The sequence below is a fragment of the Caloenas nicobarica genome, chromosome 1 (genome assembly GCF_036013445.1).
Source record: "Caloenas nicobarica isolate bCalNic1 chromosome 1, bCalNic1.hap1, whole genome shotgun sequence".
Lineage (NCBI taxonomy): Eukaryota > Metazoa > Chordata > Aves > Columbiformes > Columbidae > Caloenas > Caloenas nicobarica.
In genome coordinates, this window is record NC_088245.1 from 46,135,844 (window position 1) to 46,207,932 (window position 72,089).

Here is a 72,089-nt window from a genome sequence, read left to right on the forward strand (position 1 = left end):
TTTATCCCGTTCCACAATTAGAAAAGTTTATGTGAATCTACTGCCCCCTACAGAATTAGGGATGGGAGAGCTGGGCAGCAAATATTTACCCTCTACATGGATTTTTGCTTCTCTTTTCTCTTCAAAATTTCGTAGTGTGCCTAGGGCTCCGGTAATTCCCAGCTGGAAAATGGAGTGTCTTTCTAAATAAGTGGTCTCTCAAACACCTTTCTGGTTGTGGTAGTCTTCTTTAGACATTTTTTCTTTTACAAAGAGGATTGATTGAAAATGCCCGTAACACACCCGTGTTTATATACATATTCCTGTACAGCAGAAAAAGATGAATAAGTTGGCTCTTTGAACGAGCCTTTCCGGTGAAGTTTTTTTTGTAAATGTGGCAAGGTTTGCAGCTAAACCACATGAATTTGCATTCAATAACAAACTTGAAAAGCAAGTAAAACTATGATAGTGGTGGGTGTTATCTTGTGATACTGCTCCACTGGCTCAATACTGCACCACGGTGTAATCTCCACCTTCCTCCTAAATATTCTCACTACACATGCAAAGATTGACAAGGGAGGTGAGAGATGGTGCTTTACTGCTGCCAGGAGTTCCTGCTGCTGACTTCGGCTTTCCTCGGCAGTATCAAGGTTTGAAAGCTGAAATTAAAGAGGAACCTTCTAACAGACTCATAGCAAGGGCAGAAGGACACTCCGTGGTGGTGGGGGATGCTTCAGCAGCAGTGGTGGGGTGAGAGCTGGTGGATCGGGAGTGAAACGCAGCACGTCGTGGTGGAGCCGAGCACTCGCCGGATCGGTCTTGCCAAGAAAGGCGGCGGGGAGAAGATGATCCAGCTGGAGCAGAAGGGAGCAGCCCCCACGTGCACGCAGCTCACTCCTCTGTGTGCCGTGGGGTGGCAGCACAGAGAGAGATCTGCAGTGAATGGCTTCCCCGTGGCGCTGTCCTATGGCAGTGTAAGTCCTGCAAACTTGTCTTCCTTGTATTCACAAATATTTCAGGGTGTATGCTCCAGGAGCTGCTCTTTCTGCTCTTGAGAGGACCACCAGCCAACATTAAATTCCCACCTGTATTTGCACAACCCCCTGTTTAATGGCATGCCCGACCATCTGCTGCTTCTGTGAGCAAGGGCTAGAAGTCAAACAGAAACTGGCCTGAACGCTTCTTACTTTTATGTTTCTCCCATTTACACATTTTTGGCCTTTTGTCTCTTTCAGCAATTCCAGGGAATTTCAGAGAGCAAAGGTGGCATCTGCAGCTCCATTTCTGGTGATCCAATCTCAGACTCTAGTCATTCATCACATTAGTTTTGGTGAAAGGGGGAAAAAAGGAAAGATAAATTCTGTGTAAAGCTTCTATATCTGTGAGAAGTGTGTTGTTGCACTCTACAAGGATGGAATTCAGTTCTGTACACTGGCTTTTTCCAAGAACCAAGGGCAGATCCTGATTTCAGTCCTTAGAACAGGTGAAGATTTTGCGCTTATAAGGTAGGAGTTTATTTCATTGAAACAGACAGTAAAAGATGGAAAGACTGTTCTTTAAAGAGCTGGTGGGTCTTTGCCTGTGGAAAAGGTGTGTGTTCCTAAAACGGATTGGGAGATGGTATCCTATGCTCTTTTTACTTATGTTATTATCATTGGTTCTTTCATCAATCATCAGTTCCTTCAGTTTGCCAGTTTGAGTTGGAAATAGCCCATTTCACCCCAAAATTAAACAAAGTAAGGTAGGAGAAAGAATGGAGGAGGAAAAAAAAATGTGGAGATAATTAAAAAGGTCAATTGACTGTCAGGTTCTTGATTTCAGAGATTTCATCTCTTCTTGCCGGTGCTTTGTGTATGATACACTTGTTCCTCAAGGAACATATTTTCAAATATACTGTCAGGGTTACTTTGAATATTTATTCTTGTAAACAACAGGTAATTAAATACAGAAGGCCCAAGGCTGGATATGAGTCTTAGTCCAATATTTGCTACATTTTCCTTACATTTTTAGGTAAGTTTTTTCATCTACCAAACAGACATTTACAATAACACACATAGGATGATGAAATGTCCTGAAAGGAGATATGATGCATGGCTTAGGAATGAATTGCTAGTGGAATGTACTGAATGCTCTTTCCCTGTTTACAAAAGTAGCAGAAGTTACTGGACCCCCCAAGATCAAAAATCAAAATTACAACATGTGGATAAAACTGGCCTTCAGATGTGGAATTGACCCAGACTAAATTGCAAATTTGTTGTGTGCTCCTGGCTCCCCTCATACCAGATTTTTACGTCAGATTTACAAATATGTTTTGCACAGCTTTACGAAAGTAAAAGTGAAGTCATTCTGAATTTTCTTTTTCCTGTGCAGAGAAACTTCACATCTTTCAAACCATGGAAACGTGGCATTTGCTCAGATGAACTTTCTGAATCTTCCCTCTTGTTCCCAGCCTCTGCCTTAATAACTTCTTTGGCAAAGTCTGTAACCCCCTGATGATGGGGGGACCTTTGGGCGGAACACCACAGCCTGCCCCAGGGGACCTAATTCAGCAGGAATTGCTCTCTCTGAGCGCAGTGTGACTAACTAACTAACTGCCTCTCTCGCCCTGTTGGCTCAAAAAACTATTGAAAAATTTAAAGTTGCAAACCGGTGTGTGGAAAAAATGCATGAAGTACACAGCTACCTATAGTAGAAACTAACTAACTAACTTACTAACTAACTAACTTACTAACTAACTAACTTACTTACTAACTAACGAACTCACTCTCTACCCTACTGGCTAAAAAACCTATCATAAACTCATGAAAGATGCCAACTGGCATGTGAAAACAGAAGTCTGAAAAGCTCTCAAGTGCCCTTTCTGCCCATGACTTCTTCATGTGCTGGGGAATGTTCTGCAGAGAGAACGAGTAGTGATGACCATCCGGCTGAGCCAAAAGGGTGACAACATGAGGGTGACTTCTTCAGCCATCTCTTCAACCTGCCTTGAGAAAGATGGGTGGAAAAGACAGGCATTAGGCACTAGGCTGAGAGGAGAACAAGCGACATGTGTTTTGACGTGAAAGGCAATACCCATCCACAGTTCCCCTCTGCAGGATTCCTTAGAGCTGGGTATTAGGCTTTGGCGTTTTTCTATTAATTGTTTAGATTGTGGACTAGATTGTTGGACTAGATGGCCTTCGAAGGTCCCTTCCAACCCACATTATTCTTTGATTTGAGGATTCTAGGTGCAAAATGGAAACTGCCAACGCTGGAGTGCTCTTTACCTCCAGACATCCACCTTCTCCCAAGGACAGGTGAATGCTTCCTCTCTGGGACCATCTCGGGGCACCGCAGAAGTATTCCCTATACTCAGAGCAGCACGAAAATTCACAAGAGGGAGAGCAGGCTCTGTTACACACCTGGGCTTCTTGTTCTCCTCGCCCGGCTTGGCTGGTCTCAGTCGCCCGTTCCTGAGCAATCTGCTTCCAGCCTTCGCCTTCGCTTGAGCGGCGGGCCATCGCTCTCCTCTTCGCAGCTGTGTTTTCTCTTCTGGGGGGATGGTTTTTCCCCTTGCTGCAAAGAGCCTGGCAAACTTTCCATTCAAGAGGATTTTTAGACAGGTAAAGCCATGATCCACATGAATCGATTCTACTCTTAAGCAAAGCTAGCTCATGTTACCTGCTCTGCCCAGAGGAGCTCTCCTGGGGTTCGCTTTGGGGAGCGACTGCAGCCACCTGCAATGGAAACGTACAGGATGACACCTGCCCACTTTCCAGCTCAGCTCTAAAAGGCAGATCCCTTGCATGGGTTTGCTCAGCCCAGCTGTGCCAGTTCTGGTGGGATCACCACACAAAGAGTGATGGCCAAGCTGCATCAGCCTCACTCTGCACTTGTGCAAAGCTGCAGGTTGGTGGATGAAGTTGCTTGTCCCTACAGCAGCAATGCCACCTTCTGAGGGGGGAGGCATTCTCTCACGCTGCGTGTGGACCTCACATACCTCTGCAGTTTCTCCTTCTGCTCCTGGCGCTGGCGACTCCTCGGCCTGTTCACCAGCAAGCCCAGCCTTGGCCGCTGCACCTGGAAGCTCAGCCTCCTCCTCCTGCTCCTCAAAGAGTTCCTCACGGTGCTCGATGAGGAACTCAACCAGCTGTGTCACCTGCACACAGTAAACCACTGGTTTCCAACCCGCTGGCTGCAAAGGGGTCCAACAGCCCTTGCCACTCCTCATCCTGCCTTCTGCACAGAAGGCTGCAGCTGTGGGGCTGCTCTTCCCAGCAGCTCCCCCGCGAGCATTTGCCGAAGAGAGGAGGCAGGCAGGAACCTCTGAAGAGCAAAGCTGGCGTGGGCCTGGAAGGCTGCAGCGGGCTGGGAAACACAGCGTACCTTCCCTGTCACCTGCATCAGGACGTCCAGGGGCAGCGTGTCCTCCTCTGGTGGGCCGAGGAGGTTTGGCCCCATGCAGATGGCCAGGTTGCTGGCGCTCATCTTGCTCACGGTGGCATTCCTGCTGATCTTCTGAAGCAGGATGAGCAAGGTCTGGAGGAGGAGGAGGTTGGCCTTGGGTAACTTGCTGGCGACCCTGCGGGAACAGGAACCCACCGTTAATAGATGTAGTAGGTGTTGTCCAGACAGGTGTCCCATGCTGATGTCAGCCAAGCCCACGCCAGGGAAGGCTCCTTGGCCAAGCCGGCTCTCCAGCAGAGGGACTGCCTTCGCTGAGATATGGCCACCTCCCTCCCCGCCTGCCCTTCTGGCCAGAGCCCCTTTGTGGAGCCAGCCCCAATGCCTGCAGGCAGTGCTCCAAGGACAGAAATGCTTTTCTGTGCCACTTTCCCCCCAGAACGCTGAGCCCACAGCAGCAGCAAGAGGTGGGTGGCCGAAAACACAGCTCGTTCAGGTGCCGGTGCCGGGCTCTGCCAGTCCCTGTGGAGCCGCCAGGCTGCTGGCCACACTTACTCCTTCAGCCCCGCCAGCCTCTCCTGCCTGCTGGTCTTGTGCAGGGCGTCCATCCACTGTTGGTAAAGCTCTGAGTGGAGCAGCTTGGAGGGGATCTTGCGGAGGAAGTCCTGCAATGGCAAGGGCTGAGCGTGAGGCTGTGAGCAGTGCCGCCGGGAGCACAGGCAGCATCCCCAGCACGCTGGGTGCCCAGCAGCTCCTGGGTTGGGCCGAGCAGGAGCCCATCAGCAGCTCCGGAGCGGGAGCTGCCGGACTCCAGGCCAGCAGGGCTCACCTTCAGGATGACGGCCAGGACGTGCACCGGCTGGCTGGCCAGGTGGACCTCGGCTCCCGTGTCCAGGGCCTCCCTGATCTCCCGGGAGGCGCGCTCGCTGGCCGCCAGCCGGAAGATCCCCTCCGTGGATGGGCCCTGCTCGTGCAGCAGAGCCAGCAGGTCCTGCAGGGGAGACAGGAGGACATTGCTGGGCTGGAGACAGGCCCTGGCACAGGCCAAGCTTCCCCAGGGGCAGCAGGGAGTGTGGATGGTCTGCAGCTCTCCCTGGGGCAGGACAGAGGGGTGGCTGGAGTTGGGCGACACGGAGAGGAGCGCGCTTTGTCCCCAAGACTCATCTGAGATGCCCCCGATGGGGACGGTGCCTCTGCAGGGGAGCCAGTGGGATGGGGACCCCTGGCCGGGCTTGCTTACCTGGATGGGCTGGGGCAGCGCACCGTCCTGGCTGCAGAGATCTGCCAGGGGCCGCCCGAAGAGAAGCCCCGTGTGGGCAGAGCCCGACGGCCCCTGTGCCTCTGCAGCGGCCGAGGTCTCTGGCCGCACCAAGTGCCAGGGCAGCCACCTCCTCCTGCTGCGGGTCCCACCTTCTGCCAAGGAGAAGAGAGCAAAGAGAGGTGGAGCAGCGGCGCCAGGCCAGTGCTCCTGGACCCTCTCAGCACTGTGCCCCATCCTCGAGCGCACGGGACACGCGTCATTTGGCAACGAGGGACCCTGGGGGCTCAGGTCTCTCCTGCTGCAGAGCAACGGGGACAGACGTGCCCTGCGGGAAGGGCAGCAGCAGCCCCAGGGCAGCATGAGTGCCCGTCTGCAAGAAGAGCAGGGAAGGGCCATCCTGCACCCGTTTCTCCCAACTCACCAGCCAGCTGGCCACTTCCACCTTTGCTGCCAGAGGGGATGACGGGTGGGGGCCGCTGCTCTGCATCAGCCTGCAAGAAATGTGCTGCGCTCACCCAACAGCCCTGCAGCAGAAAGGGCCCCTGGGGAGCTGCATCATGCCCTGGCCATGTGTGAGAGGTGGAGATGGCTGAGATGTCACCCCGAGCGATCCTCACCTTGGCCTGGCCCTCAAGCAGCCTCTCCAGGCTGCCGGCATGCAGCGTCATGGCCTGGGCAAGCAAAAAAGAGCAGGTGAGAAGTGATGCACCTGGTGCTGGGCTGGAACAGCCTCTGGGGACAGAGCGGAGACAGGAGGGACACTCACAGCATTGCGGCCCCTCAGCTCTTTCAGCAGCGCCTTGAAGGAGGGCAGCCGGGTGACCTGGGCTCCCTCCACTCCTTCTGCTGGTCTGTGCACAGGAAAGGGGCAAAGAAAGAGCTGGCTGAGAACCAAGCAGCCTTTTCCCTCCCCTGCCAGCCCAGGGAGCACTTCCAGCTTGCCCCAAAGCAGCCATGTAGCACTCAGAATCCCAGCGGAGAGCAGCAGCAGAGATCAGGGCGGGGCTGGGCAGCTGTTGTCTGGACACAGCTGGCTGAAGGTGCTCCACCAGCTTTGCCCACTCAAGAGCTGCCCACAGCTATGGGCACAGCTCTCTGCAGCTGGGGAGCGCTGTTGCCACATCGCAGGCTACGATGCCTAGAGCATCCCCCTGAGGTGTGAGCACGAGTCCCCCAGGCTGCACCGCCAGGCAGGGCTTACCCAAGGAGAGCGCTGAGCCACAGCTCCTTCACTGCCCGGCAGCTGCGGAAAGAGAGGAGAAACAGCCTGAGCGCCGCTGCTCCCCAGCCTGCGGGCACAGGCGGGCGCTGGCACAGCCCTGCTGTCCCCGTGGGGACGGCCACAGAGGCAGGACGAAGCCCCGTGGGGCAGGACGGAGGCGCTGCCCAGCCCTGCCGGGGGACGTGGCAGCGAGACTCACCGGAAAGTGACGACGCATGAGCCGCAGGGCCAGACGAGGACGAGTGAGGCGGTGTGTTTGCCTTCCTCCTCTTCAGCGGCATCGCCGGCTGCCCCCTTGGTGCTGCCCAGCACCTGCAGCTGGCCCAGGGCCAGGCAGAGCTTTGGGCGCGGGGCGCCGCCACGTCTGCAGAGAGGAGCGGCAGCGAGTGAGCTGGAGGAGCCTGAGCCCGCTGGCTCCCCTCCCGAGTCCCCCTGCCACGGTCACGGCCATGGGGGTATCCAGCACCAGGGTGCCGGTGGCCTGGGGCTGCTCCTGGGCTGGCCCTGCCCTGGTGCCAGGGCCAGGGCTTGGGAGGAAAGGCAGCTGGGCTCTGCAAATCTTACTGGTGCTTGGCGATGACCAGGGTATCCCTGAAGAGGAGGAGGTCCCTCTTCCTCGTCGCACGGCCCTGGGTCACCCGCACACGCTGCCGGAGCAGTGGCTCGCCTGGTGCCGGGATGGGCACGCACTGCTGCACGGGCTCAGGGTCATCCCTGCAGAGCAAACGGTGTCGGGAATGACAAAGGCGGCTGCTGCGGGGTCCGGCTGTTCTGGGCTGTCTCCGAGCCTTGCATGGGGGGCGCCTACCTGGAGCCACGGCAGCAGTTCACCTGGCCCATCCCGACGAGGCCAGGAGAAGCCTCCTGTAAATCTCGCTTTATGGGCACAAGAGAGTGGCCAGACAAGGTGGGGAACGTCAGCCAAAGGGACGCCCAGTGCCAAGTGGTGCTGCTGGGCAAGAGCGCGGCTCCTGCCCGTGACACTCCGCGTTGGCACAGAACCGTTGCCAGGACAGCGCCGGGTCAACACAGCCCCCCATTCCAATGACCTCAGTGGTGGGGGGGGCACGGGGGGCTCTCCCCAGGATGCCCAGGTCTCTCTGGGACTGGGAGCCCAGCCCTGGGCACAGCACTTCAGGTCTGGCCTCAGCAGCGCTGAGCAGAGGGGAAGGGTCACCTCCCTCCAGCTGCTGGCAGCGCTTCGCCCCATGCAGCCCAGGGTACCACTCGCTGCCGCCTTGGGCCAAGGCCACCTTGCTGGCTCCTGCTCAACTTGGTGTCCACCAGGAGCCCAGGACCCTTAGTTTTAAGATTCATAGGGCAGGAGACCTTTTCCAACATAAAAATCGTCCATACCCAATGTTTCTGTGGTGTTGTCTTCAACATGCATATGACCTATTGTGTAAATGCTGTGTCTCACATGACAAACCAGCACTACACAGAGATTATCCATTATGTCCAATAAAAGATTGAGCTGTGTCTTCTATTGACTAACCAGAAAAGTACAATCTTCATCAGATAGCAAGTCTTCTGGATCTGTCTAAAATAAATAAATACCACTCAGCCCATTCCCTGTGGCCCTGATGAACCACAACTGGGAATTATATGTGATGGATGTGATTCAGAACTATTGAATGTGCTGAAACTCCACCTATGCTCAGAAAATAAAATTTATCTCTTGAACTATGCCACATTACAACTTCAAGTGAGAGGAGCAAATGTCTTGGTCTCTAATAAACAAGTGATTGCCTTATTAACCCTAAGTTTAAAAGTGCACGTGTGCGGGGCACCCACTGTATTAATCTGTGGCTATCCTGTGATCTTACTGTCATATATATCAATTTAATGAAATATAACAAGGGAAAATGTAGAGTCTTACATCTGGGCAGGAACAACCCCAGGTTCCAGTATAGGTTGCGGAATGACCTGTTAGAGAGCAGTGTAGGGAATGGGACCTGGGTGTCCTGGTGGACAGCAGGATGACCATGAGCCAGCACTGTGCCCTTGTGGCCAAGAAGGCCAATGGCATCCTGGGGTGTATTAGAAGGGGGGTGGTTAGTAGGTCGAGAGAGGTTCTCCTTCCCCTCTACTCTGCCCTGGTGAGACCTCATCTGGAATATTGTGTCCAGTTCTGGGCCCCTCAGTTCAAGAAGGACAGAGAACTGCTGGAGAGAGTCCAGCGCAGGGCCACGAAGATGATGAAGGGAGTGGAGCATCTCCCTTATGAGGAAAGGCTGAGGGAGCTGGGTCTCTTTAGCTTGGAGGAGACTGAGGGGTGACCTCATTCATGTTTATAAATATATAAAGGGTGGGTGTAATGAGGATGGAGCCAGGCTCTTCTCGGTGACAACCAACAGTAAGACAAGGGGTAATGGGTTCAAGCTGGAACACAAGAGGTTCCACTTCAATTTGAGAAGAAACTTCTTCTCAGTCAGGGTGACGGAACACTGGAACAGGCTGCCCAGGGAGGTTGTGGAGTCTCCTTCTCTGGAGATATTCAAAACCCACCTGGACGCCTTCCTGTGTAATCTCATCTGGGTGTTCCTGCTCCGGCGGGGGGATTGGACTAGATGATCTTTTGAGGTCCCTTCCAATCCCTAACATTCTGTGATTCAGTGATTCTGTGAATACAGGGCTGAGCCATTGTCTTTTGTTTTCTTCCCTGAGTACAATGTGATAAGACATTAGGGGATATTAGGACCCGGTGAGAACCATAACCAAGTCCTCTTGTGCTGGACGCTTTTGAGGCTGCTGTGATTGCTCGCAAACCAAGTTCCCCTGTGCCTACAGCCCTTTGTCAGGGACGGAAGGCACATCCTTGGAGGCAACTTGCCTGAGAGCTGACAACCCATGACCCAGCTACTGGCACCTGGGACTATCGATACCTCCTGGAGTTTATGAATCCCTTGGCTCTAAATTTTGGCTTGTATTGGTTAACGTTTCAGAAGCAAAGAGTAAATACTAAATACAAAGCATGTGCTGGTGTATCATAGGATTCCAGTTACATTTTTATTAGTACCATCCATAGATAAACAGATCCGGAGACAAACCAACCTAGGCAAAATACGCGGGGTTTTATTGTTTCCTTCCCCACTGCATTGCAGTTTGATCCATGCCCCTTGAATATCCAGTGTCTTTCAGCTACAGTTTACGTCTTGCTTTTGCATACTGTAGAGCCTTCTTTCCGTATTCACTGCCAGTATTCACCCTTACACGGCAGCTAATTCTTGTGGCTGGCCCTGCTCCCTCTGGGAGCAAGCTGTTTGTGGTCTGTCTCTATGGCTCTGGGACTCTTCCCCTGATGAATTTGTTCATCAAAGTTACAAATATTTTGTTCTGTATCTGCAATTCTGCATTTTCCACCATATACTCCCTATTCTTTAAGGGAATCATTGTCCAAGGTATTTTCATCGAATAAGTTACGACTGACATACCTTTTTCTTGGCCTGGAAAGAATGTGACATATTTTATTTCATCATCTGTTGTAAAGGGAGCCTTCATCTCGGCTGAAAATCTTGCTTGTAGTGTATCCTTGAACCAAGAAAGGATGATTGGCAGCCTGGAAAATGTAACAGTACTCTGTAGGTAAGTAACGCAATTTCCATAAAGCTCCTTTTTAACATGTTTCTGGTAGACTACATTACACATGCTGCTGAAATATCTGATCACTCTCACAATGTGGGCACAGTCGGAGAACCTGCAGTTGAAAGAAGAGCTGTTCTGTCTCTTTCTGTGGACAGGGACCACACAATGTGCAATCCTGGAAATGCTCCATGATTAACCATGCTATGTACTAAAGTTAACGGATTTTGTGAGCGTGACAACTTCATAATTATTTGACCACATTCAACGAACAAGTTAATTCTTAACTCATTTGTCAGCTACCTAATTTCTGGCAATCTCCTGAGCAAGCTACTTTAGTGGGTTTAATACGTTTGTAAAATGAATCAATCATAGGTTGAACATAGACATTTGAATACATTTATAATGGCATGTGGTAATTAAAGATGGCCTATGCACTGATTCTGTGGTAATGCCTGCTAAATCTATAGAGCTTGATAATGTTGGACACGTTACTTTATGTTCTTATGGTTTAGCGTTTAATGATGATTAATCCCATAGCAAAAAAGTAGTCACAGCTTTTGACAGCTACTGCAGAACATCTGGAAAAGAAAATGTATCAATTAAGTAAAATGCTCACATCCTATAGTACACTTTATTTTCCTCATAAGCAAAGGCATAACATTATGCTGTAGCCAGAAGAAGACGATTTGCAGCATTTTAAATTAGTTAGCACCTTTAGTTTCACTTTGGACTACTATTATCTAAAGCAATTCAAAGCATCCTAAAAACTGAAAGGTAGTTCCCTTAAGAAGATGATTTTCATCATAGCTTATAAAGTGTTTGGTTTGGGTAGTAATGTTAAATAAGGCAAGGCAGCTTATACTTTCTGAGATTGGGCTTAGATCAGCCAGATACCAAGAGACCACCCTTGAGTAATGTCAAAGGCAGGTAACACCTGAGCCTGGGAATGTTTCCCTAGGAACAAGCATGAAGCAGAATCTACAGGGCTAGGATGGGAGCGGAAAATGCAGCGTATTACACTCTGCACTCAATCTAACATCCTCCCACAGACTTGGTGGCACTCAGCAAGAAAAATGAGGGGTTCAATTCTTCATGTATGTGGCAAAAAAGCCTTCTCTATTCTTTGAAAAAGACAGCAGGACTCCCCTCTGTGTAAAGAGCAATATCTTTCCAGCTAAAGTATACTGTGATTATTTATGTCTGAGATCTGACTGCAATTGTGCATCCTGAAAATATAAAGAAACAAGTGATGTGAACAAACGCAGTCTGGAGCAGAATCTAATCAAAGGACAATCAGTCACTGACTATGATACATTTCCTTACGATTCTAACTACTGTGGCTTACTGTAAATGTTACCTCTGTTGAGTAAAAAAAGAATAAAAAGAAAGCATTATACATTTGAAACTCATGTACTGTGTGGTTAGACAGTGTGGCCCGAATTCTCCACTTTCTTTGATCACTTTAAATGAAGTGTGATTTACATCTGTAAAAACAGAAGAGGAATCAAGCACTTTCAGTGTGCATTTTGAAGAATCTCCTTTAGCCATACAGTTTATTTTTGATGCTTAAGAAATTTTCTGACTCAAACATTTGTCCTTAATACGAGCTTCTCACAGGGTGAACTAAAATGCTCTATTTATTTTAATGACTCTTTTCTCGTAATTGAATAAATCCTTCAGAATATGGAAGTTTTTAACTGTGTACACATACGCAGGCACATCCCAAGAAGAGCCAGAGGCCACGAATGCATTGCAAAGAGCAAGTTTTATTTTAGTTACCTCTCTACTGGGGGATCTCCGAAGTCGCACCTGAGCTCCCAGGCAGAGGTGACACCAGCGGGGACGCAGGCGCTGGTGAGTTCAGCCCTGCTGGAAGATCGCTGGGCCTGCTGAGCTCGCCTGGATTTCAAGGCTTCAGGCGGGCGCAGCCTCCCGCTCTTGCTCACAACAAAGCAGGAATCTCAGACATAGTGATAAGGTGCCCGGAGTTTCTCACAGGCCTATGTTATCTAACACAGAGGTTCTACTCATCAGGCACACAAGGTCAGTAAAACAATTAGTGTGATGCATGTGCTTTTTCTACAGACAGGTGCAAGTCACTTTGAGCGTATTCACGTTTAACTAACTTCCTCGCCAAATCTTCCGCTACGCTCCCATACATTCCACCCCCTCGCTCACGTGACTTGCTTCTGCTGGGGCTGACAAAGCCAGAGTTGTTCATTTGGGCTTGTGAGGCGTAGCACAGCACAATTTACAGGGGCACACAATAAACACGTACAGAAAAAGGAAAAAACATATTTCTACAATAATGCATAATTTCTACAATAATCAGGTGTCCCATTCATCTCGTCAAGGAATTAAACGAGTCAGTCAGCCAGGCATTATCAGTAGATTGTTTCACTTGCTGCATTAGTTCCAAAGATGTGAGATGTTGTCTTCCATGCTGGTTAGTTCACCATCTATGTTGTAGCAACACACGCCTTCAAAATCGAAGCAGCATTTGCAGCCACTACCTACTCAGAGAAACAACAATAAGGAACATTAATGTTAAAACCCCTTAGCGTAGCACAATTCTGTAATACAGCTATAAGGGTTGTCATGCTAGTGAAACACATTGTTAAGAGATCTGCAGCCGTTAATTTCTTGTAAGCATTAAAGGCAAATTATTAGGGTACAGTAGCAGCTGAACAAAACTAAACTTACCAGGACAAATCTAAGTTAATCAACAGGAGTGTCCTCACCTTCCAGTAATACATACGCTGCTGCTCCAGCTCCTTCAGCTGGTATCACGCTGGGTTTAATGACCTGGTGTGGGTTAATTGCCCACACAGACTGGAAAGTTGTGGCCTGCACTTTTTCAGATTGGACTTCAGTTGGATGTTGGGTCTGTGACACCAATAACATTGTTCCAGTGCTGTCTCCTCTAGATAAAACACAGGTGTTCACTGAAGATACCTGAAATACAAGAACTCGAGAATCTGATATTAGCAAAGGATGTAACATAAGAGGAGAAGTCAGGGTACAAAACCATACAGCATTCTCTGGACTCATATGAATTTTTACATCTAGGTCAATAGGCTGCAGTCCCACTTCACAATCCATTGGTGTGAATAATTTCATTTCCCCTGTAGTTAGTCCTGACACTGTACCCACAGAAGTGTATACATATTGCCACCCCCCAGAAGGGGGTAGGGGGCCAATATAATCAGCCTGACAGGTATTCAAGGCCCACTGACCCTGTTTTACCTTTCCCCATGCTCTTAAATGTAGCTGTGTACAGGTAGCACAATGACGTGAGCATGTTTTACAAGTATATAACAGCAAAGGGGTTTGATTGTGAGCAATGTCCCATGCGTGTGCAGCATAAGCTGATCCATGTCCACAAGCTATATGCACGTTCAGAGCTTGAGCATGCAGCTCGGCAGAGGTCATATTATCTGCTTCCTTACTGTTTTGAGACTCAAATGAATCAACTTTATTGTGCTCTGCTCTTAACTCTTCACAAGGGGAATCCTCCTCCACAGAAAATATAGGGGTGAAAGTTCTCCAATGCCCTAAAAATCCTAAAAAGGCATGTAATTGTCTTATTGCAGCTGGTGCAGAAAACTGCTGGGCTGTGTGCTGTACCTTATCTGGTATTTCTCTAAACTGCCTATGCCAAACTATTTCTAAAAGTAGTACAGTAGCACTAGGGCCCTGCGTTTTAGTCAGATTAATTGCCCAGCCTTGGTCCTGCAAATGCACCTTCAAAAATTCAGCAGCTGTTTCAGGTTCTTGTTGTGACACTGCCATAATCAACAGATCATCAATATCATGGCAATCAGTAATGGTACCAGACCATAGCTCTATATCAGCTACTACCATTCGGTGGCAAACGGAGGAACTGTGTATGTATCTCTGAGACAATACTTGACAAGTATATTGCTTTTGTTGCCAGGTAAGAGCAAACTGGTCTTGCACTGAGGTGGCAGGTGGGGTGGAGGGTGGGTGCAGTGTTGGCGGGGGGACTAGGGTCGGGTGGCTTTTTTGCATAAGTATTAACTTTTGCAGGCGGCAAAAAATTTCTGATGGTACGATCCCACCTATTTCTGATCATGGGATACCAGCTTGTACTAAATCGTTCCACATTAGTGTTCTCATCACCTGTGCTGTAACTTCTTTCAGTTTTGCCAGACTTCCATTACCCACCCCCCAAACAGGGGGTCCTGAAATTACAGCCCCAATTCCCCTCAAGGCATCTGCTGGAGTGCCTGCACTACCTGTAGCATTTGTCACTGCTACCCTGTCCAGATCGGATCCCATAATCAATGCATACGCCGTCCCCATCTGCCACACTAAATCAATACTTTCCTCCGTTGTGCACCAATTTCCACGGGACAACACAGATTCAACAGGTTCAGCATATGCTGTTAAAACTGCTGCACACACACATTGATATAGCGTAGGTGCAATAATATCTTGCCTGTCTGGACCTCTGACAGTTTGCAGCTGAGCATATCGTTGTTGTATCTGATCATCATGGGCTATAGGGCTTAATAAATCTTTTTCATCTGCTGATAAATGGATAGACACAGTTCCACTATGCCAAGCTGGCAAAATCTGTGCCTGTGTTCCTTCCCCACTCTCCTGCTGAGAGATCTCTGAAAATGCCGTTAACTGCCCCCCCCATCTGCTTGTTCGTGCTGCCGCATCATTTATATGGGGGGTTGTGCTCTCACCACCTCCCTGCCATTTAAGTCAGGATCAAATTCAGACTCAATATTGGAGTCTGAGGATTCACTCCAAATATTTCCATCCCACTCCTTGGGATTCCAAGAGCATTTTGTGATAAGAGCACAAACCTGAGAACACAGAAACTCACTTTTTGCATATTTTTCCCTTTGTTCCTTAGCAATACACGCTAGCAACCGGTCTACATTATCTTGCAGCTCACAGCACCGCTCTGCTTGAACAGTAATTACTTCTTGTGCGATCACCTTTGCATCCTGTAAAATCTCAACCTCCTTTTCCAACTCTCTTATTTTACTCTGCAATGCAACAACTTCACGATCAAGAGCTCTAAGACCGGTAACGAATAACCATCCCAATCTCCCCGCTAATTTGTGAGAAGAAGTCGATGCCGCTCTCCATGGAAACTTTAGCATAGCTGCCTGAATTACCTGGGGGGTAATCACCACCCCATCATCAATCTGAGGCCATGCCTCTGGCGGAGCCAATTCAGACAGGAGAGCAGCCACGGGGGCCCAGCGCTCCGTACTGGGCCACCCCGGAATTTGGGGAGTCACCTTCGAGGCCTCCCCTGTCCCCAGTGTTTTTGAAAACCACAGCATGGCTGGTTCTAGCGACTGCCGACTAATGCCAAATGTGTACACATACGCAGGCACATCGCAAGAAGAGCCAGAGGCCACGAATGCATTGCAAAGAGCAAGTTTTATTTTAGTTACCTCTCTACTGGGGGATCTCCGAAGTCGCACCTGAGCTCCCAGGCAGAGGTGACACCAGCGGGGACGCAGGCGCTGGTGAGTTCAGCCCTGCTGGAAGATCGCTGGGCCTGCTGAGCTCGCCTGGATTTCAAGGCTTCAGGCGGGCGCAGCCTCCCGCTCTTGCTCACAACAAAGCAGGAATCTCAGACATAGTGATAAGGTGCCCGGAGTTTCTCACAGACCTATGTTATCTAACACAGAGGTTCTACTCATCAGGCACACAAGGCCAGTAAAACAATTAGTGTGATGTATGTGCTTTTTCTACAGACAGGGGCAAGTCACCTTGAGTGTATTTATATTTTACTAACCTTCTCGCCAAATCTTCCGCTACATTCTGATACGTAATCTCTGTTTCTAAGTTTAAGCCATATCCACTCTTGCACTCAACCAGTGTAGATCCTGCTCTGCGCATGCGTTCGAGTCGGTGTTTGAAAGTATTGAACAGCTCTTCTTCTGTGGCTTTCCGCGTATGTTCCACGGTAAAATGTATTCCTCCCCCAGCCTGGTGGATCTCCATATATGATGCACCTGCCAGCTTGGGGAAAAAAAGAAAACAAAAACCAATCCCCCCATACAATTAGCTATTAAATGTGCATTTTCTAGCCAAGGGATTCTGGAAAGTGCCTTGAGGTCCCTTTGTAGTAAGAGAGAAGAAGTGAGGGGGCTGAATCTTCATTCATTCTTCCTCCCTTCCGCTCCTCGTCCCTCCACTTAAGCGAAGAACTGATGTAAGAAGCAACATAAAGAGAATTACTCTGAAGGTTGGCTTCCCACTGAGCTGAAGGGGAAAACCTATATCTAACTAAACATTCATTTATGTGGGGAAAAAATAATTAAAAAATCAAGATTTAGATGGTAATAGAAGGCAGCACTCCTGTATTGCTTCAAGCAGTGCAAAAACTTATCGAGGCTGGCTGAAAAAGCTCCAGTTACATTCCTCTCTCAGCCTACTAGTATTAAAAAGTCATCCTTCCTCCCTCACTTAGATTATCTGACAGAAGTTATCTATTTTTCTACAAATGAAAGACGGGAGTCACTAGAAAGTAGAAATAGTTATGCATAAAAAAAATGAGAGAGAGAAAGAAAAATCCAGCTGTGTAATTTTATGCCATTACCTTCATTGCAAACTCATGAACCCTATCACCAGCCCACACTGGGTGTGTATGTGCATCTACCAGGCCTGAAGAAAACAAAGTAAACATACACTGAGGTTATTTCACTGGGTAAGAGAAAACCTTATGAACATGCAAGCAAACAAAGTGGAGAGCAGAAGCTCCCCTACAAAGCCTCTATTGGTTAGAAGAAAAAGAAAAATCCAACCAGCCCAAATCTAGGATTTTCTTCAAAGGCTATTCATTTTCTTTCTAATTTTCTCCATATGACACCTTATGTAAAACAGCTCTCAGTAAGTGCATCAGTTGCTGAGCTTTTCATTTTGTTTTGACAACATTTGCAAACTGTCCAAGAAATTATATATTACAAACTTCATTATAAAGTTCATTAGACTAAGTCCATGTTCTTGAAAAAAAAAGCAAAGTGTTTAGACTGGGCTTAGTACGCTATTACTCCAGCAATAGTCCACTTATTCCAGCGGGAGCTTTTCCTATGAGCCATGAAACCAACACTACTGAATGCCCGAGGCCACTGCAAATGAAACGGTGGTCTAGCAGCTCCTGTGCCAACACCACTTGTGAAGTCTAACATGCAACAGACCTGCCCAGGTTTATTTTTTTGTCAGGGAAACGATAACTTTCTGATGCAAATGGTGGAGGAGCCGACTAGGAGAGGTGCGCTGCTGGATCTCATCCTCACTAACAAGGAGGGTCTGGTTGAAGCAGTAAAGGTGGGGGGCTGCGTTGGTTGCAGTGACCATGAGATGGTGGAGTTCAGGATCTCCTGTGGTGGGAGCAGAATACCGAGCAGAATTGCAACCCTGGACTTCAGCAGGGCCGACTTTGGCCTTTTCAAACAATTGCTGGAGGAAATCCCGTGGGCAAGGCTGCTAGAAGGTAAAGGGGCCCAAGATAGTTGGTTAACACTCAGGGACTGCTTCTACCAAGCTCAAGATCAGTGCATCCCGACGTGCAGGAAGTCAAGGAAGAGAGCCAGGAGACCTGCGTGGTTAAACAGGGAACTGCTGGGCAAACTCAAGTGGAAGAGTAGGGTTTACAATTCATGGAAGGAGGGGCTGGCCACTTGGGAAGAATATAAGGCTGTTGTCAGAGGATGTAGGGAGGCAACTAGGAAAGCTAAGGCCTCCTTAGAGTTAAACCTGGCGAGAGGGGTCAAGGACAACAGGAAGAGCTTCTTCAAATACATGGCAGATAAAACTAACACCAGAGGCAATGTAGGCCCACTGATGAACGGGGTGGGTGCCCTGGTGACAGAAGATACAGAGAAGGCAGAATTACTGAATGCCTTCTTTGTCTCTGTCTACTCTGCCGGAGGCTGTCCTGAGGAGCCCCGTACCCCTGAGGCCCCAGAGGAAGGCAGGGCAATGGAGGAGTTTGCCTCAGTTGATGAGGACTGGGTTAGGGACCAGTTAAGCAATCTGGACATCCATAAATCCATGGGTCCAGATGGGATGCACCCGCGGGTGCTGAGGGAGCTGGCTGAAGTCATTGCTGGACCGCTCTCCATCATCTTTGCCAAGACTTGCGAAACGGGAGAGGTGCCTGAGGACTGGAGGAAAGCAAATGTCACTCCGGTCTTCAAAAAGGGCAAGAAGGAGGACCCGGGCAACTATAGACCGGTCAGCCTCACCTCCATCCCTGGGAAAGTGATGGAACACCTTATCCTTGGTGCCATCTTAAGACATATCAAGGATAAGAGGGTCATCAGGGGCAGTCAACATGGCTTCACCAAGGGGAAGTCGTGCTTGACCAACCTCATAGCCTTTTATGAAGACATAACAAGGTGGATTGACGATGGCAGAGCAGTGGATGTGGTCTACCTTGACTTCAGCAAAGCATTTGACACCGTCTCCCACAGCATCCATCCTCACGGCAAAACTGAGGAAGTGTGGACTGGACGATCGGGTAGTGAGGTGGACTGCAAACTGGCTGAAGGAGAGAAGCCAGAGAGTCGTGATCAATGGGGCGGAGTCTGGTTGGAGGCCTGTATCTAGTGGAGTGCCTCAAGGGTCAGTTCTGGGACCAATACTATTCAATATATTCATCAATGACTTGGATGAGGGAATTGAGTGTACTATCAGCAAGTTTGCTGATGACACCAAACTGGGAAGAGTGGCTGACACACCAGAAGTCTGTGCTGCCATCCAGCGAGATCTGGACAGGCTAGAGAGTTGGGCGGGGAAAAATTTAATGAAATATAACAAGGGAAAATGTAGAGTCTTGCATCTGGGCAGGAACAACCCCATGTTCCAGTATAGGTTGGGGAATGACCTATTAGAGAGCAGTGTAGGGGAAAGGGACCTGGGGGTCCTGGTGGACAGCAGGATGACCATGAGCCAGCACTGTGCCCTTGTGGCCAAGAAGGCCAATGGCATCCTGGGGTGTATTAGAAGGGGGGTGGTTAGTAGGTCGAGAGAGGTTCTCCTTCCCCTCTACTCTGCCCTGGTGAGACCTCATCTGGAATATTGTGTCCAGTTCTGGGCCCCTCAGTTCAAGAAGGACAGGGAACTGCTGGAGAGAGTCCAGCACAGGGCCACAAAGATGATGAAGGGAGTGGAGCATCTCCCTTACGAGGAAAGGCTGAGGGAGCTGGGTCTCTTTAGCTTGGAGAAGAGGAGACTGTGGGGTGACCTCATCAATGTTTATAAATATATAAAGGGTGGGTGTCACGAGGATGGAGCCAGGCTCTTCTCGGTGACAACCAACAGTAAGACAAGGGGTAATTGGTTCAAGCTGGAACACAAGAGGTTCTTTTGAGGTCACTTCCAATCCCTAACATTCTGTGATCCTGTGATAAAAATGTAGCTTCACTGAAACTATTCTTAACATTGATGCTTGCACTCAAGTTGAGTAGGATGCAAATATTCATCCTTTTAATATTTCATCCAAGTTTAAAGTATATAAAAAAGATCGTGTTTTCTAACAGTGAGACTGCATGTTCAATTCATACACCAGTATTCCTCCAGCAATCATTCCAATTCAGGCGATATCTACAGGAGGCTTGCGCAAGGCAGGTATTCCAGGAGTCCTCTGTGTCATGGACGTGGCTTTTGGACACTGCTAGAATGAAAACTGGCTAGCGCAGAGCATTAATTTAGACATAAAGTAACTTTTGCAGTCAAATATCTTTATATTCAAGACAAACGACAAGGCATTGCTGGTATTAATTTCTATGGCTACATATATACATGGTAGAAAGTTTTCAGATATAGAGAATTTGTGTGGGGTCTACAGTGCCATTCCTTTTGATACGCATTACTTAATAATACGGTCATATCAGCAACGCTGGAATTTTTATTGTTAAAAATTCCACAACAGCGTTAGGATTTATAAGGACAGGATCTGCAATCTTCTTGTGACAAAGAGGATTGAGTGAAAAGGATCTATAGTAAATGCATCCACTTTCAGCGAAAAATGAATTTGAAAAGCCTATTAATGTAGACTTCAGTTCCCAAAAGCACCACGAAAGACAATGAGTAATGGGGAGCAATAGGTAGATCGGACTGAGCCACTAGAGCAGGAAGAGCTTAAGAGCTTGCAGAAACTCACCCTTCCAGACCTGGTTTGCTTTTTGGGTTGGGTTGGTATTTTTTTTAATCAGGTTCCTTTTCCCTGCCACTTCCTCCAACAACTTTTAAAGCAGGAGGTACTTTGCAGCTTTCTCTGAGCTCTAACCCTTTTTTTTCAGCAGAGGCAATAACAATGCATTTCAGGGAAAGTACCTGCCTCATTTTTTCCTTCAGCCTTCATGCTCACAATGTGTTTCCACTGCCCTTCCCTACATCTGTTCTAGAGCTTCCTGACACCCTGATTCATGTTTTGTTCTCATTCTTTCTGTCACCAGCTGCTGTGTATGGGAGTCTCTTCTATGTCCTGAAAATTTGGAACAGTTCACTTAGACAACTGCAGAAAATAACCCTTTTTTCAGGAAAGAAAAATAAAATTAAAAAAAAAAATAAAGCAAAATTAACAGCTAAACAGTGGATGTTTCATTTTGCCTAAGAAGTAACACTGCCATCAAAATACTTCTGTTTCTCAAACATAAATATGTAGCTTAATTGAAGGAGAAGAGTTGAATTCAGAAGGGATACACAAGGCTTGAAACACTTTAAAAGTAATGCACGGGAACAAGGCTCACTATGAACAGAGCAGCCTTATTTTTCCCTAGGATGGCTTAAACTAAGGTAGCCTGCAGGGTTTGGCACACATCTCAGTGAGTACTGCCTGCTACCAATACACTGTATCATAGTCACACAGAATAACTGTGTTTGTAAGGATGTCTGGAGCTCATCTGATCCAACCCCTGGTGCAGAGCAGGGTCAATTTGAATCACGTGTCAGTGCTGCCTTCTAGAAGCACAAAATCAGACTGAATTACCGTATACCTAGAATCACGAACAGATACATGCAGCAAGTTCTCAACATCTTCTCAAAGCTAATTTACGGGTGGGAAAAAAGAATAACCAGCGCTCGCAAGTCTGGAGGTAGGCTACTCTTCATACTCCAGAAAAGACATATTGAAGCTTTATAAGACATAGAATCCTAGAAGCATAGAACAGTTTGAGTTGGAAGGGACCTTCAAAGCTCATCTAGTCCAACCCCTGCAATGAGCAGGGACATCTTCAATTAGATCAGGTTGCTCAGAGCCCCGTCCAGCCTGGCCTGGGATGTCTCCAGGGATGGGGCATCTACCACCTCTCTGGGCAACCTGGGCCAGTATTTTACCACCCTCATGGTAAAAAATTTCTTCCTCGTGTTTGGCCTGAACCTCCCCTCTTTTAGTTTAAAACCATTACCCCTTGTCCTTTCACAACAGGCCCTGCTAAAAAGTCTGTCCCCATCTCTCTTATAAGCCCCTTTTAAGTACTGAAAGGCCACAATAAGGTCTCCCCAGAGCCTTCTCTTCTCCAGGCTGAACAACCCCAACTCTCTCAGCCTGTCCTCACAGGAGAGCTGTTCCAGCCCCCTCATCATTTTTGTGGCCTCCTCCGGACCCTCTCCAACAGGTCCATGTCTTTCCTGTACTGAGGGTTCAGGCCACATATTGCAAGACTTGGCAACATGGAAGAGTTCACACTTGCATCAATTAAATGAACTCTCTGGTGATGCTTCTGCTCTAAGAGGCCAGACTTGCAACAGTGAATTAAGCCAAGTGTAAGAAAGCAAACAAATGGCTCAGCAAGTCCCACAGGGGTCTAAGTAGCATGTTCTATAACCAAGCATAACATTCCCCTCTTGTTTCACATTAAGCAGAATGATTTTAAATTGATTCAATGTTAGCAGATAGGCGGTAACAAATTTGCATGAATATGATCATTCCAAAACCATCAGAAGATTATTAGACTTTGAATGCCTATCTAGTCAAGAATTACCATTAAGTATCTACAAAAGAGGGCATTACATTTTGACACCTACATAAATGAAGAAGATTTAAATTAAAATAGTTATATCAATCTTACTCTCTTGTTTGTATCATTGATGCATAACTGAACTACAGGGCAGTCTAACGGAATATGATGGTGAAAGAAAACTGGCATGAGCTTAAGTGACTTGGAAGATGTCTGTTTAACAGCTTCGAGAACCTACAAGATCATCATCTCATCTGCATAAATAATATCAAAGAGGAGTTTCCAGCCCCAAGCCTGCAGGCATCAGGTTCCCCTTGCGATCCTCCACAATTACCGAAGCTGCAGGAAATTCAGAGTTCAAAACTCAAGCCCAACAAAGCGGGATGTTTCCCTCAGCACGTTACTGGCCCAGATGTTCAGCAGCCAAAGGCTGAGGACTAAGGCTCTGAACATCAGGCCTTGGATCAGGGAAGAACTGCGCGATTCCTCCTGGTCAAGATAAAAACCCAAGGCACAGACTAAGTTTGAAGGGTAGCAGAAAATTCAAGCAAAATGTTCTAGACATAAACATTTGAATGAAGAGAGGATTTAAGAAGACCCAAACTGGAAAATACAGATAATTCAGTATTTCCTTCAGGAAATTGCCTCAAATGCCCAAATGTCCTTTTTCCTTACTTAAAATACAATATCCTCACTACCTATATTTTGTTATGCTTGACGTGCATCAGTGGGGACAGAACTGTGCAGACAATGAGATGGTACACCTGTCTTTTTAACACATAAGATTTGATGTATTTGTAAAAACACTGGAATTTATTTCATGACTTTATAGAAATGCTTGAAATATTTTTGTGGGAAAGACTATTGGGATTTTTACTGAAATCCTCCCAAGGCTTTCTAGGGGAGAAGGAAAGGAAGAGCTGAGAAATAGATACAGTTTGGGCTAAAACCTCAATTTTATATTACCATTAAGTCCTCCAAATGTCAGTAGAACTTTCTGAAAAATATATTTGATGCTTTCAGCAGATTTTAGTTACTTTGTTCCTGACCATCTTCCAGTTACTGAAGGAATCCTTTTGAAAAGTTACATTAACAAAAGACAATTTCCCATCCTGCCCCAAACACACAATAATTAGACTGCAAATAACTTTTCCTAGGTCATGTTTTCTTGAATGCTGGAAAAGTCAGAATTTTGGGGAGAGTATTTTTTTTTAATTAACATCTCTTAATTATTGCCACAGTATCTCTGCGATGCCAGGCTTGCCTCCACCTTACACGCCATGTTTTGCAGCAGCCTACTGCTTAGTCTGGCAAAATATACATTTCACATACACCTACCTAGTTAAAACTCCTAATTCATTCTTTCATACAATGCAATCTGGTAACTCGAAGATGCTATTTTCATCAGAGAGAAAAAAATGGCAGGGTGAGAAAGGCTTGTTATGGTATGTCTACTTGAGCTACCAAAATAGTTGTGATTAAGCCCACTTAATCTTCTACTCATACCTACAAGGTGTATCTTCTACTCATCTCATACCTAGAAGATGTATGCAATTCTTCATTGCATGGAAGCATAATTAAGCTTCGCTTACTGAGGTATAAAAGGATTAAATACAATATTTTTTTCTGTTAGCTGGTCAAAATAAAAGCTCCTGGCAGAGACTAAACTTGAAGGACAGCAGCAAGCCCAAGCAGAACTTTCTGGATGGGAAACCCTGTAATCCGTGTTACGTTCAGAGGGAGCGTCAGCTGGAGGCAGCGATTCTGTGCTAAGCTCTTATTGGCATTTAGTAGCCCTTCAATAATGCCTCCCCCTCTTCCTTCAAATTACGATTTAGGAGAGCCTTAGGTAAATATTGGCTATCATTTCAAATATGTTATATTTTAGGAGGGCTGGGCAGAAGAAACCTTCCTGAAAACAACAGCCAATTTTCAATGCAAAGCAGTAATACTTAACAAGAGCAAGAAAAACCAAGTCATATTACTTCGGCACAGAGTGAGCTCCACAGTACGTTGAAGAAATGCCAATATCCATGGATTGCTCAGCACGTTCGATCACCCTGAGCATTTTAAACTCTATTGCTAAGTTTAAGCCATATCCACTCTTGCACTCAACCAACGTAGATCCTGCTCTGCGCATGCGTTCGAGTCGGGGTTTCGAAGTGTGAACAGCTCTTCTTCTGTGGCTTTCTACGTATGTTCCACGATAAAATGTATTCCTCCCCCAGCCTGGTGGATCTCCATATAGGATGCACCTGCCAGCTTGGGAAAAAAAGAAAACAAAAAACAATCACCCCGTACGATTAGCTATTAAATGTGTATTTTCTAGGCAAGGGATTCTGGAAAGTGCCTTGAGGTCCCTTTGTAGTAAGAGAGAAGAAGTGGGGCGGCTGAATCTCCATTAATTCTTCCTCCCTTCCGCTCTTCTTCCCTCCACTTAAGCGAAGAACTGATGTAAGAAGCAACATAAAGAGAATTACTCTGAAGATTTGCTTCCCACTGAGCCCAAGGGGAAAACCTATATCTAACTAAAAATTCATTTATGTGGGGAAAAATAATTTAAAAATCAAGTGTTTAGGCTGGGCTTAGTACGCTAATACTCTAGCAATAGTCCACTCATTCCAGCAGGAGCTTTTCCTATGAGCCATGAAACCAACACTACTGAATGCCAAAGGACACTGCAAATGAAACGGTGGTCTAGCAGCTCCTGTGCCACCACCACTTGTGAAGTTTAACATGCAATAGACTTGCCCAGTTTAATTTTTTTATCAGGGAAAGTTGCAGCTTCTGTGGCTTAAAATCCTGCGCTGCCCTTTTGCCTCCAACCAGCTGCGGGCAGGAGGGAGAGTCTGAGCTCTGGCGTTGAACAGCTGATGGGTGGAAACGGTACAGAAATTAGAGGCGACTCTGAAAAGTCACTCAGCAGGCCAGCTACTCTACTGCTGTGGTCCGTGATACAGAGAAACAGATGTAAAATGAACCATGAGGACACAGAGCTCCACCATGAAGGCCCAAAAAACATCCCAAGTCCTGGAATGTTCTCTTTGTAGCACTCCGAATGAAGAAGCTACAATAGTCTTCCCCTCAATGCAAGATATTGTCAAACCAGTACTGAATACAGAAGAAAAAGAATGGAGGGATATTTAATACACACTTGTCTCTAAGCATTTGCTGCCATTCAGCATTTTAACCTTATGAAGAAACAAACTTACCTGGTAACACACACTTCCCAGAGCAGTCAATTATTCTTTCAAATGTTGCTTCTGAAAACTGATTGTGAATAACATCTGCCTGGCCCACAGCTTTGATACAACCATCTCTGCAAACGACAGACAGCGACCAAAGGCAGCGTGAGCCTGTTGAAAAGTCAAGTGCCCATTGACAGAGCTCCCGCAGCAAGAACTCTCTGAAAGCAGAGGTAGGGACCTTCAGCAGGACTGAAGGTGCACACAGGAGGTGGTTTGCTAATTTTACAGATGCACAGAAAACAATGGGGTAATGCCATGCCTACACAAGAGGATGTTCATTCATGTCAGTCCACCTATAAACAACGCAGAGGCAGCGGAGAGCAGCAGCTACAGAATCACAGAACGGTTAGGGTTGGATCACCACCAGGCTAGAAGTGATCTTTACGAGGCTAGATATACAAATACAGCATGATAAAGGAAGTTATCACGACGTGGATTTAAACAATCAGAACTACGAAGGCACGTTTCAGCGCAGGCAGGATCGCTGCAGCGCCACCACCCCCGGGCACAGGCAGCCGGCAGCGGGCGGACAGGCTGTGGGGACGCGGGCAGCCCGCAGCGACCCGCTCCCGGCGCGCCCCCCGCTCCCGCCACCGCTCCGCTCCCGGCCCCGCGGCCGCCCCCGCCCGCACTCACAGCCCCACCACCAGGCTGGCGCCCCGCAGCACGGCCAGGCTGGCGGCCGCCTCCCGCAGCAGGAACTCCTCGCCCCGGCCGCAGACCAGCACCAGCTGCTGGGCGTTCTCCAGCAGCAGCCGCTGCCGGCCCGCCATGGCAGCGGGCAGAGCGGCGGGCGGGGCGGGGGCGGCAGCCGCTCGGATCAAAGTCCCCCGGGGCGGCGCGGGAGAAGCCGCCTCCTGCCCCGCCCAGAAGAGACCAACCCCCTCCGTGTCTCCATCCTCTCGCCATCCTCACCTGTGCCACATTCGGCACTGGTCAGAAAACTGAGCTGAAAAAGCTACAGGGCTTTAGGAGTGAACCTGGTAGCAGCCTGCCCTAGGAGAGGGATGCTGCTCTTGGTGTGGTCCCGGGCAACATGACAACATCTATACATCGTGTTGACTTATGATAAGCTCTGAAGCATCCGTTTGCCAGTTGGGGATTCCTGGAGCCTTCTGCCCACACTGCACCACCCAGAGATTTCCCTTTGCCAAGAAAACAGAAGTTGCTGCATTCAGAGCATTCGCCTGCCCACATTCCCCCTCCCCGGCATCCATCACCTCGCTGATGTCCATCACCTTGTCGGCATCCATCATCTTGCCAGTATCCCAGCACCAGCCCCTGAGGGACCGTGACACTTCTCACCACACGGGATATTCAGGCACACATTAATTTATCCAGGCAGATATTAATTTATCCCGTTCCACAATTAGAAAAGTTTATGTGAATCTGCTGCCCCCTACAGAATTAGGGATGGGAGAGCTGGGCAGCAAATATTTACCCTCTATATGGATTTTTGGTTCTCTTTTATCATCAAAGATTCGTAGTGTGCCTAGGGCTCCGGTAATTCCCAGCTGGCAAATAGAGTGTCTTTCTAAATAAGTGGTCTCTCAAACACCTTTCTGGTTGTGGTAGTCTTCTTTAGACTTCTTTTCTTTTACAAAGAGGATTGATTTAAAATGCCCGTAACACAGCCGTGTTTATATACATATTCCTGTACAGGAGGAACAGATGAATATGTTGGCTCTTTGAACAAGCCTTTCCAGTGAAGTCTTTGTTGCAAATGTGGCAAGGTTTGCAGCTAAACCACAGGAATTTGCATTCAATAACAAACTTGAAAAGCAAGTAAAACTATGAGAGTGGTGGGTGTTATCTTGTGATACTGCTCCACTGGCTCAATACTGCAGCACGGCATAATCCCCATCTTCCTCCTAAATATTCTCTCTCACTACACATGCAAAGATTGACAAGTGAGGTGAGAGATGGTGCTTTACTGCTGCCAGGAGTTCCTGCTGCGGACTTCGGCTTTCCCCGGCAGTATCAAGGTTTGAAAGCTGAAATTAAAGAGGAACCTTCCAACAGACTCATAGCAAGGGCAGAAGGACACTCCAGGGTGGTGGGGGACGCTTCAGCAGCAGTGGTGGGGTGAGAGCTGGTGGATCGGGAGTGAAACGCAGCACGTCGTGGTGGAGCCGAGCACTCGCCGGATCGGTCTTGCCAAGAAAGGCGGCGGGGAGAAGATGATCCAGCTGGAGCAGAAGGGAGCAGCCCCCACGTGCACGCAGCTCACTCCTCTGTGTGCGGTGGGGTGGCAGCACAGAGAGAGATCTGCAGTGAATGGCTTCCCCGTGGCACTGTCCCATGGCAGTGTAAGTCCTGCAAACTTGTCTTCCTTGTATTCACAAATATTTCAGGGTGTATGTTCCAGGAGCTGCTCTTTCTGCTCTTGAGAGGACCACCAGCCAACATTAAATTCCCACCTGTATTTGCACAACCCCGTGTTTAATGGCATGCCCGACCATCTGCTGCTTCTGTGAGCAAGGGCTAGAAGTCAAACAGAAACTGGCCTGAACGCTTCTTACATTTATGTTTCTCCCATTTACACATTTTTGGCCTTTTGTCTCTTTCAGCAATTCCAGGGAATTTCAGAGAGCAAAGGTGGCATCTGCAGCTCCATTTCTGGTGATCCGATCTCAGACTCTAGTCATTCATCACATTAGTTTTGGTGAAAGGGGGAAAAAAGGAAAGATAAATTCTGTGTAAAGCTTTATATCTGTGAGAAGTGTGTTGTTACACTCTACAAGGATGGAATTCAGTTCTGTACACTGGCTTTTTCCAAGAACCAAGGGCAGATCCTGATTTCAATCCTTAGAACAGGTGAAGATTTTGCGCTTATAAGGTAGGAGGTTATTTCATTCAGAGAGACAGGAAAAGATGGAAAGACAGTTCTTTAAAGAGCTGGTGGGTCTTTGCATGTGGAAAAGGTGTGTGTTCCTAAAACGGATTGGGAGATGGTATCTTATGCTCTTTTTACTTATGTTATTATCATTGGTTATTTTCAGTTCCTTCAGTTTGCCAGTTTGGGTTGGAAATAACCCATTTCACCCCAAAATTAAACAAAGTAAGGTAGGAGAAAGAATGGAGGAGGAAAAAAAATGTGGAGATAATTAAAAAGGTCAATTGACTGTCAGGTTCTTGATTTCAGAGATTTCATCTCTTCTTGCCGGTGCTTTGTGTATGATACACTTGTTCCTCAAGGAACATATTTTCAAATATACTGTCAGGGTTACTTAGAATATTTATTCTTGTAAACAACATGTAATTAAATACAGAAGCCCACACACATAGGATGATGAAATGTCCTGAAAGGAGATATGATGCATGGCTTAGGAATGAATTGCTAGTGGAATGTACTGAATGCTCTTTCCCTGTTTACAAAAGTAGCAGAAGTTACTGGACCCTCAGGATCAAAAATCAAAATTACAACATGTGGATAAAACTGGCCTTCAGATGTGGAATTGACCCAGACTAAATTGCAAATTTGTTGTGTGCTCCTGGCTCCCCTCATACCAGATTTTTACGTCAGATTTACAAATATGTTTTGCACAGCTTTACGAAAGTAAAAGTGAAGTCATTCTGAATTTTCTTTTTCCTAGGCAGAGAAACTTCACATCTTTCAAACCATGGAAACGTGGCATTTGCTCAGATGAACTTTCTGAATCGTCCCTCTTGTTCCCAGCTTCTGCCTTAATAACTTCTTTGGCAAAGTCTGTAACCCCCTGATGATGGGGGGACCTTTGGCGGAACACCACAGCCTGCCCCAGGGGACCTAATTCAGCAGGAATTGCTCTCTCTGAGCGCAGTGTGACTAACTGACTAACCGCCTCTCTCGCCCTGTTGGCTCAAAAATATTGAAATATTTGAAAGTTGCAAACCGGTGTGTGGAAAAAATGCATGAAGTACACAGCTACCTACAGTAGAAACTAACTAACTAACTAACTTACTAACTAACTAACTTACTAACTAACTAACTTACTTACTAACTAACGAACTCACTCTCTACCCTACTGGCTAAAAAACCCATCATAAACTCATGAAAGATGCCAACTGGCATGTGAAAACAAAAGTGTTAAGAGCTCTCAAGTGCCCTTTCTGCCCATGACTTCTTCATGGGCTGGGGAATGTTCTGCAGAGAGAACGAGTAGTGATGACCATCCGGCTGAGCCAAAAGGGTGACAACATGAGGGTGACTTCTTCAGCCATCTCTTCAACCTGCCTTGAGAAAGATGGGTGGAAAAGACAGGCATTAGGCACTAGGCTGAGAGGAGAACAAGCAACACGTGTTTTGACGTGAAAGGCAATACCCATCCACAGTTCCCCTCTGCAGGATTCCTTAGAGCTGGGTATTAGGCTTTGGCGTTTTTCTATTAATTGTTTAGATTGTGGACTAGATTGGTGGACTAGATGACCTTGGAAGGTCCCTTCCAACCCACATTATTCTTTGATTTGAGGATTCTAGGTGCAAAATGGAAACTGCCAACGCTGGAGTGCTCTTTACCTCCAGACATCCACCTTCTCCCAAGGACAGGTGAATGCTTCCTCTCTGGGACCATCTCGGGGCACCACAGAAGTATTCCCCATACTCAGAGCAGCACAAAAATTCACAAGAGGGAGAGCAGACTCTGTTACACACCTGGGCTTCTTGTTCTCCTCGCCCGGCTTGGCTGGTCTCAGTTGCCCATTCCTGAGCAATCTGCTTCCAGCCTTCGCCTTCGCTTGAGCGGCGGGACATCGCTCTCCTCTTCGCAGCTGTGTTTTCTCTTCTGGGGGGATGGTATTTCCCCTTGCTGCGAAGAGCCTGGCAAACTTTCCGTTCAAGAGGATTGTTAGACAGGTAAAGCCATGATCCACATGAATCGATTCTACTCTTAAGCAAAGCTAGCTCATGTTACCTGCTCTGCCCAGAGGAGCTCTCCTGGGGTTCGCTTTGGGGAGCGACTGCAGCCACCTGCAATGGAAACGTACAGGATGACACCTGCCCACTTTCCAGCTCAGCTCTGAAAGGCAGATCCCTTGCATGGGTTTGCTCAGCCCAGCTGTGCCAGTTCTGGTGGGATCACCACACAAAGAGTGATGGCCAAGCTGCATCAGCCTCACTCTGCACTTGTGCAAAGCTGCAGGTTGGTGGATGAAGTTGCTTGTCCCTACAGCAGCAATGCCACCTTCTGAGGGGGGAGGCATTCTCTCACGCTGCGTGTGGACCTCACATACCTCTGCAGTTTCTCCTTCTGCTCCTGGCGCTGGCGACTCCTCGGCCTGTTCACCAGCAAGCCCAGCCTTGGCCGCTGCACCTGGAAGCTCAGCCTCCTCCTCCTGCTCCTCAAAGAGTTCCTCACGGTGCTCGATGAGGAACTCAACCAGCTGTGTCACCTGCACACAGTAAACCACTGGTTTCCAACCCGCTGGCTGCAAAGGGGTCCAACAGCCCTTGCCACTCCTCATCCTGCCTTCTGCACAGAAGGCTGCAGCTGTGGGGCTGCTCTTCCCAGCAGCTCCCCCGCGAGCATTTGCTGAAGAGAGGAGGCAGGCAGGAACCTCTGAAGAGCAAAGCTGGCGTGGGCCTGGAAGGCTGCAGCGGGCTGGGAAACACAGCGTACCTTCCCTGTCACCTGCATCAGGACGTCCAGGGGCAGCGTGTCCTCCTCTGGTGGGCCGAGGAGGTTTGGCCCCATGCAGATGGCCAGGTTGCTGGCGCTCATCTTGCTCACGGTGGCATTCCTGCTGATCTTCTGAAGCAGGATGAGCAAGGTCTGGAGGAGGAGGAGGTTGGCCTTGGGTAACTTGCTGGCGACCCTGCGGGAACAGGAACCCACCGTTAATAGATGTAGTAGGTCTTGTCCAGACAGGTGTCCCATGCTGATGTCAGCCAAGCCCACCCCAGGGAAGGCTCCTTGGCCAAGCCGGCTCTCCAGCAGAGGGACTGCCTTCGCTGAGATATGGCCACCTCCCTCCCCGCCTGCCCTTCTGGCCAGAGCCCCTTTGTGGAGCCAGCCCCAATGCCTGCAGGCAGTGCTCCAAGGACAGAAATGCTTTTCTGTGCCACTTTCCCCCCAGAACGCTGAGCCCACAGCAGCAGCAAGAGGTGGGTGGCCGAAAACACAGCTTGTTCAGGCAGGCTGTGGCTTTGCAGGCAGGTGCCGGGCTCTGCCAGTCCCTGTGGAGCCGCCAGGCTGCTGGCCACACTTACTCCTTCAGCCCCGCCAGCCTCTCCTGCCTGCTGGTCTTGTGCAGGGCGTCCATCCACTGTTGGTAAAGCTCTGAGTGGAGCAGCTTGGAGGGGATCTTGCGGAGGAAGTCCTGCAATGGCAAGGGCTGAGCGTGAGGCTGTGAGCAGTGCCGCCGGGAGCACAGGCAGCATCCCCAGCACGCTGGGTGCCCAGCAGCTCCTGGGTTGGGCCGAGCAGGAGCCCATCAGCAGCTCCGGAGCGGGAGCTGCCGGACTCCAGGCCAGCAGGGCTCACCTTCAGGATGACGGCCAGGACGTGCACCGGCTGGCTGGCCAGGTGGACCTCGGCTCCCGTGTCCAGGGCCTCCCTGATCTCCCGGGAGGCGCGCTCGCTGGCCGCCAGCCGGAAGATCCCCTCCGTGGATGGGCCCTGCTCGTGCAGCAGAGCCAGCAGGTCCTGCAGGGGAGACAGGAGGACATTGCTGGGCTGGAGACAGGCCCTGGCACAGGCCAAGCTTCCCCAGGGGCAGCAGGGAGTGTGGATGGTCTGCAGCTCTCCCTGGGGCAGGACAGAGGGGTGGCTGGAGTTGGGCGACACGGAGAGGAGCGCGCTTTGTCCCCAAGACTCATCTGAGATGCCCCCGATGGGGACGGTGCCTCTGCAGGGGAGCCAGTGGGATGGGGACCCCTGGCCGGGCTTGCTTACCTGGATGGGCTGGGGCAGCGCACCGTCCTGGCTGCAGAGATCTGCCAGGGGCCGCCCGAAGAGAAGCCCCGTGTGGGCAGAGCCCGACGGCCCCTGTGCCTCTGCAGCGGCCGAGGTCTCTGGCCGCACCAAGTGCCAGGGCAGCCACCTCCTCCTGCTGCGGGTCCCACCTTCTGCCAAGGAGAAGAGAGCAAAGAGAGGTGGAGCAGCGGCGCCAGGCCAGTGCTCCTGGACCCTCTCAGCACTGTGCCCCATCCTCGAGCGCACGGGACACGCGTCATTTGGCAACGAGGGACCCTGGGGGCTCAGGTCTCTCCTGCTGCAGAGCAACGGGGACAGACGTGCCCTGCGGGAAGGGCAGCAGCAGCCCCAGGGCAGCATGAGTGCCCGTCTGCAAGAAGAGCAGGGAAGGGCCATCCTGCACCCGTTTCTCCCAACTCACCAGCCAGCTGGCCACTTCCACCTTTGCTGCCAGAGGGGATGACGGGTGGGGGCCGCTGCTCTGCATCAGCCTGCAAGAAATGTGCTGCGCTCACCCAACAGCCCTGCAGCAGAAAGGGCCCCTGGGGAGCTGCATCATGCCCTGGCCATGTGTGAGAGGTGGAGATGGCTGAGATGTCACCCCGAGCGATCCTCACCTTGGCCTGGCCCTCAAGCAGCCTCTCCAGGCTGCCGGCATGCAGCGTCATGGCCTGGGCAAGCAAAAAAGAGCAGGTGAGAAGTGATGCACCTGGTGCTGGGCTGGAACAGCCTCTGGGGACAGAGCGGAGACAGGAGGGACACTCACAGCATTGCGGCCCCTCAGCTCTTTCAGCAGCGCCTTGAAGGAGGGCAGCCGGGTGACCTGGGCTCCCTCCACTCCTTCTGCTGGTCTGTGCACAGGAAAGGGGCAAAGAAAGAGCTGGCTGAGAACCAAGCAGCCTTTTCCCTCCCCTGCCAGCCCAGGGAGCACTTCCAGCTTGCCCCAAAGCAGCCATGTAGCACTCAGAATCCCAGCGGAGAGCAGCAGCAGAGATCAGGGCGGGGCTGGGCAGCTGTTGTCTGGACACAGCTGGCTGAAGGTGCTCCACCAGCTTTGCCCACTCAAGAGCTGCCCACAGCTATGGGCACAGCTCTCTGCAGCTGGGGAGCGCTGTTGCCACATCGCAGGCTACGATGCCTAGAGCATCCCCCTGAGGTGTGAGCACGAGTCCCCCAGGCTGCACCGCCAGGCAGGGCTTACCCAAGGAGAGCGCTGAGCCACAGCTCCTTCACTGCCCGGCAGCTGCGGAAAGAGAGGAGAAACAGCCTGAGCGCCGCTGCTCCCCAGCCTGCGGGCACAGGCGGGCGCTGGCACAGCCCTGCTGTCCCCGTGGGGACGGCCACAGAGGCAGGACGAAGCCCCGTGGGGCAGGACGGAGGCGCTGCCCAGCCCTGCCGGGGGACGTGGCAGCGAGACTCACCGGAAAGTGACGACGCATGAGCCGCAGGGCCAGACGAGGACGAGTGAGGCGGTGTGTTTGCCTTCCTCCTCTTCAGTGGCATCGCCGGCTGCCCCCTTGGTGCTGCCCAGCACCTGCAGCTGGCCCAGGGCCAGGCAGAGCTTTGGGCGCGGGGCGCCGCCACGTCTGCAGAGAGGAGCGGCAGCGAGTGAGCTGGAGGAGCCTGAGCCCGCTGGCTCCCCTCCCGAGTCCCCCTGCCACGGTCACGGCCATGGGTGTATCCAGCACCAGGGTGCCGGTGGCCTGGGGCTGCTCCTGGGCTGGCCCTGCCCTGGTGCCAGGGCCAGGGCTTGGGAGGAAAGGCAGCTGGGCTCTGCAAATCTTACTGGTGCTTGGCGATGACCAGGGTATCCCTGAAGAGGAGGAGGTCCCTCTTCCTCGTCGCACGGCCCTGGGTCACCCGCACACGCTGCCGGAGCAGTGGCTCGCCTGGTGCCGGGATGGGCACGCACTGCTGCACGGGCTCAGGGTCATCCCTGCAGAGCAAACGGTGTCGGGAATGACAAAGGCGGCTGCTGCGGGGTCCGGCTGTTCTGGGCTGTCTCCGAGCCTTGCATGGGGGGCGCCTACCTGGAGCCACGGCAGCAGTTCACCTGGCCCATCCCGACGAGGCCAGGAGAAGCCTCCTGTAAATCTCGCTTTACGGGCACAAGAGAGTGGCCAGACAAGGTGGGGAACGTCAGCCAAAGGGACGCCCAGTGCCAAGTGGTGCTGCTGGGCAAGAGCGCGGCTCCTGCCCGTGACACTCCGCGTTGGCACAGAACCGTTGCCAGGACAGCGCCGGGTCAACACAGCCCCCGATTCCAATGACCTCAGTGGTGGGGGGGGGCACTGGGGGCTCTCCCCAGGATGCCCAGGTCTCTCTGGGACTGGGAGCCCAGCCCTGGGCACAGCACTTCAGGTCTGGCCTCAGCAGCGCTGAGCAGAGGGGAAGGGTCACCTCCCTCCAGCTGCTGGCAGCGCTTCGCCCCATGCAGCCCAGGGTACCACTCGCTGCCGCCTTGGGCCAAGGCCACCTTGCTGGCTCCTGCTCAACTTGGTGTCTACCAGGAGCCCAGGACCCTTAGTTTTAAGATTCCTAGGGCAGGAGACCTTTTTCAACAACTTCGAGTGAGAGGAGGAAATGTCTTGGTCTCTAATAAACAAGTGATTGCCTTATTAACCCTAAGTTTAAAAGTGCACGTGTGCAGGGCAATTCATTACTATCAAGTGATGTGCAGAGCAAGCAAAGGAAGTGTTATTTTCCCAGAGGTCACTGATAATAGCAGAAAACAGGGTTATTGCTCAGAGCAAGATGAACAGAAGTCAAGATGGATGTAATTTCAATGAGAACTGATTTGTGGAGAATTGATTTAATGATATTTAAAAGGGCACCCACTGTATTGATCTGTGGCTATCCTGTGATCTTACTGTAATATAGGGCTGAGCCATTGTCTTTTGTTTTCTTCCCTGAGTACAATGTGATAAGACATGAGGGGATATTAGGACCCGGTGAGAACCATAACCAAGTCCTCTTGTGCTGGACGCTTTTGAGGCTGCTGTGATTGATCACAAACCAAGTTCCCCTGTGCCTACAGCCCTTTGTCAGGGACAGAAGGCACATCCTTGGAGGCAACTTGCCTGAGAGCTGACAACCCATGACCCAGCTACTGGCACCTGGGACTATCGATACCTCCTGGAGTTTATGAATCCCTTGGCTCTAAATTTTGGCTTCTATTGGTTAACGTTTCAGAAGCAAATAGTAAATACTAAATACAAAGCGTGTGCTGGTGTATCATAGGATTCCAGTTACTTTTTTATTAGTACCATCCATAGATAAACAGATCTGGAGACAAACCAACCTAGGCAAAATACACGGGTTTTTTTTGTTTCCTCACTGCATTGCAGTTTGATTCATGCCCCTTGAATATCCAGTGTCTTTCAGCTACAGTTTACATCTTGCTTTTGCATACTGTAGAGCCTTCTTTCCGTATTCACTGCCAGTATTCACCCTTACATGGCAGCTAATTCTTGTGGCTGGCCCTGCTCCCTCTGGGAGCAAGCTGTTTGTGGTCTGTCTCTATGGCTCTGGGACTCTTCCCCTGATGAATTTGTTCATCAAAGTTACAAATATTTTGTTCTGTATCTGCAATTCTGTATTTTCCACTATATACTCCCTATTCTTTAAGGGAATCATTGTCCAAGGTATTTTCATCGAATAAGTTACGACTGACATACCTTTTTCTTGGCCTGGAAAGAATGTGACATATTTTATTTCATCATCTGCTGTAAAGGGAGCCTTCATCTTGGCTGAAAATCTTGCTTGTAGTGTATCCCTGAACCAAGAAAGGATGATTGGCAACCTGGGAAATGCAGCAGTACTCTGTGGGTAAGTAACGCAATTTCCTTACAGCTCCTTTTTAACATGTTTCTGGTAGACTACATTACACATGCTGCTGAAATATCTGATCACTCTCTCACCTTGTTCACTGCTCTTTTGCACTGCAAGGGTGGTATGAGTAGGCTGCAAAGAAACAAATAAAAAAGCAAGTGGTGATTCTCCTGACACAAGGAAATCTTGGGTTTCTTCGAGCCCATGTGGATGAAGCAGTGTCAACTGATCCAGTTGACTTCATTGTCTGTGTGGGCTAGAGATGGACGGCCTGTGAATGGAACATGTTGCAATTAGATGCTGTCTTGCCCTCATCAAATTTATTAACAATGACTCTTTATTTTCTCTTTGAATATGTTCAGAATGAAATTTATATCCAGAGAAAGAAATGACACAATACCATTTTAAAAATTATTTTCCTGATGTGTATTCCTCCAAGCATGTATTTATGTGGATAGTAATAAGTGGATAGTAATCATGTTTAACATGAACATGATTAAATCAGTGAAGGGGATTGAAGTTCTCATCAGTTCAACTCTGCAAAATTCTAGATCTTCTGTATACACAAAATGCTCGTTCTTCTTAGTCTGATGTTGCTTCCATATTAGTACTTTGTGTGTCTCTGCTCTCAGACAGGAGGCTGTTCGGAAATTATTAAAGGTATCAAATAGTGTAGCCTTTTATTAAAGACCTACAACCTAAAGTACTTGAACACTTCCTTTTTTCCCCTTGAAAACAATAAAAAATAATTACTCCTATATACCATTTTTCTATTATGTACATGGCTGTTGTTAAAGGATGTAGGGAGGGAACTAGGAAAGCTAAGGCCTCCTTTGAGTTAAACCTGGCAAGAGGGGTCAAGGGCAACAGAAAGAGCTTCTTCAAATACATGGCAGATAAAACTAACACCAGAGGCAATGTAGGCCCACTGATGAATGGGGTGGGTGCCCTGGTGACAGAAGATACAGAGAAGGCAGAGTTACTGAATGCCTTCTTTGTCTCTGTCCACTCTGCCAGAGGCTGTCCTGAGGAGCCCCGTACCCCTGAGGCCCCAGAGGAAGGCAGGGCAATGGAGGAGTTTGCCTCAGTTGATGAGGACTGGGTTAGGGACCAATTAAGCAATCTGGACATCCATAAATCCATGGATCCAGATGGGATGCACCCGCGGGTGCTGAGCGAGCTGGCTGAAGTCATTGCTGGACCACTCTCCATCATCTTTGCCAAGTCTTGGGAAACGGGAGAGGTGCCTGAGGACTGGAGGAAAGCAAATGTCACTCCGGTCTTCAAAAAGGGCAAGAAGGAGGACCCGGGCAACTATAGACCGGTCAGCCTCACCTCCATCCCTGGGAAAGTGATGGAACACCTTATCCTTGGTGCCATCTTAAGACATATCAAGGATAAGAGGGTCATCAGGGGCAGTCAACATGGCTTCACCAAGGGGAAGTCGTGCTTGACCAACCTCATAGCCTTTTATGAAGACATAACAAGGTGGATTGATGATGGCAGAGCGGAGGATGTGGTCTACCTTGACTTCAGTAAAGCATTTGACAATGTCTCCCACAGAATCCTCACGGCTAAACTGAAGAAGTGTGGACTGGATGATCGGGTAGTGAGGTGGACCGCAAACTGGCTGAAGGAAAGAAGCCAGAGAGTCGTGGTCAATGGGGCGGAGTCTGGTTGGAGGTCTGTATCTAGTGGAGTGCCTCAAGGGTTAGTACTGGGACCAGTATTATTCAATATATTCATCAATGACTTGGATGAGGGAATTGAGTGTACTACCAGCAAGCTTGCTGATGACACCAAACTGGGAGGAGTGGCTGACACGCCAGAGGGCTGTGCTGCCATCCAGCGAGATCTGGACAGGCTGGAGAGTTGGGCAGGGAAAAATTTAATGAAATATAATAAGGGAAAATGTAGAGTCTTACATCTGGGCAGGAACAACCCCAGGTTCCAGTATAGGTTGGGGAATGACCTGTTAGAGAGCAGTGTAGGGGAAAGGGACCAGGGGGTCCTGGTGGACAGCAGGATGGCCATGAGCCAGCACTCTGCCCTTGTGGCCAAGAAGGCCAATGGCATCCTGGGATGTATTAGAAGGGGGGTGGTTAGTAGGTTGAGAGAGGTTCTCCTTCCCCTCTACTCTGCCCTGGTGAGACCTCATCTGGAATATTGTGTCCCGTTCTGGGCCCCTCAGTTCAAGAAGGACAGGGAACTGCTGGAGAGAGCCCAGCGCAGGGCAACAAAGATGATTAAAGGAGTGGAGCATCTCCCTTATGAGGAAAGGCTGAGGGAGCTGGGGCTCTTTAGCTTGGAGAAGAGGAGACTGAGGGGTGACCTCATTCATGTTTATAAATATACAAAGGGTGGGTGTCATGAGGATGGAGCCAGGCTCTTCTCAGTGACAACCAACAGTAAGACAAGGGGTAATGGGTTCAAGCTGGAACACAAGAGGTTCCACTTCAATTTGAGAAGAAACTTCTTCTCAGTCAGGGTGACGGAACACTGGAACAGGCTGCCCAGGGAGGTTGTGGAGTCTTCTTCTCTGGAGATATTGAAAACCCGCCTGGACGCCTTCCTGTGTAACCTCATCTGGGTGTTCCTGCTCTGGCAGGGGGATTGGACTAGATGATCTTTTGAGGTCCCTTCCAATCCCTAACATTCTGTGATTCTGTGATAAAAATGTAGCTTCACTGAAACTATTCTTAACATTGATGCTTGCACTGAACTTCAGTAGGATGCAAATATTCATCCTTTTAATATTTCATCCAAGTTTAAAGTATAAAAAAAAAGATCGTGTTTTCTAACAGTGAGACTGCATGTTCAATTCATATACCAGTATTCCTCCAGCAATCATTCCAATTTAGGCGATATCTCCAGGATGCTTGCGCAAGGCAGGTATTCCAGGAGCTCTCTGTGTCATGGACGTGGCTTTTGGACACTGCTAGAGATAAACTGGCTAGCGCAGAGCATTAATTTAGACATAAAGTAACTTTTGCAGTCAAATCTCTTTATAATCAAGACAAACAACAAGGCATTGCTGGTATTAATTTCTATGGCTACATATATACATGGTACAAAGTTTTCAGATAGAGAGAATTTGAGTGGGGTCTATAGTGCCATTCCTTTTGATATGCATTACTTAATAATACAGTCATATCAGCAAAGCTGAAATTTTTATTGTTAAAAATTCCACAACAGCGTTCGGATTTATAAGGACAGGATCTGTCGCATTTGTCGCAGCGAGGGAAGACACAAACACTTAATATAAGTATCAGCAAACTTCAGCTTTATTACAGAGCAGTTCACTTTTATACATGTCCCAATAATTATGCCTACTAGTCATAACCTGATTGGCTAAAATCTAGGGATTACATTAACTTAATTCGTCTAGCAACAGATATTCAGTATAATCAGTAATTGGCTTATGCATATTACAAAACGCAAGCTCATTATTGGTTACAACTTAACTGCCAGCTCCACCCTTAGATCCACATTCGTTTCGTTTCTACATTGTTTTTCCCAACGAACTTCTAACAGCAAGGCTTTTGTTTGTTACACATTAAATGTCAAGGTCCTTATAATTTTGCCAAGTCAGTGTCTTGCTTGTGGCTCACATGAGCTGGGTTCGCTGCTTATCTAACTCTTGTTCTGCTAACTGTATTAAATTCACATAGCCCCTATTATCTAACCATCCCTCCACAATTCCCCCTTTTTTGTTTTTGCGCAAACCAAGTGCACAATTAACAATATAGCAACAATCACAGACAGTATTATTAATCCATGCAAAAGTAGATTTCCCAGCCATCCTAATTCCCACAAAAATCCATATGTGCAGATTGAGGCCTGAAAACCAAGTTTTTGGGTCTAATCATTTTATACTATTAGATAATGTTTACCATTATATCTTACAGTGCTAATTCTTAAATTATGCACTTGTTTTTCAGGGCACTGGCTAAATCCTAAATCAGGCCTTGTACATTATCTGAGACTGTTCTTTTTTGGAAGTGTTGTTTTACTTGATTTTGCTCATAAGCATTATAATTCAGTTTCAATGGTATTACATATATTTAGCACTCTGATAACATAAAATACAGGTTCAGATATCAGTTAAGGAGATTATTTGAATACAATAACATAAGAATAATGAGGATCCACAACGTGCATGTAGTCACTCACAAGAAACAAAACTAGAGGTCTCTCACTTCAGGGTACTCACAATAAACAATCACCTGCCTAAATTAGGCAAGGGCTCATTCAAGACAAGGACTCTAGTTTACAGACCCGCAGCTCCGAGAAGATCACTCAAGGGGCATCTTCGGCGGGAACCCCGTTTTCTAGTCTAGTCAGATGTGGCTGTGGGCATTACAACATAGCTCTGGGCACGTCTTGTTGAGGACCCCGTCAATTGACCGAGGGTCCCACCCCTTCTGTCCCACCAGCTGGTAGAGGTGAAGTCACCCTGCCCCGAGACCAGGGAGGATGTGACCTGGGGACAGGTAATAAAGAGCCATCAACGGCCCCATTGAAGGCTCTAAATCTTAGGGGAATGTGCAACTGCCACACAATCCACCCTGCGACCACAGTCATGATCTGACAGACTACTTTGGAGTGGTGGTGCAGTCACCTCTTGCCTCCAAAGTCAAAAGGGGGCATTCTGTTGGTGAGTTTGAATGTCCATTGTGGATCATCATACCTTCTGTGTTATTTTCCTGTTATACATTATTATTACAAATCAACTTACAATAAAATTGAATAATACAAATTACAACAATTACAGTTATTAACAAATTTTGGAGAAGGCTGGTTAGTCATCCTAATAAGGAAAACAAATGCACTGAAAGTTTTTTCGCCAGTTAATCCCTAATCCAAATAATTTAAATCTGTATCATTCTGATATACTAGTGCCTCTAATTTACAGGGGGCCCAGTACAAACTCAAAACATCTTCTGTGGTTATTTTAGATACCTTGCATATTAAGACTCAGAATGGAAACAAAATCTAAATTACTCTGAACCACTTCTCCATTCCTCATCGCTGATAAACCAGTTGAAACTTCCCTGACAAACAATTGTCAATTAATTTCTTATAAATACATACAGCAGGGATCTCAACAAAATACTGCTGCATTTGATTAAGTTTAATCCAATCCTTGTTTTCCAGCAATTGACCTTCTGGTGGTATCCATGCACCATCTACCCAATGCACGTCATTGTTACTGCACTGTTGCAAGAGATAATACCCGAATAGGCTAAGAAAGTGTCAACTGGAGTGAGGGGCCTGCTGCTGTCATAACAGTACTTGCATTTTGTTGTAACTTCTTTAGCTGCCCCAAGGTAACATCATTGGCCTCTTCCCTTGGTCTCTTCTGTTTCTTCGTTGCCGTCTGCTGCAGGGACAGACATTGCACTTCTGGCATTGGGTTCTTGCACTGTTTTTCCAGCTCACAGTGAGATTTAACATATTTCGCAGGAAGTCAGTTTGGTCCTGTTGGAATAAGAACACACACATATCCCCTTCCCCCTTTTTGTTTTAATAACGTTTGTTTCAGTGTGGAATGCACCTGTTTAATAATAGCCTATCCAGTGGCAGAATGTGGAATACCTGTGACATGCGAAACATCCCATTGCTATAAAAAATATTACGCGGATCTAGCAGTTTAGCCAGGACCATTGCCAGTTTTAATTTGTTGTGGCACACCCAGCATAGCAAAACAGTGGGTCCAGTGGCACTAGACATCCATGCTTTTCTCACTAGTACAAGCAGATGCACAAAGCATACCTGAAAGAGTATCTATAGAAATGTGTACATATTTCAAACGACCAAAGGATGAGACATATGTAACATCAGTCTGCTAAATGGCATTAGCTATGAGCCTGTGAGGGTTAACTCCAAGGGAGCGTAAATTTGTAATTAGGCCTTGACATTTCAGCTAAGAGCAAACTATGTCTTTTATTTGTTCGAGTGTCGGATAAAACATTTATTTTAAAGTAGCAGTATTCTAATGGAAGAAAATATGTGAAGCCCTGGCAGACTGGAAACGGACTGTAGCTACAGTATGAGTCCACAACTTCCTTCTGTTATGGGACCTGGTAAAGTGGTATGAGAGCATATATGAGTAACAGATAGTGGGTGTCTGCAATGCTGTAATGCAGTTTGCAATGATACAAACAATTCAAAGAGCTACTGTTGTGAGATTTCTTCAAAAAAGGTGAAGGGGATGGTCCTGACTACTTACTCAGAATCACAAATCAAATTTAGAGGTTCCTCCTTAAAAAGCTCTAAGGCATGTAAAGCTGCATCAAGTTCTATTAATTGGGTTGAACCTTCAATAATTTTAACAGAATGATGCTAATTGTTATCTTCACATCAGACTACTACAGCTTTGTGAGACTTTCCTAAACTATCTACAAAAACTGTGCAAGCGTGTAGGATGAGACCAAATACAAGTATGTTCTGTAGCTTGACATCAAAGACATGCAGATTCTACATCAATTTACATCTAGGCATGCCAAAAGCTATGCCATTAAGAAAATCACCTAATGTAATTTAAAAGGACGTAGATTGCAAATAATTAAAAAAAGATCAAAATTAGATTTCACAAATGGTACATATATGACAAAAGGATCATGACCCATTAAGACTTAAATTAATTCCCTGCATTTTTTGATCAGTAACAATCAGTATATCAGTCTGTTAGCATTGTCAACGTACTGTCCCACAATAGCCACAGGTTGTTTTTGTGTTGTAACTATAAGTAGACAAATATGCAAGTCCAATCGAATGCAGTCAGCCTGTAAGGTTGTCATAAATTTGTTCATCAAAGTCTCTAACTCCATTTTGGCTTTCATATTTATTGGATATTGTTTTTCCTTACCAGATTGAAGTCCTATTTAAGTTTTATCAGTGTAGTGTTGGCTTTACCGATACTTCGGCTGCGGGTACTAGTGGAAATACAGCATCTAAAATTTCCTTGGAGATTTCTCACTTGCAGCAAGCAGATCTGCACCATCCAAACATCTTCTTATGGGACATGCAACTGAACAGAATTCTCAGAAAACATTATTTGAGTTTACAATTTACTTAACAAATCTTGACCCAAGAGAGGTATAGGACTTTCTGGCAAATACGAGAATTCATCTGTTAAAACTTTTTTCTAAATTTGGCATCCTATTGGTTTCAAAAAATGGCCCTCCTTTCTTTCTCAAGATTTCAAAAACTATCACGGTGAATTTAATAAGAAGTCTCTTATAACTAGTTACCACAGAGAAAGTCTATTAAAAAGGTTTTTGCTTTAATTTCCCAGCTTCATTAGAACTACGGATCTGCTGGAGATGCTTTTAAATTTCACCCTCAGACTGCTTCATTCAGTATTACAGTTCTCAAACAGTAACATTGCTGTAGAGGGGGGGCGGGGAATGCAAGGGGGAATAAAGCCCCCCTTTTCTGCTTAGCAGTGCAGTCAAGGCCACGCAGGTGGTGTAATCGCTGGTGCTAAGTGGGAGCTGCCTGGCCTTGGCAAAACTTCTCAGTTACAATGAGCTGAGTTTATCTTGAAGCTTGACACAGCACAGGCCTGGGATATTTTGCTCTATTTACTTATTTCTCAAAGTTATGCAGAACAACATTAACTGCCATATAGCACTAAAACCCAGAATTCCACATTCAAACTACATTTTCCTTTTATCAGAGTATTTCCCAAAAAGTTATTCTAATAAGTAAGGATGCATCCTAAAGGGGATCAAGGTTGTATTTTAGTAGCGGAACCGGTTCCCATTTTGTAATTATCTTCCCAAACAAAATTATTTTGGTACCAAATATATATATATATATATACAAACTAAAATACTGAGCTCAGATATGAAAACCAAACACTGAGTTCAAATATGCAGATGGATCACAGTTACACTTATTCAAGACAATATCTCAGTTTTAGCATTGCACCTTTGGGCTGCTTGCAGCTCAGCCAGGTGGAGGTACCGCTGGATCTCCCTGACAAAACAGGTCAGTGCGCGCTGGAGCCCCAGCGGCACCTGCCCCCCCGCTGCCCTAGCAAGCCGAGCTGGGCAAGGCTTTTATACGCGTCTCATCTGAGGTGCTACAACTGTTATCCCAAAACAGGATTCTTTACTTGGTGTGCATACAAAAGAGCCACATTTAGTACACCGAGATGAGACACAGCCTATCACAGAGTTGCGCAAGTCTGGATGTTGGAATAAAGCTAGCATGGTAGAAAGAAAAGTAACAACTGTTACACACACAATCTTATCATCACATTCACACAGTAAAAAACTGAATTACTCACGGTCTTCTGTATAACCACAAAATGCATATTTTGAGTCAACAGATTCTCATGATTCTGTGAACTTGCTATATTATACAACAGGCAAAGACTTATGAAACTGTAATATGCTTAAACAGATACCTGCAAAGAAAACAGGTTAATAAAGCAAACATCTTGCAGACCTCAGTAAGTTTCTATGACTTGTGCGTTATCAGTTAATTCTCAGCTTGTTGAAGTTCAAAGCATTCCACTTGTAAAGCTGCCTGAAATTATTTAATGATCTCTTGTAGAGTTTTATTTTTGTCCTGCTCTTCTGGCTTTAAAAACAACACTACTTGCAACAAAATGTTATACTTCAAGGTTCTATTCTCCGACCACTTTTCCCATTCATCTAACTTACACAGCAGCCACCATTGATTCTAATATTTCACAAGATCTTCCTTCCTCATATTTCCAAGTGCTTTCCTATGTTCTAAAACACCTCCCCAAATGTAATTTAGCATTTGACGGGTGGGCTCACCATGGAGACCCGAGTCACTAACTGTGGTCCGTAATTGCGACAGCAGCTTCTAATCTAGGGCAGTGATGGTGGCGTTCAGGCCACCAGCAGTGGGAGAATATATCACTGGGAAGGCAATGGCCAGGGCCTCAGCCGCCTCTTTGTCCCCTGACATCCAGGCTTGATTAGAAATCTCTTGCCACAACTTCTGCCGCTCGTTCACCACCCGCTCTGCATCTCCCCTCATATCAGTGTCTTTAGAGTCTATAGGCGCGCGAGCCTTCCCCTCCCCTTCGGGGGGAGATGGCCAGTGCTCCTCGCTCGGTTGACCGGGAGACAGCATAGGAGGCGCAGAAGGAACTGAACTGGCGTATGAACCCGACGGCAGGAAAACAACATTAGTGGCAGGGGGCAACGGGCATGACGAGGCAAAAGCCGAACCCTCTCCAGTGGCTGCATTAGTGGCCGATGGGGAAGCTAGGGCTGCCGAGGCGGCATGGGCGGCCTTCTGCTCCGCATGATATTGTTTTAAGGCGTTTGTTACCACCCGCCAGGGCCGTCCCAACTTCCTAGCTGCCTTTTCCTCCTCGATAGCTGCATTCTACAATTTTTCTCCAAAGCGACACCACTCCTCCACCTCAAAAACCTCATTAGGATCCTTAAAACAACCCTTGGCTACTCCATACGTGAGCAACCCTGCTAACTCCTTATCTAAATCAATATCCTTAAGCTGACGCTTCTGTAAGAAGCACTTAAATAAATCATAAGCCGCTTGTCTATCCATACCTTGTTTCCTCAGCGCGCTGTTGCAGCCCTTGCAAGACGTCGGCGGCCTTTAGCGGCGGAACCCTTCTTTAAGGTCGTTCCGGGCACGGAGTCCAGCTCTTTTGCCTCTCGTGCTGCTTCGAGACCGCTATCCCCTACTCGCTGGACCGTGCCGGACCGTGGCTGCAGGGCCTTTTTTTTCAGGTCCCTGTTCGGGCGCCATTTGTCGCATTTGTCGCAGCGAGGGAAGACGCAAACACTTAATATAAGTATCAGCAAACTTCAGCTTTATTACAGAGCAGTTCACTTTTATACATGTCCCAATAATTATGCCTACTAGTCATAACCTGATTGGCTAAAATCTAGGGATTACATTAACTTAATTCGTCTAGCAACAGATATTCAGTATAATCAGTAATGGGCTTATGCATATTACAAAACGCAAGCTCATTATTGGTTACAACTTAACTGCCAGCTCCACCCTTAGATCCACATTCGTTTCGTTTCTACATTGTTTTTCCCAACGAACTTCTAACAGCAAGGCTTTTGTTTGTTACACATTAAATGTCAAGGTCCTTATAATTTTGCCAAGTCAGTGTCTTGCTTGTGGCTCACATGAGCTGGGTTCGCTGCTTATCTAACTCTTCTTCTGCTAACTGTATTAAATTCACATAGCCCCTACTATCTAACCATCCCTCCACAAGGATCTGCAATCTTCTTGTGACAAAGAGGATTGAGTGAAAAGGATCTATAGTAAACGCATCCACTTTCAGCGAAAAACAGATTTGAAAAGCCTATTAATGTAGACTTCAGTTCCCAAAAGCACCACGAAAGACAATGAGTAATGGGGAGCAATAGGTAGATCGGACTGAGCCACTAGAGCAGGAAGAGCTTAAGAGCTTGCAGAAACTCACCCTTCCAGACCTGGTTTGCTTTTTGGGTTGGGTTGGTATTTTTTTTAATCAGGTTCCTTTTCCCTGCCACTTCCTCCAACAACTTTTAAAGCAGGAGGTACTTTGCAGCTTTCTCTGAGCTCTAACCCTTTTTTTTCAGCAGAGGCAATAACAATGCATTTCAGGGAAAGTACCTGCCTCATTTTTTCCTTCAGCCTTCATGCTCACAATGTGTTTCCACTGCCCTTCCCTACATCTGTTCTAGAGCTTCCTGACACCCTGATTCATGTTTTGTTCTCATTCTTTCTGTCACCAGCTGCTGTGTATGGGAGTCTCTTCTATGTCCTGAAAATTTGGAACAGTTCACTTAGACAACTGCAGAAAATAACCCTTTTTTCAGGAAAGAAAAATAAAATTAAAAAAAAAAATAAAGCAAAATTAACAGATAAACAGCGGATGTTTTATTTTGCCTAAGAAGTAACACTGCCATCAAACTACTTCTGTTTCTCCAACATAAATATGTAGCTTAATTGAAGGAGAAGAGTTGAATTCAGAAGGGATACACAAGGCTTGAAACACTTTAAAACTAATGCACGGGAACAAGGCTCACTATGAACAGAGCAGCCTTATTTTTCCCTAGGATGGCTTAAACTAAGGTAGCCTGCAGGGTTTGGCACACACTTCAGTGAGTACTGCCTGCTACCAATACACTGTATCACAGTCACACAGAATAACTGTGTTTGTAAGGATGTCTGGAGCTCATCTGATCCAACCCCCGGTGCAGAGCAGGGTCAATTTGAATCACGTGTCAGTGCTGCCTTCTAGAAGCACAAAATCAGACTGAACTACCGTATACCTAGAATCATGAACAGATACATGCAGCAAGTTCTCAACATCTTCTCAAAGCTAATTTACGGGTGGGAAAAAAGAATAAGCAGCGCTGGCAAGTCTGGAGGTAGGCTACTCTTCATACTCCAGAAAAGACATATTGAAGCTTTATAAGACATAGAAGCCCAGAAGCATAGAACAGTTTGGGTTGGAAGGGACCTTCAAAGCTCACCTAGTCCAAACCTCTGCAATGAGCAGGGACATCTGCAACTAGATCAGGTTGCTCAGAGCCCCGTCCAGCCTGGCCTGCAATGTCTCCAGGGATGGAGCCCCCTCATCATTTTTGTGGCCTCCTCCGGACCCTCTCCAGCAGGTCCATGTCTTTTCTGTACTGAGGGTTCAGGCCACATATTGCAAGACTTGGCAACACGGAAGAGCTGACACTTGCATCAATTAAATGAACTCTCTGGTGATGCTTCTGCTCTAAGAGGCCAGACTTGCAACAGTGAATTAAGCCAAGTGTAAGAAAGCAAACAAATGGCTCAGCAAGTCCCACAGGGGTAGACCCTGTAGCATGTTCCATAACCAAGCATAACATTCCCCTCTTCTTTCACATTAAGCAGAATGATTTTAAATTGATTCAATGTTAGCAGATAGGCGGTAACAAATTTGCATGAATATGATCATTCCAAAACCATCAGAAGATTATTAGACTTTGAACGCCTATCCAGTCAAGAACTACCATTAAGTACCTACAAAAATGGCATTACATTTTAACACCTACATAAATGAAGAAGATTTAAATTAAAATAGTTATATCAATCTTACTCTCTCGTTTGTATCATTCATGCATAACTGAACTACAGGGCAGTCTTACGGAATATAACGCTGAAAGAAAACTGGCATGAGCTTAAGTGACTTGGAAGATGTCTGTTTAACAGCTTCTAGAACCTACAAGATCATCATCTCATCTGCATAAATAATATCAAAGAGCAGTTTCCAGCCCCAAGCCTGCAGGCATCATGTTCCCCTTGCGATCCTCCACAATTACCGAAGCTGCAGGAAATTCAGAGTTCAAAACTCAAGCCCAACAAAGCGGGATGTTTCCCTCAGCACGTTACTGGCCCAGATGCTCAGCAGCCAAAGGCTGAGGACTAAGGCTCTGAACATCAGGCCTTGGATCAGGGAAGAACTGCGCGATTCCTCCTGGTCAAGATAAAAACCCGAGGCACAGACTAAGTTTGAAGGGTAGCAGAAAATTCAAGCAAAATGTTCTAGACATAAACATTTGAATGAAGAGAGGATTTAAGAAGACCCAAACGGGAAAATATAGATAATTCAGTATTTCCTTCAGGAAATTGCCTCGAATGCCCAAATACCTTTTTTCCTTACTTAAAATACAATATCCGCACTACCTATATTTTGTTATGCTTGACGTGCATCAGTGGGGACAGAACTGTGCAGACAACGAGATGGTACACCTGTCTTTTTAACACATAAGATTTGATATATTTGTAAAAACACTGGAATTTATTTCATGAGTTTATAGGAATGCTTGAAATATTTTTGTGGGAAAGACTATCAGGATTTTTACTGAAATCCTCCCAAAGCTTTCTAGGGGAGAAGGAAAGGAAGAGCTGAGAAATAGATACAGTTTGGGCTAAAACCTCAATTTTATTTTACCACTAAGTCCTCCAAATTTCAGTAGAACTTTCTGAAAAATATATTTGATGTTTTCAGCAGATTTTAGTTACTTTGTTCCTGACCATCTTCCAGTTACTGAAGGAATCCTTTTGAAAAGTTACATTAACAAAAGACAATTTCCCATCCTGCCCCAAATACACAATAATTAGACTGCAAATAACTTTTTCTAGGTCATGTTTTCTTGAATGCTGGAAAAGTCAGATTTTTGGGGAGAGTATTTTTTTTTAATTAACATCTCTTAATTATTGCCACAGTATCTCTGCGATGCCAGGCTTGCCTCCACCTTACATGCCGTGTTTTGCAGCAGCCTACTGCTTAGTCTCACAAAATATACATTTCACATACACCTACCTAGTTAAAACTCCTAATTCATTCTTTCATACAATGCAATCTGGTAACTTGAAGATGCTATTTGCATCAGAGAGAAAAAAATGTCAGAGTGAGAAAGGCTTGTTATGGTACGTCTACTTGAGCTACCAAAAAAGTTGTGATTAAGCCCACTTAATCTTCTACTCATAAGACGTAGCTTCTACTCATCTCATACCTAGAAGATGTATGCAATTCTTCATTGCACGCAAGCATAATTAAGCTTCGTTTACTGAGGTATAAAAGGATTAAATACAATATTTTTTTCTGTTAGCTGGTCAAAATAAAAGCTCATGGCAGAGACTAAACTTCAAGGAGAGCAGCAAGCCCAAGCAGAACTTTCTGTACGGGAAACCCTGTAATCCGTGTTACGTTCAGAGGGAGCATCAGCTGGAGGCAGCGATTCCGTGCTAAGCTCTTATTGGCATTTAGTAGCCCTTAAATAATGCCTCCCCCCTCTTCCTTCACATTACAATTTAGGAGAGCCTTAGGTAAATATTGGCTATCATTTCAAATATGTTATATTTCAGGAGGGCTGGGCAGAAGAAACCTCCCTGAAAACAACAGCCAATTTTCAATGCAAAGCAGTAATACTTAACAAGAGCAAGAAAAACCAAGTCATATTACTTCAGCACAGAGTGAGCTCCACAGTACGTTGAAGAAATGCCAATATCCATGGATTGCTCAGCACGTTCGATCACCCTGAGCATTTTAAGCTCTGTTTCTAAGTTTAAGCCATATCCACTCTTGCATTCAACCAGCGTAGATCCTGCTCTGCGCATGCGTTCGAGTCGGTGTTTGAAAGTATTGAACAGCTCTTCTTCTGTGGCTTTCCGCGTATGTTCCACGGTAAAATGTATTCCTCCCCCAGCCTGGTGGATCTCCATATAGGATGCACCTGCCAGCTTGGGGAAAAAAAGAAAACAAAAAACAATTCCCCCATATAATTAGCTATTAAATGTGCATTTTCTGTCCAAGGGATTCTGGAAAGTGCCTTGAGGTCCCTTTGTAGTAAGAGAGAAGAAGTGGGGGGGCTGAATCTTCATTCATTCTTCCTCCCTTCCCCTCCTCGTCCCTCCACTTAAGCGAAGAACTGATGTAAGAAGCAACATAAAGAGAATTACTCTGAAGATTTGCTTCTCACTGAGCCCAAGGGGAAAACCTATATGTAACTAAAAATTCATTTATGTGGGGAAAAAATAACTTAAAAATCAAGATTTAGATGGTAATAGAAGGCAGCACTCCTGCATTGCTTGAAGCAGTGCAAAAACTTATCGAGGCTGGCTGAAAAAGCTCCAGATACATTCCTCTCTCAGCCTACTAGTATTAAAAAGTCGTCCTTCCTCCCTCATTTAGATTATCTGACAGAAGTTATCTATTTTTCTACAAATGAAAGACGGGAGTCACTAGAAAGTAGAAATAGTTATGCATAAAAAAAATGAGAGAGAGAAAGAAAAATCCAGCTGTGTAATTTTATGCCATTACCTTCATTGCAAACTCATGAACCCTATCACCAGCCCACACTGGGTGTGTATGTGCATCTACCAGGCCTGAAGAAAACAAAGTAAACATACACTGAGGTTATTTCACTGGCTAAGAGAAAACCTTATGAACACGCAAGCAAACAAAGTGGAGAGCAGAAGCTCCCCTACAAAGCCTCTATTGGTTAGAAGAAAATGAAAAATCCAACCAGCCCAAATCTAGGATTATCTTCAAAGGCTATTCATTTTCTTTCTATTTTTTTCCATATGACACCTTATGTAAAACAGCTCTAAGTGCGTGCATCAGTTGCTGAGCTTTTCATTTTGTTTTGACGACATTTGCAAACTGTTGAAGAAAGTATATATTACAAACTTCAGTACAAAGCTCATTAGACTTTAAGTCCATGTTCTTGAAAATAAAAGCAAAGTGTTTAGGCTGGGCTTAGTACGCTATTACTCTAGCCATAGTCCACTCATTCCAGCAGGAGCTTTTCCTATGAGCCGTGAAACCAACACTACTGAATGCCCGAGGCCACTGCAAACGAAACGGTGGTCTAGCAGCTCCTGTGCCAACACCACTTGTGAAGTTTAACATGCAATAGACTTGGCCAGGTTTATTTTTTTATCAGGGAAAGTTGCAGCTTCTGTGGCTTAAAATCCTGCGCTGCCCTTTTGCCTCCAACCAGCTGCGGGCAGGAGGGAGAGTCTGAGCTCTGGCGTTGAACAAGTGATGGGTGGAAACGGTACAGAAATTAGAGGCGACTCTGACAAGTCACTCAGCAGGCCAGCTACTTTACTGCTGTGGTCCATGATACAGAGAAACAGATGTAAAATGAACCATGAGGACACAGAGCTCCACCATGAAGGCCGAAAAAACATCCCAAGTCCTGGAATGTTCTCTTTGTAGCACTCCGAATGAAGAAGCTACAATACTCTGCCCCTCAATGCAAGATATTGTCAAACCAGTACTGAATACAGAAGAAAAAGAAGGGAGGGATATTTAATACACACTTACTTTGTCTCTAAGCATTTGCTGCCATTCAGCATTTTAACATTATGAAGAAACAAACTTACCTGGTAACACACACTTCCCAGAGCAGTCAATTATTCTTTCAAATGTTGCTTCTGAAAACTGATTGTGAATAACATGTGCCTGGCCCACAGCTTTGATACAACCATCTCTGCAAACGACAGACAGCGACCAAAGGCAGCGTGAGCCTGTTGAAAAGTCAAGTGCCCATTGACAGAGCTCCCGCAGCAAGAACTCTCTGAAAGCAGAGGTAGGGACCTTCAGCAGGACTGAAGGTGCACACAGGAGGTGGTTTGCTAATTTTACAGACGCACAGAAAACGATGGGGTAATGCCACGCATTCCAAGTTGTTTCCCATGACACTTGTCGTATCCTCTGCTTAGATCCCTCAGGACGATACCTTGGTACTCTTGTTCTATTTTCCGCTAGACAACATTATTTTTCTCTTGTGGATACAGCACTCCTCCAGCAAGTACCTGCAAGGCACAGCTCACAGAAACCAAACTGCCACCGCCAGCCTCCTCTGCCTCGACGTGACTCGTGCCCTTGTCCCCTTGGAAGCCATAGAGATAAATCTCTTTGGGGCTGACATGCAGTAAAACAGCAATTTTCTCCTGGTGAAGCTGAAGGACAGTGCTGGGAAGCCTACACTGCACCTGAGGGACCCTCTCCAGCCACGCATGGAGCTACACTTCACCTACACAAGAGGAGCTTCCCAGGGCACACGCGGCACCTCTGTCCTTTCAGCCTTGTCTTCCTCCAGCTCTTAAGCCACTGGAATAGGAACCAGGAGTCACCACGGGCACCTGACCGACGACATCCCCACACTACACAGCACAATTTTTAGGAGGCAAATGGCAGCTAGGGCATTTAGAAATGGCAGAGATGTCATTATTTAGGCACAGGCAGCCGGCAGCGGGCGGACAGGCTGTGGGGACGCGGGCAGCCCGCAGCGACCCGCTCCCGGCGCGCCCCCCGCTCCCGCCACCGCTCCGCTCCCGGCCCCGCGGCCGCCCCCGCCCGCACTCACAGCCCCACCACCAGGCTGGCGCCCCGCAGCACGGCCAGGCTGGCGGCCGCCTCCCGCAGCAGGAACTCCTCGCCCCGGCCGCAGACCAGCACCAGCTGCTGGGCGTTCTCCAGCAGCAGCCGCTGCCGGCCCGCCATGGCAGCGGGCAGAGCGGCGGGCGGGGCGGGGGCGGCAGCCGCTCGGATCAAAGTCCCCCGGGGCGGCGCGGGAGAAGCCGCCTCCTGCCCCGCCCAGAAGAGACCAACCCCCTCCGTGTCTCCATCCTCTCCCCATCCTCACCTGTGCCACATTCGGCACTCGTCAGAAAACTGAGCTGGAAAAGCTACAGGGCTTTAGGAGCGAACCTGGTAGCAGCCTGCCCCAGGAGAGGGATGCTGCTCTTGGTGTGGTCCCGGGCAACATGACAACATCTATACATCGTGTTGGCTTATGATAAGCTCTGAAGCATCGGTTTGCCAGTTGGGGATTCCTGGAGCCTTCTGCCCACACTGCACCACCCAGAGATTTCCCTTTGCCAAGAAAACAGAAGTTGCTGCATTCAGAGCATTTGTCTGCCCACATTCCCCCTCCCCAGCATCCACCACCTCGCTGATGTCCATCACCTTGTCGGCATCCATCACCTTGCCAGTATCCCAGCACCAGCCCCTGAGGGACCGTGACACTTCTCACCACACGGGATATTCAGGCACACACAAATTTATCTAGGCAGATATTTATTTATTCTGTTCCACAATTAGAAAAGTTTATGTGAATCTGCTGCCCCCTATAGAATTAGGGATGGGAGAGCCGGGCAGCAAATATTTACCCTTTATGTGGATTTTTGGTTCTCTTTTATCTTCAAAGATTCGTAGCGTACCTAGGGCTCCGGTAATTCCCAGGTGGAAAATGGAGTGTCTTTCTAAATAAGTGGTCTCTCAAACACCTTTCTGGTTGTGGTAGTCTTCTTTAGACATTTTTTCTTTTACAAAGAGGATTGATTTAAAATGCCTGTAACACACCCGTGTTTATATACATATTCCTGTACAGGAGGAACAGATGAATGTGTTGGCTCTTTGAACGAGCCTTTCCGGTGAAGTCTTTGTTGTAAATGTGGCAAGGTTTGCAGCTAAACCACAGGAATTTGCATTCAATAACAAACTTGAAAAGCAAGTAAAACTATGAGAGTGGTGGGTGTTATCTTGTGATACTGCTCCACTGGCTCAATACTGCACCACGGCGTAATCTCCACCTTCCTCCTAAATATTCTCTCTCACTACACATGCAAAGATTGACAAGGGAGGTGAGAGATGGTGCTTTACTGCTGCCAGGAGTTCCTGCTGCTGACTTCAGCTTTCCCCGGCAGTATCAAGGTTTGAAAGCTGAAATTAAAGAGGAACCTTCCAACAGACTCATAGCAAGGGCAGAAGGACACTCCAGGGTGGTGGGGGATGCTTCAGCAGCAGTGGTCGGGTGAGAGCTGGTGGATCGGGAGTGAAACGCAGCACGTCGTGGTGGAGCCGAGCACTCGCCGGATCGGTCTTGCCAAGAAAGGCGGCGGGAAGAAGATGATCCAGCTGGAGCAGAAGGGAGCAGCCCCCACGTGCACGCAGCTCACTCCTCTGTGTGCGGTGGGGTGGCAGCACAGAGAGAGATCTGCAGTGAATGGCTTCCCCGTGGCGCTGTCCTATGGCAGTGTAAGTCCTGCAAACTTGTCTTCCTTGTATTCACAAATATTTCAGGGTGTATGTTCCAGGAGCTGCTCTTTCTGCTCTTGAGAGGACCACCAGCCAACATTAAATTCCCACCTGTATTTGCACAACCCCGTGTTTAATGGCATGCCCGACCATCTGCTGCTTCTGTGAGCAAGGGCTAGAAGTCAAACAGAAACTGGCCTGAACGCTTCTTACTTTTATGTTTCTCCCATTTACACATTTTGGGCCTTTTGTCTCTTTCAGCAATTCCAGGGAATTTCAGAGAGCAAAGGTGGCATCTGCAGCTCCATTTCTGGTGATCCGATCTCAGACTCTAGTCATTCATCACATTAGTTTTGGTGAAAGGGGGAAAAAAGGAAAGATAAATTCTGTGTAAAGCTTCTATATCTGTGAGAAGTGTGTTGTTGCACTCTACAAGGATGGAATTCAGTTCTGTACACTGGGTTTTTCCAAGAACCAGGGGCAGATCCTGATTTCAGTCCTTAGAACAGGTGAAGATTTTGCGCTTATAAGGTAGGAGATTATTTCATTCAAACAGACAGTAAAAGATGGAAAGACTGTTCTTTAAAGAGCTGGTGGGTCTTTGCCTGTGGAAAAGGTGTGTGTTCCTAAAATGGATTGGGAGATGGTATCCTATGCTCTTTCTACTTATGTTATTATCATTGGTTCTTTTCAGTTCCTTCAGTTTGCCAGTTTGGGTTGGAAATAACCCATTTCACCCCAAAATTAAACAAAGTAAGGTAGGAGAAAGAATGGAGGAGGAAAAAAAAGGTGGAGATAATTAAAAAGGTCATTTGACTGTCAGGTTCTTGATTTCAGAGATTTCATCTCTTCTTGCCGGTGCTTTGTGTATGATACACTTGTTCCTCAAGGAACATATTTTCAAATATACTGTCAGGGTTACTTTGAATATTTATTCTTGTAAACAACATGTAATTAAATACAGAAGGCCCAAGGCTGGATATGAGTCTTAGTCCAATATTTGCTACATTTTCCTTACATTTTTAGGTAAGTTTTTTTCATCTACCAAACAGACATTTACAATAACACGCATAGGATGATGAAATGTCCTGAAAGGAGATATGATGCATGGCTTAGGAATGAATTGCTAGTGGAATGTACTGAATGCTCTTTCCCTGTTTACAAAAGTAGCAGAAGTTACTGGACCCCCCAGGATCAAAAATCAAAATTACAACATGTGGATAAAACTGGCCTTCAGATGTGGAATTGACCCAGACTAAATTGCAAATTTGTTGTGTGCTCCTGGCTCCCCTCATACCAGATTTTTACGTCAGATTTACAAATATGTTTTGCACAGCTTTACAAAAGTAAAAGTGAAGTCATTCTGAATTTTCTTTTTCCTATGCAGAGAAACTTCACATCTTTCAAACCATGGAAACGTGGCATTTGCTCAGATGAACTTTCTGAATCCTCCCTCTTGTTCCCAGCTTCTGCCTTAATAACTTCTTTGGCAAAGTCTGTAACCCCCTGATGATGGGGGGACCTTTGGCGGAACACCACAGCCTGCCCCAGGGGACCTAATTCAGCAGGAATTGCTCTCTCTGAGCGCAGTGTGACTAACTGACTAACCGCCTCTCTCGCCCAATCGGCTCAAAAACCTATTGAAATATTCAAAAGTTGCAAACCGGTGTGTGAAAAAATGCATGAAGTACACAGCTACCTACAGTAGAAACTAACTAACTAACTTACTAACTAACTAACTAACTTACTAACGAACTAACGAACTCACTCTCTACCCTACTGGCTAAAAAACCTATCATAAACTCATGAAAGATGCCAACTGGCATGTGAAAACAAAAGTGTTAAGAGCTCTCAAGTGCCCTTTCTGCCCATGACTTCTTCATGGGCTGGGGAATGTTCTGCAGAGAGAACGAGTAGTGATGACCATCCGGCTGAGCCAAAAGGGTGACAACATGAGGGTGACTTCTTCAGCCATCTCTTCAACCTGCCTTGAGAAAGATGGGTGGAAAAGACAGGCATTAGGCACTAGGCTGAGAGGAGAACAAGCGACATGTGTTTTGACGTGAAAGGCAATACCCATCCACCGTTCCCCTCTGCAGGATTCCTTAGAGCTGGGTATTAGGCTTTGGCGTTTTTCTATTAATTGTTTAGATTGTGGACTAGATTGGTGGACTAGATGACCTTGGAAGGTCCCTTCCAATCCACATTATTCTTTGATTCGAGAGCTTCCTCTCTGGGACCATCTCGGGGCACTGCAGAAGTATTCCCTATACTCAGACCAACAGGAAAATTCACAAGAGGGAGAGCAGGCTCTGTTACACACCTGGGCTTCTTGTTCTCCTCGCCCGGCTCGGCTGGTCTCAGTTGCCCGTTCCTGAGCAATCTGCTTCCAGCCTTCGCCTTCGCTTGAGCGGCGGGCCATCGCTCTCCTCTTCGCAGCTGTGTTTTCTCTTCTGGGGGGATGGTTTTTCCCCTTGCTGCGAAGAGCCTGGCAACCTTTCCATTCAAGAGGATTGTTAGACAGGTAAAGCCATGATCCACATGAATCGATTCTACTCTTAAGCAAAGCTAGCTCATGTTACCTGCTCTGCCCAGAGGAGCTCTCCTGGGGTTCGCTTTCTGGAGAGACCGCAGCCACCTGCAATGGAAACGTACAGGATGACACCTGCCCACTTTCCAGCTCAGCTCTGAAAGGCAGATCCCTTGCACGGGGTTGCTCAGCCCAGCTGTGCCAGTTCTGGTGGGATCACCACACAAAGAGTGATGGCCAAGCTGCATCAGCCTCACTCTGCACTTGTGCAAAGCTGCAGGTTGGTGGATGAAGTTGCTTGTCCCTACAGCAGCAATGCCACCTTCTGAGGGGGGAGGCATTCTCTCACGCTGCGTGTGGACCTCACATACCTCTGCAGTTTCTCCTTCTGCTCCTGGCGCTGGCGACTCCTCGGCCTGTTCACCAGCAAGCCCAGCCTTGGCCGCTGCACCTGGAAGCTCAGCCTCCTCCTCCTGCTCCTCAAAGAGTTCCTCACGGTGCTCGATGAGGAACTCAACCAGCCGTGTCACCTGCACACAGTAAACCACTGGTTTCCAACCCGCTGGCTGCAAAGGGGTCCAACAGCCCTTGCCACTCCTCATCCTGCCTTCTGCACAGAAGGCTGCAGCTGTGGGGCGGCTCTTCCCAGCAGCTCCCCCGCGAGCATTTGCTGAAGAGAGGAGGCAGGCAGGAACCTCTGAAGAGCAAAGCTGGCGTGGGCCTGGAAGGCTGCAGCGGGCTGGGAAACACAGCGTACCTTCCCTGTCACCTGCATCAGGACGTCCAGGGGCAGCGTGTCCTCCTCTGGTGGGCCGAGGAGGTTTGGCCCCATGCAGATGGCCAGGTTGCTGGCGCTCATCTTGCTCACGGTGGCATTCCTGCTGATCTTCTGAAGCAGGATGAGCAAGGTCTGGAGGAGGAGGAGGTTGGCCTTGGGTAACTTGCTGGCGACCCTGCGGGAACAGGAACCCACCGTTAACAGATGAAGGAGGTGTTGTCCAGACAGGTGTCCCATGCTGATGTCAGCCAAGCCCACCCCAGGGAAGGCTCCTTGGCCAAGCCGGCTCTCCAGCAGAGGGACTGCCTTCGCTGAGATATGGCCACCTCCCTCCCCGCCTGCCCTTCTGGCCAGAGCCCCTTTGTGGAGCCAGCCCCAATGCCTGCAGGCAGTGCTCCAAGGACAGAAATGCTTTTCTGTGCCACTTTCCCCCCAGAACGCTGAGCCCACAGCAGCAGCAAGAGGTGGGTGGCCGAAAACACAGCTCGTTCAGGTGCCGGTGCCGGGCTCTGCCAGTCCCTGTGGAGCCGCCAGGCTGCTGGCCACACTTACTCCTTCAGCCCCGCCAGCCTCTCCTGCCTGCTGGTCTTGTGCAGGGCGTCCATCCACTGTTGGTAAAGCTCTGAGTGGAGCAGCTTGGAGGGGATCTTGCGGAGGAAGTCCTGCAATGGCAAGGGCTGAGCGTGAGGCTGTGAGCAGTGCCGCCGGGAGCACAGGCAGCATCCCCAGCACGCTGGGTGCCCAGCAGCTCCTGGGTTGGGCCGAGCAGGAGCCCATCAGCAGCTCCGGAGCGGGAGCTGCCGGACTCCAGGCCAGCAGGGCTCACCTTCAGGATGACGGCCAGGACGTGCACCGGCTGGCTGGCCAGGTGGACCTCGGCTCCCGTGTCCAGGGCCTCCCTGATCTCCCGGGAGGCGCGCTCGCTGGCCGCCAGCCGGAAGATCCCCTCCGTGGATGGGCCCTGCTCGTGCAGCAGAGCCAGCAGGTCCTGCAGGGGAGACAGGAGGACATTGCTGGGCTGGAGACAGGCCCTGGCACAGGCCAAGCTTCCCCAGGGGCAGCAGGGAGTGTGGATGGTCTGCAGCTCTCCCTGGGGCAGGACAGAGGGGTGGCTGGAGTTGGGCGACATGGAGAGGAGCGCGCTTTGTCCCCAAGACTCATCTGAGATGCCCCCGATGGGGACGGTGCCTCTGCAGGGGAGCCAGTGGGATGGGGACCCCTGGCCGGGCTTGCTTACCTGGATGGGCTGGGGCAGCGCACCGTCCTGGCTGCAGAGATCTGCCAGGGGCCGCCCGAAGAGAAGCCCCGTGTGGGCAGAGCCCGACGGCCCCTGTGCCTCTGCAGCGGCCGAGGTCTCTGGCCGCACCAAGTGCCAGGGCAGCCACCTCCTCCTGCTGCGGGTCCCACCTTCTGCCAAGGAGAAGAGAGCAAAGAGAGGTGGAGCAGCGGCGCCAGGCCAGTGCTCCTGGACCCTCTCAGCACTGTGCCCCATCCTCGAGCGCACGGGACACGCGTCATTTGGCAACGAGGGACCCTGGGGGCTCAGGTCTCTCCTGCTGCAGAGCAACGGGGACAGACGTGCCCTGCGGGAAGGGCAGCAGCAGCCCCAGGGCAGCATGAGTGCCCGTCTGCAAGAAGAGCAGGGAAGGGCCATCCTGCACCCGTTTCTCCCAACTCACCAGCCAGCTGGCCACTTCCACCTTTGCTGCCAGAGGGGATGACGGGTGGGGGCCGCTGCTCTGCATCAGCCTGCAAGAAATGTGCTGCGCTCACCCAACAGCCCTGCAGCAGAAAGGGCCCCTGGGGAGCTGCATCATGCCCTGGCCATGTGTGAGAGGTGGAGATGGCTGAGATGTCACCCCGAGCGATCCTCACCTTGGCCTGGCCCTCAAGCAGCCTCTCCAGGCTGCCGGCATGCAGCGTCATGGCCTGGGCAAGCAAAAAAGAGCAGGTGAGAAGTGATGCACCTGGTGCTGGGCTGGAACAGCCTCTGGGGACAGAGCGGAGACAGGAGGGACACTCACAGCATTGCGGCCCCTCAGCTCTTTCAGCAGCGCCTTGAAGGAGGGCAGCCGGGTGACCTGGGCTCCCTCCACTCCTTCTGCTGGTCTGTGCACAGGAAAGGGGCAAAGAAAGAGCTGGCTGAGAACCAAGCAGCCTTTTCCCTCCCCTGCCAGCCCAGGGAGCACTTCCAGCTTGCCCCAAAGCAGCCATGTAGCACTCAGAATCCCAGCGGAGAGCAGCAGCAGAGATCAGGGCGGGGCTGGGCAGCTGTTGTCTGGACACAGCTGGCTGAAGGTGCTCCACCAGCTTTGCCCACTCAAGAGCTGCCCACAGCTATGGGCACAGCTCTCTGCAGCTGGGGAGCGCTGTTGCCACATCGCAGGCTACGATGCCTAGAGCATCCCCCTGAGGTGTGAGCACGAGTCCCCCAGGCTGCACCGCCAGGCAGGGCTTACCCAAGGAGAGCGCTGAGCCACAGCTCCTTCACTGCCCGGCAGCTGCGGAAAGAGAGGAGAAACAGCCTGAGCGCCGCTGCTCCCCAGCCTGCGGGCACAGGCGGGCGCTGGCGCAGCCCTGCTGTCCCCGTGGGGACGGCCACAGAGGCAGGACGAAGCCCCGTGGGGCAGGACGGAGGCGCTGCCCAGCCCTGCCGGGGGACGTGGCAGCGAGACTCACCGGAAAGTGACGACGCATGAGCCGCAGGGCCAGACGAGGACGAGTGAGGCGGTGTGTTTGCCTTCCTCCTCTTCAGCGGCATCGCCGGCTGCCCCCTTGGTGCTGCCCAGCACCTGCAGCTGGCCCAGGGCCAGGCAGAGCTTTGGGCGCGGGGCGCCGCCATGTCTGCAGAGAGGAGCGGCAGCGAGTGAGCTGGAGGAGCCTGAGCCCGCTGGCTCCCCTCCCGAGTCCCCCTGCCACGGTCACGGCCATGGGTGTATCCAGCACCAGGGTGCCGGTGGCCTGGGGCTGCTCCTGGGCTGGCCCTGCCCTGGTGCCAGGGCCAGGGCTTGGGAGGAAAGGCAGCTGGGCTCTGCAAATCTTACTGGTGCTTGGCGATGACCAGGGTATCCCTGAAGAGGAGGAGGTCCCTCTTCCTCGTCGCACGGCCCTGGGTCACCCGCACACGCTGCCGGAGCAGTGGCTCGCCTGGTGCCGGGATGGGCACGCACTGCTGCACGGGCTCAGGGTCATCCCTGCAGAGCAAACGGTGTCGGGAATGACAAAGGCGGCTGCTGCGGGGTCCGGCTGTTCTGGGCTGTCTCCGAGCCTTGCATGGGGGGCGCCTACCTGGAGCCACGGCAGCAGTTCACCTGGCCCATCCCGACGAGGCCAGGAGAAGCGTCCTGTAAATCTCGCTTTATGGGCACCAGAGAGTGGCCAGACAAGGTGGGGAACGTCAGCCAAAGGGACGCCCAGTGCCAAGTGGTGCTGCTGGGCAAGAGCGCGGCTCCTGCCCGTGACACTCTGTGTTGGCACAGAACCGTTGCCAGGACAGCGCCGGGTCAACACAGCCCCCCATTCCAATGACCTCAGTGGTGGGGGGGGCACTGGGGGCTCTCCCCAGGATGCCCAGGTCTCTCTGGGACTGGGAGCCCAGCCCTGGGCACAGCACTTCAGGTCTGGCCTCAGCAGCGCTGAGCAGAGGGGAAGGGTCACCTCCCTCCAGCTGCTGGCAGCGCTTCGCCCCATGCAGCCCAGGGTACCACTCGCTGCCGCCTTGGGCCAAGGCCACCTTGCTGGCTCCTGCTCAACTTGGTGTCCACCAGGAGCCCAGGACCCTTAGTTTTAAGATTCATAGGGCAGGAGGCCTTTTTCAACAACTTCGAATGAGAGGCGGAAATGTCTTGATCTCTAATAAACAAGTGATTGCCTTATTAACCCTAAGTTTAAAAGTGCACGTGTGCAGGGCAATTCATTACTATCAAGTGATGTGCAGAGCAAGCAAAGGTCACTGATAATAGCAGAAAATAGGGTTATTGCTCAGAGCAAGATGTACAGAAGGCGAGATGGATGTAATTTCAATGAGAATTGACTTGTGGAGAATTGATTTAATGATATTTAAAAGGGCACCCACTATATTAAGCTGTGGCTATCCTGTGATCTTACTGTCATATATATCAATTTAATGAAATATAACAAGGGAAAATGTAGAGTCTTAAATCTGGGCAGGAACAACCCCAGGTTCCAGTACAGGTTGGGGAATGACCTGTTAGAGAGCAGTGTAGGGGAAAGGGACCTGGGGGTCGTGGTGGACAGCAGGATGACCATGAGCCAGCACTGTGCCCTTGTGGCCAAGAAGGCCAATGGCATCCTGGGGTGTATTAGAAGGGGGGTGGTTAGTAGGTCGAGAGGGGTTCTCCTTCCCCTCTCCTCTGCCCTGGTGAGACCTCATCTGGAATATTGTGTCCAGTTCTGGGCCCCTCAGTTCAGGAAGGACAGGGAACTGCTGGAGAGAGTCCAGCGCAGGGCCACGAAGATGATGAAGGGAGCGGAGCATCTCCCTTATGAGGAAAGGCTGAGGGAGCTGGGTCTCTTTAGCTTGGAGGAGACTGAGGGGTGACCTCATCAATGTTTATAAATATATAAAGGGTGGGTGTCACGAGGATGGAGCCAGGCTCTTCTCAGTGATAACCAACAGTAAGACAAGGGGTAATGGGTTCAAGCTGGAACACAAGAGGTTCCACTTTAAATTTGAGAAGAAACTTCTTCTCAGTGAGGGTGACGGAACACTGGAACAGGCTGCCCAGGGAGGTTGTGGATTCTCCTTCTCTGGAGATATTGAAAACCCGCCTGGACACGTTCCTGTGTAACCTCATCTGGGTGTTCCTGCTCCGGCGGGGGGATTGGACTAGATGATCTTTTGAGGTCCCTTCCAATCCCTAAAATTCTGTGATTCAGTCATTCTGTGAATATAGGGCTGAGCCATTGTCTTTTGTTTTCTTCCCTGAGTATAATGTGATAACACATGAGGGGATATTAGGACCCGGTGAGAACCATAACCAAGTCCTCTAGTGCTGGACGCTTTTGAGGCTGCTGTGATTGCTCGCAAACCAAGTTCCCCTGTGCCTACAGCCCTTTGTCAGGGACGGAAGGCACATCCTTGGAGGCAACTTGCCTGAGAGCTGACAACCCATGACCCAGCTACTGGCACCTGGGACTATCAATACCTCCTGGAGTTTATGAATCCCTTGGCTCTAAATTTTGGTTTGTATTGATTAACGTTTCAGAAGCAAAGAGTAAATACTAAATACAAAGCATGTGCTGGTGTATCATAGGATTCCAGTTACTTTTTTATTAGTACCATCCATAGATAAACAGATCCGGAGACAAGCCAACCTAGGCAAAATACACGGGTTTTTTTGTTTCCTCACTGCATTACAGTTTGATCCATGCCCCTTGAATATCCAGTGTCTTTCAGCTACAGTTCACGTCTTGCTTTTGCATACTGTAGAGCCTTCTTTCCGTATTCACTGCCAGTATTCACCCTTACATGGCAGCTAATTCTTGTGGCTGGCCCTGCTCCCTCTGGGAGCAGCTGTTTGTGGTCTGTCTCTATGGCTCTGGGACTCTTCCCCTGATTAATTTGTTCATCAAAGTTACAAATATTTTGCTCTGTATCTACAATTCTGTATTTTCCACCATATACTCCCTAGTGTATGCTTGACCAAGAAAGGATGATTGGCAGCCTGGGAAATGTAGCAGTACTCTGTAGGTAAGTAACGCAATTTCCATAAAGCTCATTTTTAGCATGTTTCTGGTAGACTACATTACACATGCTGCTGAAATATCTGGTCACTCTCAGAATGTGGGCACAGTTGGAGAACCTGCAGTTGAAAGAAGAGCTCTTCTCTCTCTTTCTGTGGACAGGGACCACACAATGTGCAATCCTGGAAATGCTCCATGATTAACCATGCTATGTACTAAAGTTAACGGATTTTGTGAGCGTGACAACTTCATAATTATTTGACCACATTCAACGAACAAGTTAATTCTTAACTCATTTGTCAGCTACCTAATTTCTGGCAATCTCCTGAGCAAGCTACTTTAGTGGGTTTAATACATTTGTAAAATGAATCAATCATAGGTTGGGCATAGACATTTGAATACATTTATAATGGCACGTGGTAATTAAAGATGGCCTATGCACTGATTCTGTGGTAATGCCTGCTAAATCTATAGAGCTTGATAATGTTGGACACGTTACTTTATGTTCTTATGGTTTAGCGTTTAATGATGATTAATCCCATAGCAAAAAAGTAGTCACAGCTTTTGACAGCTACTGCAGAACATCTGGAAAAGAAAATGTATCAATTAAGTAAAATGCTCACATCCTATAGTACACTTTATTTTCCTCATAAGCAAAGGCATAACATTATGATGTAGCCAGAAGAAGACGATTTGCAGCATTTTAAATTAGTCAGCACCTTTAGTTTCACTTTGGACTAGTATTATCTAAAGCAATTCAAAGCATCCTAAAAACTGAAAGGTAGTTCCTTTAAGAAGATGATTTTCATCATAGCTTATAAAGTGTTTGGTTTGGGTAGTAATGTTAAATAAGGCAAGGCAGCTTATACTTTCTGAGATTGGGCTTAGATCAGCCAGATACCAAGAGACCACCCTTGAGTAATGTCAAAGGCAGGTAACACCTGAGCCTGGGAATGTTTCCCTAGGAACAAGCATGAAGCAGAATCTACAGGGCTAGGATGGGAGCGGAAAATGCAGCGTATTACATTCTGCACTCAATCTAACATCCTCCCACAGACTTGGTGGCACTGGGTCAGCAAGAAAAATGAGGGGTTCAATTCTTCATGTATGTGGCAAAAAAGCCTTCTCTATTCTTTGAAAAAGACAGCAGGACTCCCCTCTGTGTAAAGAGCAATATCTTTCCAGCTAAAGTATACTGTGATTATTTATGTCTGAGATCTGATTGCAATTGTGCATCCTGAAAATATAAAGAAACAAGTGATGTGAACAAATGCAGTCTGGAGCAGAATCTAATCAAAGGACAATCAGTCACTGGCTATGATACATTTCCTTATGATTCTAACTACCGTGGCTTACTGTAAATGTTACCTCTGTTGAGTAAAAAAAGAATAAAAAGAAAGCATTATACATTTGAAACTCATGTACTGTGTGGTTAGACAGTGTGGCCCGAATTCTCCACTTTCTTTGATCACTTTAAATGAAGTGTGATTTACATCTGTAAAAACAGAAGAGGAATCAAGCACTTTCAGTGTGCATTTTGAAGAATCTCCTTTAGCCATACAGTTTATTTTTGATGCTTAAGAGATTTTCTGACTCAAACATTTGTCCTTAATATGAGCTTCTCACAGGGTGAACTAAAATGCTCTATTTATTTTAATGACTCTTTTCTCGTAATTGAATAAATCCTTCAGAATATGAAAGTTTTTAACTGCGTACGCATAACGCAGGCACATCACAAGAAGAGCCAGAGGCCACGAATGCATTGCAAAGAGCAAGTTTTATTTTAGTTACCTCTCTACTGGGGGATCTCCGGAGTCGCACCTGAGCTCCCAGGCAGAGGTGACACCAGCGGGGACGCAGGCGCTGGTGAGTTCAGCCCTGCTGGAAGATCGCTGGGCCTGCTGAGCTCGCCTGGATTTCAAGGCTTCAGGCGGGCGCAGCCTCCCGCTCTTGCTCACAACAAAGCAGGAATCTCAGACATAGTGATAAGGTGCCCGGAGTTTCTCACAGGCCTATGTTATCTAACACAGAGGTTCTACTCATCAAGAACACAAGGCCAGTAAAACAATTAGTGTGATGTATGTGCTTTTTCTACAGACAGGGGCAAGTCACTTTGAGCGTATTTACATTTAACTAACCTCCTCGCCAAATCTTCTGCTACGCTCCCATACATTCCACCCCCTCGCTCACGTGACTTGCTTCTGCTGGGGCTGACAAAGCCAGAGTTGTTCATTTGGGCTTGTGAGGCGTAGCACAGCACAATTTACAGGGGCACACAATAAACACGTACAGAAAAAGGAAAAAACATATTTCTACAATAATGCATAATTTCTACAATAATCAGGTGTCCCATTCATCTCGTCAAGGAATTAAACGAGTCAGTCAGCCAGGCATTATCAGTAGATTGTTTCACTTGCTGCATTAGTTCCAAAGATGTGAGATGTTGCCTTCCATGCTGGTTAGTTCACCATCTATGTTGTAGCAACACACGCCTTCAAAATCGAAGCAGCATTTGCAGCCACTACCTACTCAGAGAAACAACAATAAGGAACATTAATGTTAAAACCCCTTAGCGTAGCACAATTCTGTAATACAGCTATAAGGGTTGTCATGCCAGTGAAACACATTGTTAAGAGATCTGCAGCCATTAATTTCTTGTAAGCATTAAAGGCAAATTATTAGGGTACAGTAGCAGCTGAACAAAACTAAACTTACCAGGACAAATCTAAGTTAATCAACAGAAGTGTCCTCACCTTCCAGTAATACATATGCTGCTGCTCCAGCTCCTTCAGCTGGTATCACTCTGGGTTTAACGACCTGGTGTGGGTTAATTGCCCACACAGACTGGAAAGTCGTGGCCTGCACTTTTTCAGATTGGACTTCAGTTGGATGTTGGGTCTGTGACACCAATAACATTGTTCCAGTGCTGTCTCCTCTAGATAAAACACAGGTGTTCACTGAAGATACCTGAAATACAAGAACTCGAGAATCTGATATTAGCAAAGGATGTAACATAAGAGGAGAAGTCAGGGTACAAAACCATACAGCATTCTCTGGACTCATATGAATTTTTACATCTAGGTCAATAGGCTGCAGTCCCACTTCACAATCCATTGGTGTGAATAATTTCATTTCCCCTGTAGTTAGTCCTGACACTGTACCCACAGAAGTGTATACATATTGCCACCCCCTAGAAGGGGGTAGGGGGCCAATATAATCAGCCTGACAGGTATTCAAGGCCCACTGACCCTGTTTTACCTTTCCCCATGCTCTTAAATGTAGCTGTGTACAGGTAGCACAATGACGTGAGCATGTTTTACAAGTATATAACAGCAAAGGGGTTTGATTGTGAGCAACGTCCCATGCGTGTGCAGCATAAGCTGATCCATGTCCACAAGCTATATGCACGTTCAGAGCTTGAGCATGCAGCTCGGCAGAGGTCGTATTATCTGCTTCCTTACTGTTTTGAGACTCAAATGAATCAACTTTATTGTGCTCTGCTCTTAACCCTTCACAAGGGGAATCCTCCTCCACAGAAAATACAGGGATGAAAGTTCTCCAATGCCCTAAAAATCCTAAAAAGGCATGTAATTGTCTTATTGCAGCTGGCGCAGAAAACTGCTGGACTGTGTGCTGTAACTTACCTGGTATTTCTCTAAGCTGCCTATAACAAACTATTTCTAAAAATAGTACAGTAGCACTAGGGCCCTGCGTTTTAGTCAGATTAATTGCCCAGCCTTGGTCCTGCAAATGCACCTTCAAAAATTCAGCAGCTGTTTCAGGTTCTTGTTGTGACACTGCCATAATCAACAGATCATCAATATCATGGCAATCAGTAATGGTACCAGACCATAGCTCTATATCAGCTACTACCATTCAGTGGCAAACGGAGGAACTGTGTATGTATCTCTGAGACAATACTTGACAAGTATATTGCTTTTGTTGCCAGGTAAGAGCAAACTGGTCTTGCACTGAGGTGGCAGGTGGGGTGGAGGGTGGGTGCAGTGTTGGCGGGGGGACTAGGGTCGGGTGGCTTTTTTGCATAAGTATTAACTTTTGCAGGGGGCAAAAAATTTCTGATGGTACGATCCCACCCATTTCTGATCGTGGGATACCAGCTTGTACTAAATCATTCCACATTAGTGTTCTCATCACCTGGGCTGTAACTTCTTTCAGTTTTGCCAGATTTCCATTATCCACCCCCCAAACAGGGGGTCCTGAAATTACAGCCCCAATTCCCCTCAAGGCATCTGCTGGAGTGCCTGTACTACCTGTAGCATTTGTCGCTGCTACCCTGTCCAGACCGGATCCCATAATCAATGCATACGCCGCCCCCATCTGCCACACTAAATCAATACTTTCCTCCGTTGTGCACCAATTTCCACGGGACAACACAGATTCAACAGGTTCAGCATATGCTGTTAAAACTGCTGCACACAAACATTGATATAGCGTAGGTGCAATAATATCTTGCCTGTCTGGACCTCTGACAGTTTGCAGCTGAGCATATCGTTGTTGTATCTGATCATCATGGGCTATAGGGCTTCATAAATCTTTTTCATCTGCTGATAAATGGATAGACACAGTTCCACTATGCCAAGCTGGCAAAATCTGTGCCTGTGTTCCTTCCCCACTCTCCTGCTGAGAGATCTCTGAAAATGCCGTTAACTGCCCCCCCCATCTGCTTGTTCATGCTGCCGCATCATTTATATGGGGGGTTGTGCTCTCACCACCTCCCTGCCATTTAAGTCAGGATCAAATTCAGACTCAATATTGGAGTCTGAGGATTCACTCCAAATATTTCCATCCCACTCCTTGGGATTCCAAGAGCATTTTGTGATAAGAGCACAAACCTGAGAACACAGAAACTCACTTTTTGCATATTTTCCCCTTTGCTCCTTAGCAATACACACTAGCAACCGGTCTACATTATCTTGCAGCTCATAGCACCGCTCTGCTTGAACAGTAATTACTTCTTGTGCGATCACCTTTGCATCCTGTAAAATCTCAACCTCCTTTTCCAACTCTCTTATTTTACTCTGCAATGCAACAACTTCACGATCAAGAGCTCTAAGACCGGTAACGAATAACCATCCCAATCTCCCCGCTAATTTGTGAGAAGAAGTCGATGCTGCTCTCCATGGAAACTTTAGCATAGCTGCCTGAATTACCTGAGGGGTAATCACCACCCCATCATCAATCTGAGGCCATGCCTCTGGCGGAGCCAATTCAGACAGGAGAGCAGCCACGGGGGCCCAGCGCTCCGTACTGGGCCACCCCGGAATTTGGGGAGTAACCTTCGAGGCCTCCCCTGTGTCCGGTGTTTTTGAAAACCACAGCATGGCTGGTTCTAGCGACCGCCGACTAATGCCAAATGTGTACACATACGCAGGCACATCGCAAGAAGAGCCAGAGGCCACGAATGCATTGCAAAGAGCAAGTTTTATTTTAGTTACCTCTCTACTGGGGGATCTCCGGAGTCGCACCTGAGCTCCCAGGCAGAGGTGACACCAGCGGGGACGCAGGCGCTGGTGAGTTCAGCCCTGCTGGAAGATCGCTGGGCCTGCTGAGCTCGCCTGGATTTCAAGGCTTCAGGCGGGCGCAGCCTCCCGCTCTTGCTCACAACAAAGCAGGAATCTCAGACACAGTGATAAGGTGCCCGGAGTTTCTCACAGGCCTATGTTATCTAACACAGAGGTTCTACTCATCAAGCACACAAGGCCAGTAAAACAATTACTGTGATGTATGTGCTTTTTCTACAGACAGGTGCAAGTTACTTTGAGCGTATTTACATTTAACTAACCTCCTTGCCAAATCTTCCGCTACGTTCCCATACATTGACTCTTCAATATGGTAAGTATTAAAGATACATTGTCATTTTCCATTGTATTGTCTTTATGCAAGAAAATTGCCCCAGGACATGGTTCTGTTAATCACTTACCTCTTGGGAGAGTACCCAAATGGCCTGTGGTAATGATATGGAAGCGCTCTCACTGTTTAATTTACCTTATCAGAGTTGTTAGTATTTTAGCTTTTTTCACTTTTCGTTGTACATCACCTTAGAGCCAAGCACCAGCTTCTAACCTTGTTCACTGCTCTTTTGCACTGCAAGGGTGGTACGAGTAGGCTGCAAAGAAACAAATAAAAAAGCAAGTGGTGATTCTCTTGACACAAGGAAATCTTGGGTTTCTTCAAGCCCATGTGGATGAAGCAGTGTCAACTGATCCAGTTGACTTCATTGTCTGTGTGGGCTTAGAGATGGATGGCTTGTGAATGGAGCATGTTGCAATTAGGTGCTGTCTTGCCCTCATCAAATTTATTAACAATGACTTTTTTTTTTCTATTTGAATATATTCAGAATGAAATTTATATCCAGAGAAAGAAATAACACAATACCATTTAAAAAATTATTTTCCTGGTGTGTATTCCTCCAAGCTTGTATTTATGTGGATAGTAATAAGTGGATAGTAATCATGTTTAACATGAGCATGATTAAATCAGTGAAGGGGATTGATTTTCTCATCATTTCAACTCTGCAAAATTCTAGATCTTCTGCATACACAAAATGCTCATTCTTATTAGTCTGATGTTGCTTCCATATCAGCACTTTGTGTGTCTCTGCTCTCAGAAAGGAGGCTGTTTGAAAATTATTAAAGGTACCAAGTAGCGTAGCCTTTTATTAAAGAACTACAACCTAAAGTACTTGAACACTTCCTTTTTTCCCCTTGAAAACAATAAAAAATAACTACTCCTATATACCATTTTTCTATAATGTAGATAAAAATGTAGCTTCACTGAAACTATTCTTAACATTGATGCTTGCACTGAACTTGAGTAGGATGCAAATATTCATCCTTTTAATATTTGATCCAAGTTTAAAGTATAAAAAAACAAGATCGTGTTTTCTAAACAGTGAGACTGCATGTTCAATTCATATACCAGTATTCCTCCAGCATAGACTCCTCTGTTTTAAGAGACTTTTTATTATGGGTCTGGGAAAAAGACCTGATTTCTGGTGTCGGTGTGGGTTTTGAACTGACTACTTGGGAAGCAATTGGGAAATCATTATGGGAGGCAATTAGCTCTGGTGGCAAGGGAGCTCGAGAGGCGATCAAGTATGCGACGGTTTGGCAGAAGTTGTTTAATATGCTGCAAACTATGAAAGAGGAACAGAAAGCTGCTTCAGCTATGTGTGCTGCTCTTACGCCTGAGCAAAAACCTCCTATAGCATGCCCCGTCACCACGTCAATTTTTTCAACTGATATAATTCTCCCTCCGATCGGGCCAGTTCCTTTATCGAAAGTTTAAAAAGAGGGCGATTCGCAAGGAGGTGAGAGATGCCCGCCGCCTGAACCTGTGTTACCATCCGCGCCGGAGACAGAGGCTGGGGCGGCGAGCGGGGAGAATGTTGAGTGGCGAGAGAAAAGACTTGCCCGCTGCAGCCGCGCCAGAGGCGAAGGTTGCTCCTATTGCAGAAAAGGACTCAAAAGATTAATTTGGTGCCGTGACAATGAGTTAAGATAGAGACTTGGGAAAAGGTGGAAGGTGTTTTAGAACATAGGAAAGCACTTGGAAATATGAAGAAGGAAGATCTTGTGAATTATTAGAATCAGTGGTGGCTGCCGTATAAGTCAGATGATTGAGAAAACCAGCTGGAGAGCAGAACCTTTCAGTACCTTTAAGTATAACACTTGGTTGCAATTAATGTTGTTTTTAAAGCGAGGAAAAAAAAGAAAAAAAAAAGGAAAAAAAAAAGAAAAAGAAAAGAAGAAAAAAAAAGTAGCATAACACAGCAGTCATAGATGTTTTCCTTACTAACCTGTTTTCTTTGTAGGTATCTGTTTAAGCATATTACAGTTTAATAAGTCTTTGCCTGAGGTATAATATAGTAAGTTCACAGAATCATGAGAATCCGTTGACTCAAAATATGCATTTTGTGATTATACAGAAGACCGTGAGTAATTCAGTTTTTTACTGTGTGAATGTGATGATACGATTGTGTGTAACAGTTGTTACTTTTCTTTCTACCATGCTAGCTTTATTCCAACATCCAGACTTGCGCAACTCTGTGATAGGCTGTGTCTCATCTCGGTGTACTAAATGTGGCTCTTTTGTATGCACACCAGTTAATGTTGTTCTACATAACTTTGAGAAATAAGTAAA